This window comes from Ascaphus truei, chromosome 3 (genome assembly GCF_040206685.1).
Source record: "Ascaphus truei isolate aAscTru1 chromosome 3, aAscTru1.hap1, whole genome shotgun sequence".
In the NCBI taxonomy this organism is placed as follows: domain Eukaryota; kingdom Metazoa; phylum Chordata; class Amphibia; order Anura; family Ascaphidae; genus Ascaphus; species Ascaphus truei.
This window is the reverse complement of record NC_134485.1, coordinates 426,308,325-426,380,413: the sequence shown is the minus strand read 5'-3', so window position 1 is coordinate 426,380,413 and position 72,089 is coordinate 426,308,325. Positions and strand designations below refer to the sequence as shown.

At 45.2% G+C, this 72,089-nt stretch overlaps 2 protein-coding genes across 4 annotated transcripts in view; one reads left to right on the top strand and one right to left on the bottom strand.

Annotated features, from left to right (window-relative positions):
• INPPL1 (inositol polyphosphate phosphatase like 1) overlaps positions 1-27,817 on the top strand; it is a 163,130-nt gene extending 135,313 nt beyond the window's left edge. The window contains exons 22-28 of the mRNA XM_075592799.1: positions 2,226-2,313; positions 3,200-3,355; positions 4,106-4,190; positions 11,448-11,597; positions 17,184-17,949; positions 21,487-21,620; positions 25,356-27,817. Coding sequence (XP_075448914.1) covers positions 2,226-2,313; positions 3,200-3,355; positions 4,106-4,190; positions 11,448-11,597; positions 17,184-17,949; positions 21,487-21,620; positions 25,356-25,446 — 1,470 coding nt within the window. The 3' untranslated portion in view covers positions 25,447-27,817. The remainder of the gene's footprint in view (positions 1-2,225; positions 2,314-3,199; positions 3,356-4,105; positions 4,191-11,447; positions 11,598-17,183; positions 17,950-21,486; positions 21,621-25,355) is intronic.
• An 18,444-nt stretch (positions 27,818-46,261) lies between these two features.
• Positions 46,262-61,192, bottom strand: PHOX2A (paired like homeobox 2A). Of its 3 annotated transcripts, none has more exons than XM_075593476.1 (3): positions 60,759-61,192; positions 56,872-57,104; positions 46,262-46,879 (listed from the first exon to the last, which is right to left on the bottom strand). In XM_075593476.1, exons 1-3 carry the CDS (start codon positions 60,979-60,981, stop codon positions 46,430-46,432), a joined length of 906 nt encoding a protein of 301 aa, XP_075449591.1. In that variant the 5' UTR covers positions 60,982-61,192; the 3' UTR covers positions 46,262-46,429. The 3 variants fall into 3 exon arrangements, with proteins under 3 accessions (XP_075449591.1, XP_075449592.1, XP_075449593.1); XM_075593477.1 differs by having other exon boundaries at positions 46,262-46,883; positions 56,912-57,104; XM_075593478.1 differs by having other exon boundaries at positions 46,262-46,864; positions 56,917-57,104.
• Between the last annotated feature and the right edge of the window lie 10,897 nt (positions 61,193-72,089).

The window sequence follows — 72,089 nt, the reverse complement described above, 5'->3', positions numbered from 1 at the left end:
CATGGCAGCTGCCCACGGTGAGTGATAGAGCCGCCTGTATCATGGCACGTTAGCATGGCAGCTGCCCACGGTGAGTGATAGAGACGCCTGCCTGTATCATGGCACGTTAGCATGGCAGCTGCCCACGGTGAGTGATAGAGACGCCTGCCTGTATCATGGCACGTTAGCATGGCAGCTGCCCACGGTGAGTGATAGAGCCGCCTGCCTGTATCATGGCACGTTAGCTTGGCAGCTGCCCACGGTGAGTGATAGAGCCGCCTGCCTGTATCATGGCACGTTAGCATGGCAGCTGCCCACGGTGAGTGATGGAGCCGCCTGCCTGTATCATGGCACGTTAGCATGGCAGCTGCCCACGGTGAGTGATGGAGACGCCTGCCTGTATCATGGCACGTTAGCATGGCAGCTGCCCACGGTGAGTGATGGAGACGCCTGTCTGTATCATGGCACGTTAGCTTGGCAGCTGCCCACGGTGAGTGATAGAGCCGCCTGTCTGTATCATGGCACGTTAGCATGGCAGCTGCCCACGGTGAGTGATAGAGCCGCCTGCCTGTATCATGGCACGTTAGCATGGCAGCTGCCCACGGTGAGTGATGGAGACGCCTGCCTGTATCATGGCACGTTAGCATGGCAGATGCCCACGGTGAGTGATAGAGCCGCCTGTATCATGGCACGTTAGCATGGCAGCTGCCCACGGTGAGTGATAGAGCCGCCTGCCTGTATCATGGCACGTTAGCATGGCAGCTGCCCACGGTGAGTGATAGAGACGCCTGCCTGTATCATGGCACGTTAGCATGGCAGCTGCCCACGGTGAGTGATAGAGACGCCTGCCTGTATCATGGCACGTTAGCATGGCAGCTGCCCACGGTGAGTGATAGAGCCGCCTGCCTGTATCATGGCACGTTAGCTTGGCAGCTGCCCACGGTGAGTGATAGAGCCGCCTGTATCATGGCACGTTAGCATGGCAGCTGCCCACGGTGAGTGATAGAGCCGCCTGTATCATGGCATGTTAGCATGGCAGCTGCCCACGGTGAGTGATGGAGACGCCTGCCTGTATCATGGCACGTTAACTTGGCAGCTGCCCACGGTGAGTGATAGAGCCGCCTGCCTGTATCATGGCACGTTAGCATGGCAGCTGCCCACGGTGAGTGATAGAGCCGCCTGCCTGTATCATGGCACGTTAGCATGGCAGCTGCCCACGGTGAGTGATGGAGACGCCTGTCTGTATCATGGCACGTTAGCATGGCAGCTGCCCACGGTGAGTGATAGAGCCGTCTGCCTTTATCATGGCACGTTAGCATGGCAGCTGCCCACGGTGAGTGATGGAGACGCCTGCCTGTATCATGGCACGTTAGCATGGCAGCTGCCCACGGTGAGTGATGGAGACGCCTGCCTGTATCATGGCACGTTAGCATGGCAGCTGCCCACGGTGAGTGATGGAGACGCCTGCCTGTATCATGGCACGTTAGCATGGCAGCTGCCCACGGTGAGTGATGGAGACGCCTGTCTATCATGACACACGGGATGATGGCAGCTGCCCACGGTGAGTGATGGAGACACCTGTATCATGACACACGGGAGGATGGCAGCTGTCCTTCACTGAAACACGCCAATCATTCTCTGTCACCCCAATTATTCTCCTGCTAGGGTAATCCACCTCCCCCCCCCCAAGCTAGCAGTACAGTTCTGTTGGTTAAAGGGGCAGCTCCTTATAGGGGTGCGCTAACGGAAGGGACATGTTTAAGAGGTGACATCTGGGGGATTGCCTTTTTTTTACCCAAATCTGACACAACTATTTTTAATTATTTGTTGGAGTTTGGGAACATTGTGAGCTGAGGGGGGAGGGGGGGGGTTTGGTTTCCTTTGGCTGCTTCCTTTTTTCTGTAACTGGCTATTAAACAGGAGTTTGCGCAGGCAAAGCCGCCCTCTCTCCCCCCTCCTTATCTTTATGGTTCTCTGGTAAGGACTGGGTGGGCTGTGGGTAAAGAAGACCCGTCCCCATTCAGAGGACTCTTACACATTCTACTTGGAATTAATTTCCCCTTCCCCCCAAATGAAAGCAGCCAAACATTTGCTATTAGCAGGTTAGATTTGTTCAGGGAAGCCAATATAAATGCTCCGGTGACCCCTTTCTCTGCCACGGGGGCTTGTTAATGCCTTGTATGTGTGGCAGGCGGCTCTGGCAGTGCAGCGGTTAACTAGCGCGCGCGCGCGCTTTGTCGCCACAGCTCAAGCCCATCCTGTCGGAGATCGAGTACCTGCAGGACCAGCACCTCCTGCTGACGGTCAAGTCTCTGGACGGATACGAGTCTTACGGTGAGCGCGGCGAGCTCGCGGTCCTGCGCTCCTCCGCTGGTCTTCGCCGTCGAGGGCGCAGTTCATGAAACGATCCCTCGCAGGAACCGCTGGCAGGGACCTGGTTTACGGGTCACATGTGGGGGGCTGACACCTTCTCTTTTTTTTTTTTACCAAAACCTGACACCTATAAAACAAAATGAAAGGAGCATATGCTCCCCCCCCCAAAAATGTTTATTCTACCCCCCCCCAGGTTTGAAGCAGGGGGTCTCCGGAGCTGAACCGCATTCATTTCACACCTGTAGCCTCTCCGCATGTTTAAATGTCCCGGTCACGCGGGCCAATAGGAACCCGCAAGCGATGACCTGCCGATTTCCTATTGGCCCGCTTGACGCAGGACATTTGGACGGCCATTTTGATAGCCCCACACATCCCAGTCGGAGCTGCTACCGGCACCTCATACGGAAGTAAGTATCTCGGGAAGCAGAGGGTCCCCCCGGGGCTGAAATTAACCCGGGTTCCTCTCCAGAGACCCCGGCTTCAACCCTGACCTGTGACTTGGAAGAGGTGTCATGTCCTCTGGCTGCTCCCTTTGTCTGATGTCACGGCGTGTTTAACACGAGTTTGCACAGGCAACACCCCTCTCTCCCCCTCCCCTTATCTCTATTGGTTCTCTGATAAGGACAGGGTGGGATTTGGGTACAGAACAAACTGTTGACAGACACATCCCCCGTTCAGAGGGCGCGAGGTAGTGCTTCATTTACAAAGACCTAAAAGTAGCCACGCCTTTGCTTGTAGAGGAGCAGATGGAGGAGCAGATGGAGGCGCTTAGCGCGTCCCGCGGGAGCTGGGGGTCCTCTCATACCCGCTGTGTACACTGATGGTGCCGTGTCCGTTCCCCGCACAGGCGAGTGCGTCATTGCGCTGAAGTCCATGATCGGCAGCACGGCCCAGCAGTTCCTGACCTACCTGTCCCACCGCGGGGAGGAGACGGGCAACATCCGCGGCTCCATGAAGGTGCGCGTGCCGGCGGAACGCATGGGGACCAGGGAGAGGCTCTACGGTAAGAGGTCTATGGGGACAAGTCATTTCAGGTAGCGGGTACCTGTGAAAATCGAAAAGGGGGCCCATCATTTTCTGCATAGGGTGACCCCGTGAATGGGTTCCTAGGAACCCTTGGGTACCCGCGCATTCTGCCATTTTCAGGTCATTTGTGAATTGTACCAAATACAGAAGAATTTACAATCCATCTGATCTCAGACACACTATTAGAGAGTGTTGGGGTTCCTTACAATGCATCGGATCTCAGACGCGCTATTAGAGAGGGTTGGGGTTCCTTACAATGCATCTGATCACAGACGTGCAATTAGAGAGGGTTGGGGTTCCTTACAATGCATCTGATCTCAGGCGCACTATTAGAGAGGGTTGGGGTTCCTTACAATATCTGATCTTAGACGCACTATTAGAGAGGGTTCGGGATCCTTACAATGCATCTGATCTCAGACACGCTATTAGAGAGGGTTGGGGTTCCTTACAATATCTGATCTTAGACGCATTATTAGAGGGGGTTAGGGTTTCACAATATATATATTTTTTAAACCACTGTTCTAGGGCCAAAGTCATTTCTTCTGGAGGTGATCCACCTGGAGCCTATAGAGACAAGTGATTTGGTGCAGACAGGAGGTCCCATGATAGTCTATGGGACAAGTAGTGAGAGTCATTTCCTGGTGACATAATGCGTAGGGGATAGGGTTAGTGAGTGACACTCACAGGCTGAGCGGAGACTCACACGCTTCCCTCTCTCCTCCTGCAGAGTGGATCAGCATTGACAAGGACGAGACCGGAGCAGTTAAAGGGAAACCGCCTTCAACCTCGCGACCCAATCCTGAACATGTCAAGTAATTTATCCCAGCGGCTTCCTGTCCCGTATGCGTGTAGCTCACAGCGCTTCTCAAGTCCCTCCAAACCCAATACATGTCACCCATGACTATATCCCTGTTCGGTATAACATTGGTCGTGTAGGTGCCTGCTGGGAGGGTTACCTTGACGTGGCTGCAGTTTAAGATGTTGTGGTCAAACGATTGAAGTAAATGAGAATACAATCTTTAAATGAGCTAAATAATGAGTTATAGGGGGAGTGCATTGGGGCTTCTGTGTTTACTGCTGAAGGTAGCTTACCCAGTAGCACTAACGGTGGTAATATTCAGTATATAAATATATAATGGTGTGATATTCAGTATATAAATATATAATGGTGTGGATTTGTCTGGGTTTTGAGATTGCTAACATTGAGGAAAAATCACTATTAACTCCTTTTCTGCCATTAACAGACACAAGTTTAGATTTGCCGCCTGTCTAACGCCTTGTACGTATGGGCATACACACACATTGTTATTATAACATACACACACATTGTTATTATAACATACACACACATTGTTATTATAACACACACACACATTGTTATTATAAACATACACACACATTGTTATTATAACATACACACACATTGTTATTATAACATACACACACATTGTTATTATAACATACACACACATTGTTATTATAACATACACACACACTGTTATTATAAACACACACACACACATTGTTTTTATAACACACACACACATTGTTATTATAAACATACACACACATTGTTATTATAACATACACACACATTGTTATTATAACATACACACACATTGTTATTATAAACATACACACACATTGTTATTATAACATACACACACATTGTTATTATAACATACACACACATTGTTATTATAACATACACACACATTGTTATTATAACATACACACACATTGTTATTATAACATACACACACATTGTTATCATAAACATACACACACATTGTTATCATAAACATACACACACATTGTTATTATAACATACACACACATTGTTATCATAACATACACACACATTGTTATTATAACATACACACACATTGTTATTATAACATACACACACATTGTTATTATAACATACACACACATTGTTATCATAACATACACACACATTGTTATAACATACACACACATTGTTATCATAAACATACACACACATTGTTATCATAACATACACACACATTGTTATTATAAACATACACACACATTGTTATTATAACATACACACACATTGTTATTATAAACATACACACATTGTTATCATAACATACACACACATTGTTATCATAACATACACACACATTGTTATCATAAACATACACACACATTGTTATTATAACATACACACACATTGTTATCATAACATACACACACATTGTTATTATAACATACACACACATTGTTATTATAACATACACACACATTGTTATTATAACATACACACATTGTTATTATAACATACACACACATTGTTAACATAAACATACACACACATTGTTATTATAAACACACACATTGTTATTATAACATACACACACATTGTTATTATAAACACACACATTGTTATTATAAACATACACACATTGTTATTATAACATACACACACATTGTTATTATAACATACACACACATTGTTATTATAAACATACACACACGTTGTTATTATAACATACACACACGTTGTTATCATAACATACACACACATTGTTATTATAAACATACACACACATTGTTATAATAACATACACACACATTGTTATCATAACATTCACACACATTGTTATTATAACATACACACACATTGTTATTATAACATACACACACATTGTTATTATAACATACACACACATTGTTATTATAACATACACACACATTGTTATTATAACATACACACACATTGTTATCATAACATACACACACATTGTTATAACATACACACACATTGTTATCATAAACATACACACACATTGTTATCATAACATACACACACATTGTTATTATAAAAATACACACACATTGTTATTATAACATACACACACATTGTTATTATAAACATACACACACATTGTTATCATAACATACACACACATTGTTATCATAACATACACACACATTGTTATCATAAACATACACACACATTGTTATTATAACATACACACACATTGTTATCATAACATACACACACATTGTTATTATAACATACACACACATTGTTATTATAACATACACACACATTGTTATTATAACATACACACATTGTTATTATAACATACACACACACATTGTTATTATAAACACACACATTGTTATTATAAACATACACACACATTGTTATTATAAACACACACATTGTTATTATAAACATACACACATTGTTATTATAACATACACACACATTGTTATTATAACATACACACACATTGTTATTATAAACATACACACACATTGTTATTATAACATACACACACGTTGTTATCATAACATACACACACATTGTTATTATAAACATACACACACATTGTTATAATAACATACACACACATTGTTATCATAAACATACACACACATTGTTATTATAACATACACACACATTGTTATCATAAACATACACACACATTGTTATTATAACATACACACACATTGTTATTATAACATACACACACATTGTTATTATAACATACACACACATTGTTATTATAACATACACACACATTGTTATTATAACACACACACACACATTGTTATCATAAACATACACACACATTGTTATTATAACATACACACACATTGTTATTATAACATACACACACATTGTTATTATAACATACACACACATTGTTATCATAACATACACACACATTGTTATTATAACATACACACACATTGTTATTATAACATACACACACATTGTTATTATAACATACACACACATTGTTATTATAACATACACACACATTGTTATTATAACATACACACACATTGTTATTATAACATACACACACATTGTTATTATAACATACACACACATTGTTATCATAAACATACACACACATTGTTATCATAAACATACACACACGTTGTTATCATAACATACACACACATTGTTATTAGAAACATACACACACATTGTTATTAGAAACATACACACACATACACACACATTGTTATTATAAACATACACACACACATTGTTATCATAACATACACACACATTGTTATTATAACATACACACACATTGTTATCATAACATACACACATTGTTATTATAACATACACACACATTGTTATCATAACATACACACACATTGTTATCATAACATACACACACATTGTTATTATAACATACACACACATTGTTATTATAACATACACACACATTGTTATCATAACATTCACACACATTGTTATTATAACATACACACACATTGTTATTATAACATACACACACATTGTTATTATAACATACAAACACATTGTTATTATAAACATACACACACATTGTTATTATAACATACACACACATTGTTATTATAACATACACACACATTGTTATTATAACATACACACACATTGTTATTATAACATACACACACATTGTTATTATAACATACACACACATTGTTATTATAATATACACACACATTGTTATCATAACATACACGCACATTGTTATTATAACATATACACACACATTGTTATTATAACATACACGCACATTGTTATTATAAACACACACATTGTTATTATAAACACACACACACATTGTTATTATAACATACACACACATTGTTATTATAACATACACACACATTGTTATTATAAACACACACACACATTGTTATTATAACATACACACACATTGTTATTATAACATACACACACATTGTTATTATAACATACACACACATTGTTATCATAAACATACACACACATTGTTATTATAACATACACACACATTGTTATTATAACATACACACACATTGTTATCATAACATACACACACATTGTTATTATAACATACACACACATTGTTATTATAACATACACACACACATTGTTATTATAACATACACACACACATTGTTATTATAACATACACACACATTGTTATTATAACATACACACACATTGTTATTATAACATACACACACATTGTTATCATAAACATACACACACATTGTTATTATAACATACACACACATTGTTATTATAACATACACACACATTGTTATTATAACATACACACACATTGTTATTATAACATACACACACATTGTTATTATAACATACACACACATTGTTATTATAACATACACACACATTGTTATCATAAACATACACACACATTGTTATCATAAACATACACACACATTGTTATTATAACATACACACACATTGTTATCATAACATACACACACATTGTTATTATAACATACACACACATTGTTATTATAACATACACACACATTGTTATTATAACATACACACACATTGTTATCATAAACATACACACACATTGTTATCATAACATACACACACATTGTTATTATAAACATACACACACATTGTTATTATAACATACACACACATTGTTATTATAAACATACACACATTGTTATCATAACATACACACACATTGTTATCATAACATACACACACATTGTTATCATAAACATACACACACATTGTTATTATAACATACACACACATTGTTATCATAACATACACACACATTGTTATTATAACATACACACACATTGTTATTATAACATACACACACATTGTTATTATAACATACACACATTGTTATTATAACATACACACACATTGTTAACATAAACATACACACACATTGTTATTATAAACACACACATTGTTATTATAAACATACACACACATTGTTATTATAAACACACACATTGTTATTATAAACATACACACATTGTTATTATAACATACACACACATTGTTATTATAACATACACACACATTGTTATTATAAACATACACACACATTGTTATTATAACATACACACACATTGTTATTATAACATACACACACATTGTTATTATAACACACACACACACATTGTTATCATAAACATACACACACATTGTTATCATAAACATACACACACGTTGTTATCATAACATACACACACGTTGTTATTATAACATACACACACATTGTTATTATAACATACACACACATTGTTATTATAACATACACACATTGTTATTATAACATACACACACATTGTTATTATAACATACACACACATTGTTATTATAAACATACACACACGTTGTTATAATAACATACACACACATTGTTATCATAACATACACACACGTTGTTATCATAACATACACACACATTGTTATTATAACATACACACACATTGTTATTATAACATACACACACATTGTTATTATAACATACACACACATTGTTATTATAACATACACACACATTGTCATTATAAACACACACATTGTTATTATAAACACACACACACATTGTTATTATAACATACACACACATTATCATAAACATACACACACATTGTTATTATAACATACACACACATTGTTATTATAACATACACACACATTGTTATTATAACATACACACACATTGTTATTATAACATACACACACATTGTTATTATAACATACACACACATTGTTATTATAACATACACACACATTGTTATTATAACATACACACACATTGTTATTATAACATACACACACATTGTTATTATAAACATACACACACATTGTTATCATAACACACACACACACATTGTTATCATAAACATACACACACATTGTTATCATAAACATACACACACATTGTTATCATAACATACACACACGTTGTTATCATAACATACACACACTTTGTTATCATAAACATACACACACGTTGTTATCATAACATACACACACATTGTTATCATAAACATACACACACGTTGTTATCATAACATACACACACGTTGTTATTATAACATACACACACATTGTTATTATAACATACACACATTGTTATTATAACATACACACACATTGTTATCATAAACATACACACACATTGTTATTATAACATACACACACATTGTTATTATAAACACACACACACATTGTTATTATAACATACACACACATTGTTATTATAACATACACACACATTGTTATTATAACATACACACACATTGTTATCATAAACATACACACACATTGTTATTATAACATACACACACATTGTTATTATAACATACACACACATTGTTATCATAACATACACACACATTGTTATTATAACATACCACACATTGTTATTATAAACATACACACACATTGTTATTATAATATACACACACATTGTTATTATAACATACACACACATTGTTATTATAACATAAACACACACATTGTTATTATAACATACACACACACATTGTTATTATAACATACACACACATTGTTATTATAACATACACACACATTGTTATTATAACATACACACACACATTGTTATTATAACATACACACACACATTGTTATTATAACATACACACACATTGTTATTATAACATACACACACATTGTTATTATAACATACACACACATTGTTATTATAACATACACACACACATTGTTATTATAACATACACACACATTGTTATTATAACATACACACACATTGTTATTATAACATACACACACATTGTTATTATAACATACACACACATTGTTATTATAAACATACACACACATTGTTATTATAACATACACACACATTGTTATCATAAATATACACACACATTGTTATTATAAACATACACACACATTGTTATCATAAACATACACACACATTATCATAACATACACACACATTGTTATCATAAACATAAGCACAACTACACATATGTATGGAACGCAAACATATTGATCACATACATACACACACGCGCATACATGCACACACTATAATCCTGGTTGCACATTTCTGCCTTTGCTGGCAGCATCCAGATGACTGAGGGAGAAAGGAAGAATATTATCTATTTTAAATACAATACAGGGTGATAAGAGATTCTGCTCAATGTCCCTCATAGTGGCTGAGCCTGGAATCGAACCTTCACGCCACGTTTTCCATGTGTGTGCAACTGTTGAAGGATGTGGGTTTCTGAATAAGACCTTCCACCTCCCCTAGGTCTGCAGGTCGCAAGCATCTCCCCACGGAAACCCCTGGTCCTACTCTCGGTAAAGTGTTTGAGGAGCCCGAGAAAGGTCTGTCCCACACAACGTGTCGCCCGCCAGCTGCCCTGCCTGGCACCATTAAAGAGGACCCCTCCCTGGCACGGTGAGTTCACCAGCTGCAGGGATGGTGGCAGAAGTGGGATCAGAAACCATATGTGCTCTTGCCCACCCTTAAGTGGCACTGTCTTCATCCCACGCCTCCTTTTCCCTCCTATGTTCTCAATATTAAAATTTTGCCCGGCACCTCTTTGGCATACATTTATTGATGGCAACACATACTGTAGTGCAGTACAATGTGAAGAAAAGAGAGAACGCACTTACGTGGACTTTTTCTAGTGATTTAATAAAGCATGGCCAACATTCCGGTCCTATCCAGGACCTTTCTCAATGACGCTTGGATTTTCAGTCCCGTGGCCACTGACAGTATACTAATATATCCCTCCGTGACCACTGACAGTATACTAATATATCCCACCGTGACCACTGACAGTATACTAATATATCCCACCGTGACCACTGACAGTATACTCATATATCCCACCGTGGCCACTGACAGTATACTAATATATCCCACCGTGGCCACTGACAGTATCCTAATATATCCCGCCGTGGCCACTGACAGTATACTCATATATCCCGCCGTGGCCACTGACAGTGTACTAATATATCCCACTATGGCCACTGACAGTATACTCGTATATCCCACGTGGCCACTGACCGTATACTATTATATCCCACCGTGGCCACTGACAGTATACTATTATATCCCACCGTGGCCACCGACAGTATACTAATATATCCCACCGTGGCCACCGACAGTATACTAATATATCCCACGTGGCTACTGACAGTATACTAATATATCCCACCGTGACCACTGACGGTATACTAATATATCCCACGTGGCCACTGACAGTATACTAATATATCCCACCGTGACCACTGACAGTATACTAATATATCCCACCGTGACCACTGACAGTATACTAATATATCCCACCGTGGCCACTGACAGTATACTCCTATATCCCACCGTGGCCACTGACAGTATACTAATATATCCCGCCGTGACCACTGACAGTATACTAATATATCCCGCCGTGGCCACTGACAGTATACTCATATATCCCGCCGTGGCCACTGACAGTGTACTAATATATCCCACTATGGCCACTGACAGTATACTTGTATATCCCACGTGGCCACTGACCGTATACTATTATATCCCACCGTGGCCACTGACAGTATACTATTATATCCCACCGTGGCCACCGACAGTATACTAATATATCCCACCGTGGCCACCGACAGTATACTAATATATCCCACGTGGCTACTGACAGTATACTAATATATCCCACCGTGACCACTGACGGTATACTAATATATCCCACGTGGCCACTGACAGTATACTAATATATCCCACCGTGACCACTGACAGTATACTAATATATCCCACCGTGACCACTGACAGTATACTAATATATCCCACCGTGGCCACTGACAGTATACTCCTATATCCCACCGTGGCCACTGACAGTATACTAATATATCCCGCCGTGGCCACTGACAGTATACTTATATATCCCACCGTGACCACTGACAGTATACTAATATATCCCACCGTGACCACTGACAGTATACTAATATATCCCACCGTGGCCACTGACAGTATACTCCTATATCCCACCGTGGCCACTGACAGTATACTAATATATCCCGCCGTGACCACTGACAGTATACTAATATATCCCGCCGTGGCCACTGACAGTATACTCATATATCCCGCCGTGGCCACTGACAGTGTACTAATATATCCCACTATGGCCACTGACAGTATACTTGTATATCCCACGTGGCCACTGACCGTATACTATTATATCCCACCGTGGCCACTGACAGTATACTATTATATCCCACCGTGGCCACCGACAGTATACTAATATATCCCACCGTGGCCACCGACAGTATACTAATATATCCCACGTGGCTACTGACAGTATACTAATATATCCCACCGTGACCACTGACGGTATACTAATATATCCCACGTGGCCACTGACAGTATACTAATATATCCCACCGTGACCACTGACAGTATACTAATATATCCCACCGTGACCACTGACAGTATACTAATATATCCCACCGTGGCCACTGACAGTATACTCCTATATCCCACCGTGGCCACTGACAGTATACTAATATATCCCGCCGTGGCCACTGACAGTATACTTATATATCCCGCCGTGGCCACTGACAGTATACTCATATATCCCGCCGTGGCCACTGACAGTGTACTAATATATCCCACTATGGCCACTGACAGTATACTTGTATATCCCACGTGGCCACTGACCGTATACTATTATATCCCACCGTGGCCACTGACAGTATACTATTATATCCCACCGTGGCCACCGACAGTATACTAATATATCCCACCGTGGCCACCGACAGTATACTAATATATCCCACGTGGCTACTGACAGTATACTAATATATCCCACCGTGACCACTGACGGTATACTAATATATCCCACGTGGCCACTGACAATATACTAATATATCCCACCGTGACCACTGACAGTATACTAATATATCCCACCGTGGCCACTGACAGTATACTAATATATCCCACCGTGACCACTGACAGTATACTAATATATCCCACCGTGACCACTGACAGTATACTAATATATCCCACCGTGGCCACTGACAGTATACTCATATATCCCGCCGTGGCCACTGACAGTGTACTAATATATCCCACCGTGGCCACTGACAGTATACTAATATATCCCACGTGGCCACTGAAAGTATACTCATATATCCCACGTGGCCACTGACAGTGTACTAATATATCCCACGTGGCCACTGAAAGTATACTCATATATCCCACCGTGGCTACTGACAATATACTAATATATCCCACGTAGCCACTGACAGTATACTAATATATCCCACGTGGCCACTGACAGTGTACTAATATATCCCACGTGGCCACTGAAAGTATACTCATATATCCCACCGTGGCCACTGACAGTATACTAATATATCCCACGTAGCCACTGACAGTATACTAATATATCCCACGTGGCCACTGACAGTATACTAATATATCCCACGTGGCCACTGAAAGTATACTCATATATCCCACCGTGGCCACTGACAATATACTAATATATCCCACCGTGGCCACTGACAGTATACTAATATATCCCACCATGACCACTGACAGTATACTAATATATCCCACCGTGGCCACTGACAGTATACTAATATATGCCACCATGACCACTGACAGTATACTTATATATCCCACCGTGGCCACTGACAGTATACTCATATATCCCACCATGACCACTGACAGTATACTTATATATCCCACCGTGGCCACTGACAGTATACTCATATATCCAACCGTGGCCACTGACAGTATCCTAATATATCCCACTGTGGCCACTGACAGTATCCTAATATATCCCACCGTGACCACTGACAGTATACTAATATAACCCACCGTGGCCACTGACGGTATACTCATATATCCCACCGTGGCCACTGACAGTATACTAATATATCCCACTGTGACCACTGACAGTATACTAATATATCCCACTGACAGTATACTAATATATCCCACTGACAGTATACTAATATATCCCACTGACAGTATACTAATATATCCCACTGACAGTATACTAATATATCCCACTGACAGTATACTAATATATCCCACTGTGGCCACTGACAGTATACTCATATATCCCACTGTGGCCACTGACAGTATACTCATATATCCCACTGTGGCCACTGACAGTGTACTCATATATCCCACTGTGGCCACTGACAGTATATTCATATATCCCACGTGGCTACTGACAGTATACTAATATATCCCACTGTGGCCACTGACAGTATACTCATATATCCCACCGTGGCCACTGACAGTATACTCATATATCCCACGTGGCTACTGACAGTATACTAATATATCCCACTGTGGCCACTGACAGTATACTCATATATCCCACCGTGGCCACTGACAGTATACTAATATATCCCACGTGGCCACTGACAGTATACTAATATATCCCACCGTGACCACTGACAGTATACTAATATATCCCACCGTGGCCACTGACAGTATACTAATATATCTCACCGTGACCACTGACAGTATACTAATATATCCCACCGTGACCACTGACAGTATACTAATATATCCCACCGTGGCCACTGACAGTATACTAATATATCCCACCGTGGCCACTGACAGTATACTAATATATCCCACCGTGGCCACTGACTGTATACTAATATATCCCACCGTGGCCACTGACAGTATACTCATATATCCCGCCGTGGCCACTGACAGTATACTAATATAATAGCAAACGTGCTTAATCAGTAGCACAGATATAAAGCAGGCTGTGGTCCATTATATTTCTGTATATAGCTAGATCTAACTACATAGAGACTGCGAGGGCCAGGAGGCTGCTTCTCTGTAATAATAATAATAATAATAGCATGTTCTTGTATAGTGCTGCTAGTTATACGCAGCGCTTTACAGAGACATTTTGCAGGCACAGGTCCCTGCCCGTGGAGCTTACAATCTATGTTTTTGGTGCCCGAGTCACAGGGAGATAAAGTGACTTGCCCAAGGTCACAAGGAGCTGACACCAGGAATTGAACCAGGTTCTCCTGAGTCACACTCAGTGCCAGTCAGTGTCGTTACTCACTGAGCCGCTCCTTCTCTCTACCATGAGGAAAGAGGAGGGAAAGTGACCTGTAGAGGAGGAGATAAATGATATCACACTTTATCTGTTTGTAAAATGCAGGGTGTGGCGTCTCATGGCAAACTTGTGAAATCTGTGCCAGGCATGAGCGTACTCTGGAGCGTGACCAACTCAGAGGAGTATATATAAATATATTATTTTATCAGTGTAGTAGATACAGGGAACAGCTTCCCAGTGGTGGAGAAATTACAGACAAATAATTCCAGATTGCTGTGAATAGACGCAGAGCCACCTCAGGCCTTCGATGTCGGGAGGTGGAGGATGCTGCAGTGCAAACGCAGAGCCACCTCAGGCCTTCGATGTCGGGAGGTGGAGGATGCTGCAGTGCAAACGCAGAGCCACCTCAGGCATTCGATGTCGGGAGGTGGAGGATGATGCAGTGCATCTGTCGGCCCTTCTGGTGCTCAAGGCCGAGCCAGCGACTTGGGCTGTGTCCACGCTGCCGCCGAGCGCGCTCATGCTTGGCGCGCTCACTTTAATGTAATCTAATGAGCACGGCCACACGCAACACGTACGCTCGGCAATGCTCCGCGCTTGGGGCGACGTGGAAAATGTATTTCCAAGCGCTCAGAAGGGTCGCATGACCCCAAATTACGTCACGATAGTTCCTTCAATGACACGCCCCCCGATCCAGCCAATAACACGCCCCCTCCCTTAAATGCCAACCCCCTTCCCCCGCTCGCAAATTGCAGAAGGACAGAGCGCTCATGCTTGGAAAGTTGGTGACGTCACCGCTCTCAAGCATGAGCGCGCTCAGCGGCAGCGTGGCCGCAGCCTTGTTCAAGGGCCGCACTGTAACACTGTTACACTCCTCCTTAGCGGGGTTGCCGGCTCTGGTCGGATAAATGTGTTCTCAGCCCTGCCTTACTCTCTCTGCCCCCCTGCAGGTGTAAGGGGGAGGCCCAATCGGAGGGCGAAGGACTGGGCGTGAAGAACAGTTTCAATAACCCTGCGTACTACGTGCTCGAGGGGGTCCCACACCAGCTGCTGACCCCCGATGGGCAGCAGGTAACTCCTGGAGCCCCGAAGAACAAGGTGCAGATCACCGTGCCCGCACCCCACACAGACAAGCGGCGGCAGCAGCAGACGCACCTCGCCCGGGCAGAGGAGACCTCGTCCGATGAGGACGGGGGCACCCTGAACCTGCCTCCCCCCGACTTCCCCCCTCCCCCGCTCCCCAAATCCGTGGATTTCGAGATGGTAGACAACCCCTTCTACGTGACCTCGGGGGAGTTGCAGTCCCGACCGGCAGAGGACGCCGACCAGAGGTCCGGAGCCGGCAAAGCTCGGGCGGGGGTCACCTTCAGCGAACCCCCTGAAGCCGCCAAGTACCCCTCCAAATCCCAGCTGCGGCCCCCCCTGCCGGGCCCCCACCCCCCGTACATGGCAGAGCCGCCCGGCACCGGCCAGCCGCACAGCGCCTTGGACGACCGCTCCTGCTCCGTGCTGCAGATGGCGCGGACCCTCAGCGAGGTGGACTACTCCGGGGGCAAAGGTGACCCCCTGGGGAGGGAGGCGCAGGGCCGGGCCCCCCACCTGCTGCCGGGGAAGGGCAAGATGGAGCTGCCGCAGCGGTGTCTGGATTACATCCGCCCGCTCAGTTTCCCACCGCGCTGCATCCGTGAGAGCATCCAGGAGGATCTGGCAGAGGAGGTACGGGGGCTCAGAGCTGCCGGTCAGGGAGTTGTGCCGGGGATATCCGGCAGCACCGGGGAGGATGCTGGTAATAAGCACACGGTTAGGCCGGCAGCCAGCCTGACACGTATGTATGTGCATACACAACTCCGGTCTCCAAGCCCCCGTCCCCAACAGGTCAGGTTTTCAAGATATCCCTGCTTCAGCACATGTGACTAAATCAGTCCCTGCTTCAGCACAAGTGGTTCAATCCGTCCCTGCTGCAGCACAAGTGGCTCAATCAGATGCTTAGTCTTAGACTGAGCCTCTGAATGAGCCACTTGTGCTGAAGCTGGGATATCCTTTAACCCGGACCTGATGAGGAGGCTTTGAGGACTGAAGTTGAGCACCCCTGGTACAGAACATAAACATACTCCTCAAACCCCCCCAAAAAAAGTAAATACGCAAGCGCGCGGGGCAGTACGCAAGCGCGCGGGGCAGTACGCAAGCGCGCGGGGCAGTACGCAAGCGCGCGGGGCAGTACCCAAGCGCTCGGGGCAGTACACAAGGGCGCGGGGCAGTACCCAAGCACGCGGGGCAGTACACAAGCACGCGGGGCAGTGCACAAGGCATAAATAGCTAGAGACTGCATGAAAAACTTGTAGAAAATCCCCAAATATTTAACTACAGCGGGACTCTTCAACCGGGTCAGATCCCGTCTGCAAAATGCTCCGGAGAGGCCTGGGACCGTCGGTGTATGCTGGTCTCACTGTCACTTGTACGCTTAGGTAATATACATGGTATATACGGTGTGGGTGTCAGACAGGCGTTTCTACAGGTCTCAATGTATCCTAAACCACAGAATATTCCTGTGATCCTTCTACTCCTAATTTGTGTGTGTGTGTGTGTGTGCAGAAGAGGTAGTAAGAGCAACACACACACACACACACAGAATTCGCTCTGCACACACACACAGAACTCGCTCTGCACACACACACACACACACACAGACCTCGCTCTGCACACACGCACAAACACACGCACAGAACTCGTTCTACACACACACAGAACTCGTTCTGCATGCGCGCACACACAGAACTCGCTCTGCACGCGCACACACAGAACTCGCTCTTCACGCGCACACGCAGAACTCGCTCTGCACGCGCACACACAGAACTCGCTCTGCACGCGCACACACAGAACTCGCTCTGCACACGCACACACAGAACTCGCTCTGCACGCGCACACACAGAACTCGCTCTTCACGCGCACACGCAGAACTCGCTCTGCACGCGCACACACAGAACTCGCTCTGCACGCGCACACACAGAACTCGCTCTGCACGCGCACACACAGAACTCGCTCTGCACGCGCACACACAGAACTCGCTCTGCACGCGCGCACACAGAACTCGCTCTGCACACGCACACACAGAACTCGCTCTGCACACACACACAGAACTTGCTGTGCACATGCACACATACACACACAGAACTCGCTCTGCACACACACACGCACAGAACTCGCTCTGCACACACACACAGAACTCGCTGTGCACATGTACACATACACACACAGAACTCGCTCTGCACGCGCACACACAGAACTCGCTCTGCACACACACACACACACAGAACTCACTCTGCGCACACACACAGACCTCGCTCTGCACACACACAGAACTCGCACTGCACGCGCACACACAGAACTCGCTCTGCACGCGCACACGCAGAACTCGCTCTGCACGCGCACACACAGAACTCGCTCTGCACGCGCGCACACAGAACTCGCTCTGCACGTGCACACACAGAGCTCGCTCTGCACACACACACAGAACTCGCTCTGCACAAACACACACAGAACTCGCTCTGCACACACACACAGAACTCGCTCTGCACACACACACACAGAACTCGCTCTGCACGTGCACACATACACACACAGAACTCGCTCTGCACGCGCACACACAGAACTCGCTCTGCCCACACACACAGAACTCGCTCTGCGCGCGCACACACAGAACTCGCTCTGCACACACACACAGAACTCGCTCTGCGCGCGCACACACAGAACTCGCTCTGCACACACACACAGAACTCGCTTTGCACACACACACAGAACTCGCTCTGCACACACACACACACACAGAACTCGCTCTGCACACACACACAGAACTCGCTCTGCACGCGCGCGCACAGAACTCGCTCTGCACACGCACACACAGAACTCGCTCTGCACGCGTACACACCGAACTCGCTCTGCACGCGCACACACAGAAGTCGCTCTGCACGCGCACACACACAAGTCGCTCTGCACACACACACATACACACACAGAACTCGCTCTGCACGCGCACACACAGAACTCGCTCTGCACACACACACATACACACACAGAACTCGCTCTGCACACACACACATACACACACAGAACTCGCTCTGCACGCGCACACACAGAACTCGCTCTGCACACACACACAGAACTCGCTCTGCACGTGCACACATACACACACAGAGCTCGCTCTGCACGCGCGCACACAGAACTCGCTTTGCACACACACACAGAACTCGCTCTGCACGTGCACACACACAGAACTCACTCTGCACGCGCACACACAGAACTCGCTCTGCACATACACACAGAACTCGCTCTGCACACACACACAGAACTCGCTCTGCATGCGCACACACAGAACTCACTCTGCACGCGCACACACAGAACTCGCTCTGCACATACACACAGAACTTGCTCTGCACACACACACAGAACTCGCTCTGCACGCGCACACACAGAACTCACTCTGCACACACACAGAACTCGCTCTGCACGTGCACACATACACACAGAACTCGCTCTGCACGCGCACACACAGAACTCGCTCTGCACACACACACAGAACTCGCTCTGCACGTGCACACATACACACAGAACTCGCTCTGCACACACACACAGAACTCGCTCTGCACGCGCACACACAGAACTCGCTCTGCACACACACACAGAACTCGCTCTGCATGCGCACACACAGAACTCACTCTGCACGCGCACACACAGAACTCGCTCTGCACATACACACAGAACTTGCTCTGCACACACACACAGAACTCGCTCTGCACGCGCACACACAGAACTCACTCTGCACACACACACGGAACTCGCTCTGTGCGCACGGAACCGGCTCCGCACCGACGGTTCTGCACAAAGAAAGCTTTGCGGCCTCAGATGTTGCCTGCACCTACTTACCAAACGCTGCCCAGGCACAAGGAACGCTGGAACTACACATTCAAATATGTATATATTTAATACACTGTTTAACACATAGCAATGACTGTGCTGCACATACAATTTTGGAGACATTGAGTCTCTGTTACAAAGAGCTTACAATCTAGTTTGGGTTCCTGAGGCACGGGAAGATAACGTGACTTGCCCAAGGTCACAAGGAGATCCTGGGATTCAACCAGGTTTTACCCTCTCCCGCGGCAGTGACATTACACAGTGTTGCCCCCCCCCCCCCCCCATGAAATGTGCCCCTCTCCTCAGTAGCTCGTCTGTGACCTCTGATCCCCTCCCATGCAGGCCGTGTACCAGGGCGGGCGCAGCTCGTCCAGCCTGCGGGACTCCAGCGTGGGCGAGTGGCTGCAAGCCATCGGGCTGGAGCGATACGAGGAGGGGCTGATACACAATGGCTGGGACGACCTCGAGTTTCTCAGGTACAAAGCCGGAACCACACCGGGGGGGAGGGGAGGTGTGGGGGGGGGGGAGGTGTGGGGGGGGGGGAGGTGTGGGGGGGGAGGGGAGGTGTGGGGGGGGGGGGGGGAGGTGTGGGGGGGGGGAAGCATCGTAGCATCTCGTGTATTAGTGTTATTACCAGTGAAATCAGCGAATCACTTTGCTTACGGATGGGTACCCGTCAGTTGGAGTGTTATCTCGTATTCCTATCAATACCCCGGAAGTGATGGTACTGTACAGCTCCGCGTCTGTATGAACACCAGTGAAATGTTCTATTGTCTCAATATGGATAATGTGAATATATCTTTCTTCTATATCTATAATAAAGAGGGTTTTTTGACATCTAAAGCAGTTTTTTTTTTTTTTGCTGCATTAGCCGGGGTGAAAATCTGACATTCGTCCCCAGATCTGGGGGTAACAAACCCTTTATAGTCTATATTATCTCTAACGCTACTCAATGGGTGTCTGGTCCCTCTGGCAGTGAAGGGGTTAGTGAGTCGTTTGCACCTCTCCTACCCTGTCCTGGCAGGCGATGGCACAGAGGGGAGGTTCTGACCCATTCGGTACACTTGCCGAGCCTTTAGCTTTTTGTAACATCACATGCAAGGAGATTAACACTTTAACCATTGAACCCTGTTCAGTATGTTGAGAAGCAACATTTATAAACAAGGTTTAATGGTTGGGGCTTAAATATTTCCTAGCATGGAGAAGGCGGCTTGACAGCATGTTGAGTAGGGGGTGGGGGGGGGGACTAAAAAACAGGAAAGACCAGACTCGTACTTCTGAAAACAGAGTTCATTACTGATGATTGCCACAAGAGGGTGCCACAACACAGCCGTTACCTCTGCAGTGCCCCACTCAGCAATAGGGCCGTGCCTGCCCCCACCAGCTTATCTCCTATTGCAATGTCCAGAACAAGTCTATGTTCTGTGTCACTTTATTGCAGCTAGCCCTAATAAGGCCAGGAGCGCAGAATTTGGGGTCCCCTCCAATACAGAAGCTGTATGTGTGTTTACATGTTGTCCACAAACATTGTTCACCCGCAACATTGTCACGTCATACAGAGTCTTACCCACTATATTATGACTGAGCCAGCTGTACTGAAGCAGGGATATCCTGAAAACCTGACCTGTTTGGTGGCCCTTGAGGACTGGAGTTGGCCACAATAGTGTCCGCTCTGCAGCCACTACCAGCTGCGCCGTGCTGAAGCAGTGACCAAACTTAAACTGACGAGTCCCAGCAAGATGTAACGGGCTTCTCCGCCGGCTTCGCTTTCTTAAAACGTGTAACGCGGCCGCTTCCTGTCCACATGGTAAAGTGGATCGGAAGCAAAGTGACAAACCAACTGAGCCAACTACCCAGAATCCTTGTCTGCAGCCTTATGGCTGTAGGACGTGACCGGTTTAAGGAGCTGTGGATAGTATGGTTGCCAGGTGTCCAGTATTGAACCGGACTGTCCTGTATTTGGACACTCTGTCCAGTACAAAATGCGAGGTAATAACTGGGCACTGTATTAACTCTGGACATAGTGACCTGACCGGCTTGGGGGGGGCGCGGGATCAAGCAGGGCTTTTGCTAAGGGGGCTGGGCAGCTTCCTCCATCCTAATTGGTTGCTTCTGGGTAATGCAGCCAATCGTGAGGAGGTGTCAGGAACCTGGGGGGGGGGGAGGGACAAGGAGAGGAGGAAACAGCATGGAGCAGAACAGAGAGATGTGTGTGTCTCGAGCACGTTGCACCTTTCACCATTGTGTCCCGTATTTTTGGAGAAGCCACCTCGTAACCCTAGTGGACAGGCGTGCAGATACACTCCCGGGTATTCTTTGCTGTACTTTGCAAGGTGGGGGGTCTTTGTCCCTTTTTGTACCCACTGTAACATGATTGTGTCTACACAACAAACAGCAGGAGCAGGTTTGCATTACGGGCTCAGGCAGACATAACAGGGGAAGCTGGGACAGTAACACCGGGAAAGACATTACATTTTATTTATTTTTATTTACTGTATTTGTAAAATGTGTTACCAGGAAGTAATACATTGAGAGTTACCTCTCGTTTTCAAGTATGTCCTGGGCACAGAGTTATGATGGCAAATAATACATGGTTACAAATACAGTTACATTAAGTGAACAGGGTATACATTATATACAAGACATTGCATGAACAGTTAGAGATAATATATATTATAGGCGAATGAAACAGTTACAGACCAGGTTAAAATGTGAGACAGCTTTAGTTTTGAAAGAACTTAAACTGGTGGTGGATGTGAGAGTCTCCGGTAGACTGTTCCAGTTTTGGGGTGCACGGTAAGAGAAGGAGGAGCGGCCGGATACTTTGTTGAGCCTTGGGACCATGAACAGTCTTTTGGAGACAGATCTCAGGTGATAAGTGCTGCATGTGGTAGGGGTGAGGAGCTTGTTCAGGTAGACGAACAAGGAATGGAGCATGAAGGAATTGACGCGTGTTGGCAGCGCTCCGGTGTACAATAAATGCGCATACTGTGTTTGTTCTCATTGTACCCTGCCTCCTCGTATTATTCTATCCATATGTCGCAGCGTTTTAACCAGCTTGCACAAAAGTACCATACTTAGGTAAACATTACTAAATATATATACATATTTTCAAGGCTTTATTAACGTTGAGGTTACCGTATGTATTTTATTTTCTGGAGGATGCAATATATATTTTATTTTCGTCTTACTTTTTTTTTTAAACATGCAATAATAAGTGCGTTTCGGCTTGTTAATAACAAAAATAGCGGGCATCCTTTCATGCAATTGAACTTTGAATGCTGGGTGTCAATCCCGTGTAGTTCCTATCTGATCTAATGGCAGTGATATGTCTGACCAGCTAAACGTAGGTTATTGGGGCCTTTGTCACATATCATTTTGAAGTAAAATATTGTATTTGGGTGAATGTAAATAGTGTAGGCTGTATATTACTGCCCGTATCTCTTCCTTGTCATGTCTCCGCCATTGCGGTTGATATGCTGGAGATGTGCGTACATCCAAGGACCCCCCCCCAATTCCAATTCCCCGTCCCTAATGGAAACACTGTACTACATTTTCCAGAAATACAAAAATAATAATAAAATAAAAAATAAATCCTAGAAGCCTATATAAGCTTAACTCATATAATGCTCGTACCTTGTCCCCTGAGCATGTCCTGTTCCTTTAATGATCCTGATTTTTCTACGTCTCTAGATTCTTGGGGTTACCATGGTAACCTTTCGACTGCAGTGGGCTCCATTTTATCCTCCCCGGACACTTAATCTTTCAGGTGCTGAATTCTCCTGAACTGAGCATCAGAATGAAAAATAAATAAATAAATAAATGAAAGGGGCGAGAAAGCAAGTAAACAAATAACAACATAATAACGTATTTTTTTTATATACCGCTGACCGTGTACTCGGAGCTCTACATAGCATAGCGGACGGTGCAACGCGTTCCGGCCGCACATTACTGACAGTCAAGATTAGTGACTGAGTCACAGGGAAATAAAGTGATTTTCTCAGGGATATATGACACTGGGATTCAAAACGGGTTCAGCCACTTCAAAGGCAGAATTTTGCTACTCTAAACAAATCCCTGCCATTGGTTCACTTTGGCACCTACACGGCACCTTCTATTAAACCCTTTGTGTTACTTTGCCCCCATGTTCAAGTAGCCGTGAATCATTGGGACCCCAGAGCTAATTTCACCCTTTTCCCCTTGTGTTTTAGTGATATTGTGGAGGAAGACCTGGAGGAGGCCGGGGTGCTGGATCCCACCCACAAAAAGATCATACTAGAAAACCTGCAGCTCAGGAAATAACGTTGGGGCCTTCCAGTTGGGGCCTTCCAGTTGGGGCCTTCCAGTTGGGGCCTCCCAGTTGGGGCCTTATCGTTGCCTTTGTGGCCTTATCGTTGCCTTTGTGGCCTTCCTCTACGCGTGTTTACAGTTTCTCTCTGCTTGGCTCTGGATGCCCTCGGGGCTAAGGACTAAGTCAAGCCAATGGGAGTTTTTTGTCCCATAAAGACCCAAGTGGGCTACTTTGGGGGTAAATTGAATTACCCATTACGGCCTCATCTGGGATTATCCGGTCCACGCCTTTCACTCCTCTGTCAGCAGAGCCCACAGAAGACTCCTTTAACCTCTTCGCAATGCTTTGCCGGCCCATCTGTCAGCAAAGCGGTTAGAGCCGTAATCCTTCCAAGATGAGGGGTTTTTGTTGTTATTTTCCCACTTGTACAGTAGACTCCCCCAGCGCAGAAGCACTGAATTTTTTTGTTCGTATTAATATTATTATTATTTTTTTTTATCGATGGAGGTCCCTTGGTTTGAAAAGGCGATGCTAGACCAAAATGGCCGCCAAGCGAGGGGACCCGTTGCTTCCCTAAATGACGACCGACGTCCATTTTCTCCATGGTCATTTCATTTCTCACCCGGGTGATGAGAAGCCAGCGGGTCTGCTCAGGGGGAAACCCCGTGGTTATATATGAAGACTGGGAGGTAGTCATCTTGAGAAAGGCAGAAGATAAAAGACCACGACAAGCTTGTGAAGTTGTGAACATTTGCAGGAGTTTCCTGTCCTTCCGGAGTACTTTTCCATGCGGGCCGAGTTGGGGTCCTGTGTACAGCCCCCTAATTCTCCAGCCTGACCTACTTTCAAGGCCAGAGCCATTAAGACATTTGCTTTGTTGGCGAAAGACTGGTCCCCTGCCAGGACGTCCCTGATAATATGCAAGCACATCCATGTACACACGGATACACCAATCTACGTACATGTTCACTTTAAACACACACAGATATACACACGTGCACATACATTTGCATTTATTGGCATAGACATACTAACATGTTTCATCTACACGCAATCATGCGTGTGTGCATATATGGGTTTATTTTTATAGGTATATACATACACAAATGCATGCATATACACACTGAGAGGCATACATTGACATCATAAACATGCAAACATACACACACACACACCATGTATAGAACACAAACTTACTCATCACACATACACGTATGTGTATTGATGTATATATTTGTGTGTATGTGTGTGTGTGTGTGTGTATATATATATATGTATGTATGTATATATGTGTGTGTGTGTGTGTGTGTGTGTGTGTGTGTGTGTGTGTGTGTGTGTGTGTGTGTGTGTGTGTGTGTGTGTGTGTGTGTGTGTGTGTGTGTGTATATATGTGTGTATGTGTGTATGTATATATATGTATGTATATGTATGTATATATGTGTGTGTGTGTGTGTGTGTACACACACAATATATAAACTTACACATGTGCACATCCAACCTGCATAAATACATACATATACATTTATTGTCAACAATGTACAATACATACATGTACACCAGGAGTGGGCAACTCCAGTCCTCAAGGAACTCCAAAAGGTCAGGGTTTCAGGATATCCCTGCTTCAGCACAGGGGGCTCAATCAGTGGCTCCGTCTTTGACTGTGCTGAAACAGGGATATCCTGAAACCCTGGCCTGTTGGTGGCCCTTTGAGGACTGGCGTTTCCCACCCCTGATGTGCACAGACGCACCCCATCTCGCGTCGCTCACATAGACACAGTGCATGCAGTACTTATACACATGGGCGGCTCGGGGCCTGGAGCTGAGCACATTACATGACACGCTGCCAGCCTCTAACGTATGTGTGTTTATTGAAGTAACTGATAAGGGAAATGATGCAGAGGGAGACGCCGTGGATATCAGCCCCTCGCAAGGAGACTTCACTGCAGAGACCGGCCTGCCACACTCCCACGGTCTCTCCATGCAGCAAAGGACTATGGGGGATGAGTTGTTGTCATTTTGACTTTATGTGTTATTGCTTTTGAACCCCTTGGCTGCAGAGTGGCGCGTTGCAAGCCCCCTCCTCTGGCAGCGAAGGGATTCATTTTGTATGTTCTTTATCCCCCCCCCCCGCGCCGTTATTAGGCGCTCTGCTGTGCTTGGTATCGGTAGCAGAGCCACAAGAAGGGACGTAAACCAAACTTCGCCCGCTGCCGACAGGCCTCCCAATGTATAAGTTAATAGGGCTTCCTGTTGTGGTATATTAGGGTTTCCTGAAGGGGAGATACACACCCTACTATCGCAAGCAATAGGGCGGCGCCACTAACCCTGTTATCAGTTCAATGGTTTAATATGTGTGTTTTGACATTAAAATGTAAAGAGAAAGCTCTGGCTGGGCTGTGGGTGAACGGAACATTCTTGAGAGCTGGCAGGAGCGGGCGCTCAGTGTGTGACTGACAGTGCGCGCCAATCGGAGCTCCTGATAACTGATAGAGGATTGATCCGCAAATATGTATTAAATGGGTATACCCCGCCTAGGACCAACGTATAATAATACCCTCTAACTGCGTGTATACACTGAGCTCTGTTAATGCAGAGATTTAATGAGGCATTGGTTAAGACAGGGGGGCACAACTTCAGCCCTCATGTCCTGCCCCCCCAACAGGTCAGGTTTTTAGGATATCCCAGCTTCAGCAAAGGTGGCTCAATCAGTCCCTGCTTCAGCGCAGATGGCTGAATCAGTCCCAGCTTCAGCACAGGTGGCAGTCTTTGGCTGAGCCACCTGTGCTGAAGCTGGGATATCCTGAAAACCTGACCTGTTGCGGGGGAGCTTGAGGACTGGAGTTGGGCGCCCCTTGGGTTAAGACCTAAAGTTGACGTTGCTTCCGACCCAGACCCCGAGAGTGAGTAGGAACACGAGCGTCTGTTATACTTACCGTAATGCCCTCCCTGTACAGACAAAGGACTTCACCTGGCATTACTGAGCTTGGAAGATGCACTTGAACGCTACACGGGGCATTCACTTTGAGGAACTCCTCGTTAAGACCCTGGATCTGGCCCTGTGTGTCCTACAAGAATGTGCCCTTTCCCCCCCTGCCCGGAGGTATCTTTAATGGCTCTCCGATAAGATCAGCGCGGGAGAAGAGAACTAGAGACAAAATACCAGGGCACAAAAACACTCCACGTTGGTATTTTCTCTCCGTTTCTCTCAAGACGAGCGGATACCTGGCCTTTTCGGGGAGCTGCGTCACCTCCGAATATGTCAACATTATTTATTCACTCACTTATTTCACACTAGTAATTAATTTGCACTTGTTTCACCCCACCCCAGTGGGAAAAGAGAACACCTGATTGACGTGTGTGTGTGCGCGTTTGTGTGTGTGTGCGCGTTTGTGTGTGTGCACGCGCGTGTGTGTGTGCGCGCGTGTGTGTGTGTGTTTTACATAAAGATCAAAAGGGAAATAGTGGAGCATTTGAAAATTGCCAATAATCTGTAGATACAGAGTAATAATACTGGGCTTTGAAACCAGTTCACCCACTCCAAAGGCTGTGACATTACTAGTGAGCTGCTCATACATCACGGGTGCACGTGCACACTTACTGGCACCAAAGTGAATTCCCGGCAGGGATCTGTCCGGTGGGTTATATCTCGCGATTGATGCAACATCAAAAGAACAAAAAATATCAACATCACGAAAAATGTTTCTTCGAGATTTATTTCACTCTCCGACCATCGCAAATAGTTCAACAGTGTTTGGTGTTTCAAAGTCACACCGTGCCAGCTCTGTAACATGTATGTATTTATTTGTATAGCGCTTCACAGCAGTATAATACACAACGACACAATAATAGGAGATAATAATGGGAGTTAGAGCTACAGACATAAACATTAGGAAAAGGAGTCACTGCCAAGAAGAGCTTACAGTCTAAGTCCACGAATCGTCATTGGCTCCGACCCTCTTGCACACAATGGATGGAGCGGCAGATTGCTATCGGTCAGGTTCCCTGGCGCGGACAAGCGGAGAAACGCAGAATTCTTGCAGTCCGTTCTTAACCAGGATGTGGTGAGGTATATTTTCCATCAATATTATAATTCAGAAAGTTTGTTTGTCCGGCTATACAAATCCACACGTTTATTCCTAGAGCCACCAAACTTGGCGTGCTACCTAATGGGATGAAAAGGAAGAGCGTAGGTGGGTTCTGGTATGTGTGGCCCTTAGCTTCAGGTAGCCCCCGAACAAATGTTCGTGAAAACTTAGATTTTTTTTCCTCTCGAGCTCCTCAGGGAATTGTTCGATTAACTTCAAATTTGGAATGTAGGTTCATATTGGAGGAGACATAATCGGTCCACAAAGTAATAGTTCAATACGTCCGATTCTGGTTCTAACCCAGTTTTCTTGATTGTTAGCTGATCACCTCATGCTTCGTTCTTCCATTCCACTGTGAACAGAGCGACCGAAACAGAAGCATGTGAATAAAGAAACTTGCCCCACAAATCAAGCATTTCAATAACCTGCACTCCTACCAACCATTGTGGCCAAGCACTGCCATCTACTGTCCCACACCCACAGTCACTCCTACCAACCATTGTGGCCAAGCACTGCCATCTACTGTCCCACACCCACAGTCACTCCTACCAACCATTGTGGCCAAGCACTGCCATCTACTATCCCACACCCACAGTCACTCCTACCAACCATTGTGCCAAACACTGCCATCTACTATCCCACACCCACAGTCACTCCTACCAACCATTGTGCCAAGCACTGCCATCTACTGTCCCACACCCACAGTCACTCCTACCAACCATTGTGGCCAAGCACTGCCATCTACTATCCCACACCCACAGTCACTTCTACCAACCATTGTGCCAAGCACTGCCATCTACTGTCCCATACCCACAGTCACTCCTACCAACCATTGTGCCAGGCACTGCCATCTACTGTCCCACACCCAGTCACTCCTACCAACCATTGTGCCAAGCACTGCCATCTACTGTCCCACACCCACAGTCACTCCTACCAACCATTGTGCCAAGCACTGCCATCTACTGTCCCACACCCACAGTCACTCCTACCACCCATTGTGGCCAAGCACTGCCATCTACTGTCCCACACCCACAGTCACTCCTACCAACCATTGTGCCAAGCACTGCCATCTACTGTCCCACACCCAGTCACTCCTACCAACCATTGTGCCAAGAACTGCCATCTACTGTCCCACACCCACAGTCACTCCTACCAACCATTGTGGCCAAGCACTGCCATCTACTGTCCCACACCCACAGTCACTCCTACCACCCATTGTGCCAAGCACTGCCATCTACTGTCCCACACCCACAGTCACTCCTACCAACCATTGTGCCAAGCACCGCCATCTACTGTCCCACACCCACAGTCACACCTACCAACCATTGTGGCCAAGCACTGCATCTACTGTCCCACACCCACAGTCACTCCTACCAACCATTGTGCCAAGCACTGCCATCTACTGTCCCACACCCACAGTCACTCCTACCAACCATTGTGGCCAAGCACTGCCATCTACTATCCCACACCCAGTCACTCCTACCAAGCACTGCCATCTACTGTCCCACACCCACAGTCACTCCTACCAACCATTGTGGCCAAGCACTGCCATCTACTATCCCACACCCACAGTCACTCCTACCACCCATTGTGCCAAGCACTGCCATCTACTACCCACACCCACAGTCACTCCTACCAACCATTGTGCCAAGCACTGCCATCTACTACCCACACCCACAGTCACTCCTACCAACCATTGTGCCAAGCACTGCCATCTACTATCCCACACCCAGTCACTCCTACCAAGCACTGCCATCTACTGTCCCACACCCACAGTCACTTCTACCAACCACTGTGGCCAAGCACTGCCATCTACTGTCCCACACCCACAGTCACTCCTACCAACCATTGTGCCAAGCACTGCCATCTACTGTCCCACACCCACAGTCACTTCTACCAACCACTGTGGCCAAGCACTGCCATCTACTATCCCACACCCACAGTCACTCCTACCAACCATTGTGCCAAGCACTGCCATCTACTGTCCCACACCCACAGTCACTCCTATCAACCATTGTGCCAAGCACCGCCATCTACTGTCCCACACCCACAGTCACTCCTACCAACCATTGTGGCCAGGCACTGCCATCTACTGTCCCACACCCACAGTCACTCCTACCAACCATTGTGCCAAGCACTGCCATCTACTGTCCCACACCCAGTCACTCCTACCAACCATTGTGGCCAAGCACTGCCATCTACTGTCCCACACCCACAGTCACTCCTACCAACCATTGTGGCCAAGCACTGCCATCTACTGTCCCACACCCACAGTCACTCCTACCACCCATTGTGCCAAGCACTGCCATCTACTGTCCCACACCCACAGTCACTCCTGCCAACCATTGTGGCCAAGCACTGCCATCTACTGTCCCACACCCACAGTCACTCCTACCAACCATTGTGGCCAAGCACTGCCATCTACTATCCCACACCCAGTCATTCCTACCAAGCACTGCCATCTACTGTCCCACACCCACAGTCACTCCTACCAACCATTGTGGCCAAGCACTGCCATCTACTATCCCACACCCACAGTCACTCCTACCAACCATTGTGGCCAAGCACTGCCATCTACTGTCCCACACCCACAGTCACTCCTACCACCCATTGTGCCAAGCACTGCCATCTACTGTCCCACACCCACAGTCACTCCTACCAACCATTGTGCCAAGCACCGCCATCTACTGTCCCACACCCACAGTCACACCTACCAACCATTGTGGCCAAGCACTGCATCTACTGTCCCACACCCACAGTCACTCCTACCAACCATTGTGCCAAGCACTGCCATCTACTGTCCCACACCCACAGTCACTCCTACCAACCATTGTGGCCAAGCACTGCCATCTACTATCCCACACCCAGTCACTCCTACCAAGCACTGCCATCTACTGTCCCACACCCACAGTCACTCCTACCAACCATTGTGGCCAAGCACTGCCATCTACTATCCCACACCCACAGTCACTCCTACCACCCATTGTGCCAAGCACTGCCATCTACTACCCACACCCACAGTCACTCCTACCAACCATTGTGCCAAGCACTGCCATCTACTACCCACACCCACAGTCACTCCTACCAACCATTGTGCCAAGCACTGCCATCTACTATCCCACACCCAGTCACTCCTACCAAGCACTGCCATCTACTGTCCCACACCCACAGTCACTTCTACCAACCACTGTGGCCAAGCACTGCCATCTACTGTCCCACACCCACAGTCACTCCTACCAACCATTGTGCCAAGCACTGCCATCTACTGTCCCACACCCACAGTCACTTCTACCAACCACTGTGGCCAAGCACTGCCATCTACTATCCCACACCCACAGTCACTCCTACCAACCATTGTGCCAAGCACTGCCATCTACTGTCCCACACCCACAGTCACTCCTATCAACCATTGTGCCAAGCACCGCCATCTACTGTCCCACACCCACAGTCACTCCTACCAACCATTGTGGCCAGGCACTGCCATCTACTGTCCCACACCCACAGTCACTCCTACCAACCATTGTGCCAAGCACTGCCATCTACTGTCCCACACCCAGTCACTCCTACCAACCATTGTGGCCAAGCACTGCCATCTACTGTCCCACACCCACAGTCACTCCTACCAACCATTGTGGCCAAGCACTGCCATCTACTGTCCCACACCCACAGTCACTCCTACCACCCATTGTGCCAAGCACTGCCATCTACTGTCCCACACCCACAGTCACTCCTGCCAACCATTGTGGCCAAGCACTGCCATCTACTGTCCCACACCCACAGTCACTCCTACCAACCATTGTGGCCAAGCACTGCCATCTACTATCCCACACCCAGTCATTCCTACCAAGCACTGCCATCTACTGTCCCACACCCACAGTCACTCCTACCAACCATTGTGGCCAAGCACTGCCATCTACTATCCCACACACACAGTCACTCCTACCAACCATTGTGGCCAAGCACTGCCATCTACTGTCCCACACCCACAGTCACTCCTACCACCCATTGTGCCAAGCACTGCCATCTACTATCCCACACCCAGTCACTCCTACCAAGCACTGCCATCTACTGTCCCACACCCACAGTCACTTCTACCAACCACTGTGGCCAAGCACTGCCATCTACTATCCCACACCCACAGTCACTCCTACCAACCATTATGCCAAGCACTGCCATCTACTGTCCCACACCCACAGTCACTCCTACCAACCATTGTGCCAAGCACTGCCATCTACTGTCCCATACCCACAGTCACTCCTACCAACCATTGTGCCAAGCACTGCCATCTACTATCCCACACCCACAGTCACTCCTACCACCCATTGTGCCAAGCACTGCCATCTACTATCCCACACCCAGTCACTCCTACCAAGCACTGCCATCTACTGTCCCACACCCACAGTCACTTCTACCAACCACTGTGGCCAAGCACTGCCATCTACTATCCCACACCCACAGTCACTCCTACCAACCATTGTGCCAAGCACTGCCATCTACTGTGCCACACCCACAGTCACTCCTACCAACCATTGTGCCAAGCACTGCCATCTACTGTCCCACACCCACAGTCACTCCTACCAACCATTGTGGCCAAGCACTGCCATCTACTGTCCCACACCCACAGTCACTCCTACCAACCATTGTGGCCAAGCACTGCCATCTACTGTCCCACACCCACAGTCACTCCTACCAACCATTGTGCCAAGCACTGCCATCTACTGTCCCACACCCACAGTCACTCCTATCAACCATTGTGGCCAAGCACTGCCATCTACTGTCCCACACCCACTGTCACTCCTACCAACCATTGTGCCAAGCACTGCCATCTACTATCCCACACCCACAGTCACACCTACCACCCATTGTGCCAAGCACTGCCATCTACTGTCCCACACCCACAGTCACTCCTACCAACCATTGTGGCCAAGCACTGCCATCTACTGTCCCACACCCACAGTCACTCCTACCAACCATTGTGGCCAAGCACTGCCATCTACTGTCCCACACCCACAGTCACTCCTACCAACCACTGTGCCAAGCACTGCCATCTACTATCCCACACCCACAGTCACTCCTACCAACCATTGTGCCAAGCACTGCCATCTACTGTCCCACACCCACAGTCACTCCTACCAACCATTGTGCCAAGCACTGCAATCTACTGTCCCACACCCACAGTCACTCCTACCAACCATTGTGCCAAGCACTGCCATCTACTGTCCCACACCCACAGTCACTCCTACCAACCACTGTGGCCAAGCACTGCCATCTACTATCCCACACCCACAGTCACTCCTACCAACCATTGTGCCAAGCACTGACATCTACTGTCCCACACCCACAGTCACACCTACCAACCATTGTGCCAAGCACTGCCATCTCCTGTCCCACACCCACAGTCACTCCTACCACCCATTGTGCCAAGCACTGCCATCTACTGCACTTATTCCCTCACCTACTGTCTCTGTAACTCTCACATCATACCACTTAGATTGTAAGCGCTTCAGGGCAGAAATTTCCTTTCCTAATATCTGATTTTGCTGCACTTACTGTATTATAATAACATGTACTGCATTCTTTGTGAAGCGCTGAGTACACTTTTCGCGCTATGTAAGTAAAGATATACATGCCTACATGCATACATAAAGAGGTTTTATTTAGATATTTTTGCTCTAGGGTAGTCTTTCTGCTGTTTTCTTGCCATTCTCAATGATATTCTTGACTTGTTAGGATGCAGTTAGGGTTAGTTTGCTTTAATTGGAAGCATGCTTCATGTGTTTTTGATGTTCTGATTAATGATAAAGAGCAGAACAGAAAGCTGCCATGTCAACATGTTAGTGATGTTCTTTGTGGAATATATCAATGTATCAAGAACTATTGATCCCACGGGCAGTACAAAGGACTCGGGCCATCCCTTAAGGTTGGAGGAAAGGAGATTTCACCAGCAACAAAGGAAAGGGTTCTTTACAGTAAGGGCAGTTAAAATTTGGAATTCATTACCCATGGAGACTGTGATGGCAGATACAATAGATTTGTTCAAAAAAAGATTGGACATATTTTTAGATGGGAAAGGTATACAGGGATATACCAAATAAGTATACATGGGAAGGATGTTGATCCAGGGATTAATCCGATTGCCAATTCTTGGAGTCAGGAAGGAATTAATTTTTCCCCTTAATGGGTTTTTTTGTTTGCCTTCCTCTGGATCAATAAGTAAGTATAGATATAGGATAAAGTATCTGTTGTCTAAATTTAGCATAGGTTGAACTTGATGGACCTACGTCTTTTTTCAACCTCATCTACTATGTAACCATGTAACTATCATAAACATCAAAGGCTGCAGTGAGGTCGCGTAATATGAACAGAGTGTAATGAACTTTGGCAGCATGGAGGTCATTAGTTATTTTAGTGAGGGCTGTTTCTGTGGAGTGAGCCGTGCGGAAGCCAGATTGTAGAGGGTCTAGGAGAGAATAGGAGGTAAGATAATGGAGCAAGTGAGAGAATACAAGGCATTCAAAGAGTTTAGAGGCAAAAGGCAGTAGGGAGACAGGACGATAGTTAGAGAGACAGGAAGGGCCAAGCGTGCTGTTTTTGAGTAATGGTATCTAAAAGAACACGGTACAATCGTGAAGGACACTGCACAACGAACGGTACAAGGATCCTCACAACCACTTACGACGCTGGGTTCGTTCCAGAGGCAAGTAAGCTATCTTCCAGATAGATGAGTTGATTGATTGTATATGGCCCACGATATACTGTATGCTACTTTTAATCTATTAATCCCATATACAAGCAACGTTATAGCATATTTCACTATTGTGTTACGCCTTTCCCTCGAGCATTGGACAGCCTCTGTTACTTCAACTAAACACAGGTTGATAACCACATGATATGAAGATGAAACAACAATGAGAAGAAACAGAATGAGCACAGTAACCCCAAAGTTGAAGATCACAAGAGGTGGAAAAGGAAAGAAATGGTCTGGGATTCATTTAATTCTTACTACCAGTCAATGTTTATGACCCACGTGTAAATGATGAACTGGAATAATCGGGTTCAAGCCTTAAAAAAAGAGGATGATGACCTTGTAAAAGCTACAAAGATTAGTCCCTACAAAACGAACGATGATCAATCGTCAGCAGGTTCTATAGGTCCTGTGTGCTAGAGAGGGCTCACCCTTATACCCCTTACTATATTATGAAAAAGATGAGGAAAAGAGCAAGACCTTGATGCACATGACTGGTTCTTTTGAAATAAACCTCATGATTAAAAAAAAAAGTGTAAAGCAATGGGTTGCATGTTGACGATGGTTTGGGGGCTGTATATGTCTGTTTTTTTGTGGTCCTCCATGGTCAACACCTTTGTTTCCAAAGGCCATCAATGAATCGGCCCCTCTGGCAGCAATGGAGTAAAGTGACAGCTCCATGGTGCTTTGGTCACCGTTCTTTTGAGTACATTGCAAATCCCACTAGCAGAGGATGGGTTAAGGGTGAGATCCCTTGTCACCGGACAATATACAACCGTTTGTAATCAAATTGCCTTTCTTAAAGCACTGCCATCTACTGTCCCACACCCACTGTCACTCCTACCAACCATTGTGCCAAGCACTGCCATCTACTATCCCACACCCACAGTCACACCTACCACCCATTGTGCCAAGCACTGCCATCTACTGTCCCACACCCACAGTCACTCCTACCAACCATTGTGGCCAAGCACTGCCATCTACTGTCCCACACCCACAGTCACTCCTACCAACCATTGTGGCCAAGCACTGCCATCTACTGTCCCACACCCACAGTCACTCCTACCAACCACTGTGCCAAGCACTGCCATCTACTATCCCACACCCACAGTCACTCCTACCAACCATTGTGCCAAGCACTGCCATCTACTGTCCCACACCCACAGTCACTCCTACCAACCATTGTGCCAAGCACTGCCATCTACTGTCCCACACCCACAGTCACTCCTACCAACCACTGTGGCCAAGCACTGCCATCTACTATCCCACACCCACAGTCACTCCTACCACCCATTGTGCCAAGCACTGACATCTACTGTCCCACACCCACAGTCACACCTACCAACCATTGTGCCAAGCACTGCCATCTCCTGTCCCACACCCACAGTCACTCCTACCACCCATTGTGCCAAGCACTGCCATCTACTGCACTTATTCCCTCACCTACTGTCTCTGTAACTCTTACATCATACCACTTAGATTGTAAGCGCTTCAGGGCAGAAATTTCCTTTCCTAATATCTGATTTTGCTGCACTTACTGTATTATAATAACATGTACTGCATTCTTTGTGAAGCGCTGAGTACACTTTTCGCGCTATGTAAGTAAAGATATACATGCCTACATGCATACATAAAGAGGTTTTATTTAGATATTTTTGCTCTAGGGTAGTCTTTCTGCTGTTTTCTTGCCATTCTCAATGATATTCTTGACTTGTTAGGATGCAGTTAGGGTTAGTTTGCTTTAATTGGAAGCATGCTTCATGTGTTTTTGATGTTCTGATTAATGATAAAGAGCAGAACAGAAAGCTGCCATGTCAACATGTTAGTGATGTTCTTTGTGGAATATATCAATGTATCAAGAACTATTGATCCCACGGGCAGTACAAAGGACTCGGGCCATCCCTTAAGGTTGGAGGAAAGGAGATTTCATCAACAACAAAGGAAAGGGTTCTTTACAGTAAGGGCAGTTAAAATTTGGAATTCATTACCCATGGAGACTGTGATGGCAGATACAATAGATTTGTTCAAAAAAAGATTGGACATATTTTTAGATGGGAAAGGTATACAGGGATATACCAAATAAGTATACATGGGAAGGATGTTGATCCAGGGATTAATCCGATTGCCAATTCTTGGAGTCAGGAAGGAATTAATTTTTCCCCTTAATGGGGTTTTTTGTTTGCCTTCCTCTGGATCAATAAGTAAGTATAGATATAGGATAAAGTATCTGTTGTCTGAATTTAGCATAGGTTGAACTTGATGGACCTACGTCTTTTTTCAACCTCATCTACTATGTAACCATGTAACTATCATAAACATCAATTTCACGTAACTTTCCCCTCTCTCTAGTGTGCTTGTAATACTGGGTGTATGATAGTACTGCCAACAGTAATGTAGAACGGGGCAGTAGGGCCAGGTTTGGGAGGAAGTATGGGGAGCTCCATTTTTTACATGTTAAGTTTGAGTCGGCGGAGGGCCATCCAGGATGATATAGCAGAGAGACATTCAGAGACTTTGGTCTGTACAGCAGGTGTGAGGTCAGGGGTTGAAAAGTAAATTTGTGTGTCATCAGCATAGAGGTGATATTTGAACCCAAGAGATGTGATAAGGACACCTAGAGAGAGTGTGAAAAGAGAAGAGGTCAGAGGACAGAGCCCTGGGGTACCCCCACAGAGAGATCGATAGAGGAGGTGTTAGCAAACGAGACACTGAACGTATTACGATGGAAGATGTAAGAGGAAATCCAGGATAGAGCTTTGTTACGGATACCAAGGGTATGGAGAACGTGAAGGAGAAGAGGGTGGTACACCGTATCAAAGGCTGCAGTGAGGTCGCGTAATATGAACAGAGTGTAATGAACTTTGGCAGCATGGAGGTCATTAGTTATTTTAGTGAGGGCTGTTTCTGTGGAGTGAGCCGTGCGGAAGCCAGATTGTAGAGGGTCTAGGAGAGAATAGGAGGTAAGATAATGGAGCAAGTGAGAGAATACAAGGCATTCAAAGAGTTTAGAGGCAAAAGGCAGTAGGGAGACAGGACGATAGTTAGAGAGACAGGAAGGGCCAAGCTTGCTGTTTTTGAGTAATGGTATCTAAAAGAACACGGTACAATCGTGAAGGACACTGCACAACGAACGGTACAAGGATCCTCACAACCACTTACGACGCTGGGTTCGTTCCAGAGGCAAGTAAGCTATCTTCCAGATAGATGAGTTGATTGATTGTATATGGCCCACGATATACTGTATGCTACTTTTAATCTATTAATCCCATATACAAGCAACGTTATAGCATATTTCACTATTGTGTTACGCCTTTCCCTCGAGCATTGGACAGCCTCTGTTACTTCAACTAAACACAGGTTGATAACCACATGGTATGAAGATGAAACAACAATGAGAAGAAACAGAATGAGCACAGTAACCCCAAAGTTGAAGATCACAAGAGGTGGAAAAGGAAAGAAATGGTCTGGGATTCATTTAATTCTTACTACCAGTCAATGTTTATGACCCACGTGTAAATGATGAACTGGAATAATCGGGTTCGAGCCTTAAAAAAAGAGGATGATGACCTTGTAAAAGCTACAAAGATTAGTCCCTACAAAACGAACGATGATCAATCGTCAGCAGGTTCTATAGGTCCTGTGTGCTAGAGAGGGCTCACCCTTATACCCCTTACTATATTATGAAAAAGATGAGGAAAAGAGCAAGACCTTGATGCACATGACTGGTTCTTTTGAAATAAACCTCATGATTAAAAAAAAAAGTGTAAAGCAATGGGTTGCATGTTGACGATGGTTGGGGGGCTGTATATGTCTGTTTTTTTGTGTTCCTCCATGGTCAACACCTTTGTTTCCAAAGGCCATCAATGAACCGGCCCCTCTGGCAGCAATGGAGTAAAGTGACAGCTCCATGGTGCTTTGGTCACCGTTCTTTTGAGTACATTGCAAATCCCATTAGCAGAGGATGGGTTAAGGGTGAGATCCCTTGTCACCGGACAATATACAACCGTTTGTAATCAAATTGCCTTTCTTAAACAAACCTAACCATGCAGGAAGCAGTGATAAGGCTGCTTTTACTTTTCTGGGAATTAGTTACAAATCTAATTTCTCAGTGGCCACTAAGTGGGGAAGTTTCCGTCAATCAAGTATTTTCTTTACCCTCAGCCCACCCTGACCTTCTAAAAGAGGCAAAAAGACTGTGTTTACAACCTAACTTTTAATAACAAATATACTGTAGGTGTCTGATTTGGGTACAAGAGGCATCAATCCCCCAGATATAACACCTTAAACATCACTGCCATTAGCACACTTTGATTCTAGGAGAGGTTGACCCTTGAAGGAACTCTTGGGGCTGCCCGGAGAGGCCCAGCAGGGATTTCCCTGGTTCCCCAGAAGTCCAGTCTAACCCAGATTGTAGAAAGCAATATTTGGATTTTTTGTTAGAAAGTTGTATAGTATACAATCAATCACCCCGATGTAACTCCTTAAACATGTCACTGCCATGATGTGAAGGTTTAGGATTTAGACAGCTGGCATCGAGTGGAAAATTGTCTGGACAGGTTCGGAGTGGACATGCTGGTCCAGTCTGCTACTTTATATACTCGTCCTTGGGATGTGGCTAAAATGAATCCATTATCTGAATCAGCCAGTGTTGGAAACTAAGCAAAAAGAATAGCTTCTGCTCAGCTAGTTGGTTGTATGTTGTGAGTTGTATAAGGGGTGCATACTGGGATAAAAAACTGATGACTAACAGAAATAATGAATCCCTGTAGTGCACACACTCAGCCTGTACATTGGAACTTGGTTTTTCTAAAAGAGATGAAACTTCATCTCCACTAATAAGTAATTTTATTTCATCAGCACAAAAGTTCATTTTAAAACCTAATTCAACAATTAGCGTATCAAAGTAATCTTGTATGTAAACAAGGATAAATTGATAAGGGTTAGCCACTATTGATCAAGAGTATCTTAATCCTCGTAAGCATCAGTGAATGAATAAGTGTGCTCCTATAACACGGGACAATGGTGAAGTGATAAGTGTAAGTGATTTTAACTTAAAGTGAAGTATATAATTAAAAAGTGAATTAAGGTGTGTATAATAGTGTGCAACCACAGGGTATGGATATGTAAGGTGTGATCTGTGTCAGTTATAACATATTCAACCATATATCCCTGTCGACGCTGAGCTTATGATGATAGCTTATATAATTACTTTTGATATGGAATAAAAAGCGATGTTAATACTTCAGTATCTTGTTGAGTAACAATACTTGCATCAATTTAATGCATATAGCTTGCTAAGGTAAGTATCCATATAATTCCAAAGCCTTCCTTGGAATATTTCTGACAGAATGCTGCACACATATAATTCTGGATGTGCATACAAAGTGTCAGATAGAGCTTGTTAATATAGTTCCTTAGTAAGCACTTTCGATATAGTCTATCTATAGGGAAATACAATGATTTAGTCTCAAAACATATATATATATATATATATTATACTGACAGCTTCAATGATATCCTGTTTTCCCTTTTGGTCACAGTCTGTGATATGGTTACCATTTAATGTCTTTAAAAGTATATATATATATATATATATATATATATATATATATATATATATATATATATACACACACACACACATCTGCTATGAATGGAGGGAGTTGGGGGAACTGTGGCTTCACGGATAGGTAAAGTTCAATGTACCTTATCCGCTCTTAGAGTGTTACTCACAGCTGCTCCCCTTTTAATCCTTATCTAACACCCCCCTGATATTGTCATCTAGGGTGCGTATGTGAGCAAAATCCTAGCTGCTAGTGAATTCCTTGATGGTCCACATCTTTGTTAGCTAGCTAGAAGATACAGAGTATCGTGTGGCAAACTGACTTGCAACCTTTGTTGCAGTCACGCTACAAAACAGACGGCAGTGATGTCATCATCACCCGACACGTGTTTCATACACTTCAGGAACTTCATCAGGGGTGGTTAGAAGATGGCAGAACCCTGTGGCCCTCTGATATTTCATTTCAGGCACAAGACGGAAAATAACCCCACGCCTTCTCATTCCATTAAGTGTTTCGCTACCATATGGATCTGCAGTGTGAAAACCATTAAGCTACATGGAATAACACATGGTCAAGAGCCCCTTCTAGTGTCAGACAGAAAGACCTGCGGTGGAACCATGACTCCTCACTCTCGGCCATCATCTGGGCAAGGAAAACAACTGAAACAAATGATAAAAGTAACCGACTTCCCTCAGAGTAGAAACATTATTTATTTGTGTCATGCGAAAAATACATTTTCCTTTTTCTCGGGGTCTTCTCAAATCATGTATATCAGTTACTTACGTTCTATCTGTTTGTCGAAGGTGGCTTCATAATTACTTTATCAGCAAAGAACAGAACATTTAAGGAGCAGCTGCCGGGACCCAGTACGGAGGTAAGTATCTCCAGAAGCAAGGGGTCCCCAGAGAGGAAAATAATGGGGTTCAGCGCCGGAGACGCCCTGCTTCAATCTTGTGTAAAAATGAAAGAAAATATAAAAAGCGCTTGGATTGCCTCTTTATTAATGTATCTGTGGCTTTGAGGACTTGTAAAAAGAAGTCAGATAAAGATGATAAAAACCCCTGCAAAGCTTTAGCTTACCGCAGCGCCAGTCCCCTACAATTAGCCGACTGAATACGGCACTGAATCGTTAAGGGAAAAATCGAAATGGCCAATTTTCACCAAATTTTTAGCGAGTCTCCCTAATGAACAGAAAGAATCAATAGTACTGTAAACCCATTCTCCAGGTATTTGGCACGTTACAGGAGCCTGTGTGTGTGTCCGTGCCAGCCCCACATAAAGTGATGACTGTAACATATTTAAACTTTGATTGTTCCATTCACATATGAGAGAGGATCTTCAAAGCAAGCGAATCCAGTCGTCATTGTGGCATTGGACATCTGTGGGATTCCATCTCTGTGGTCTGTGGGCCTGTTTGATGCACTGGTATTTCTAGACATGAATAAATAAATCCCCACAGTATTTATTAAGTACAACGTGCCTACTACGCTGGGCGGGCGCATTCAGGGTAACACAGGACAAAATTCCAGCACGCTTCTGGTTCAATAAATTAAGTTTTATTTGGGATTAGCATAATTTGCAAATGAGTTCAATAAATTACAGGACAATCGAAAAAGTAGATTTCCTACAACAATACTAACCTCAGCTTAACCTGTATACAGCGTGACCGGCCTAGGTTTGTGTCCCAATTCAGAAAGGATGGAGGTATATATAAAGATAAATGTATATTGTGTCTGACAAAATGAGTGAATCGCATGAGGGGCCCGCGACGCGTTTCGCTTCTTTGTACGACACGTCCCTGTTTGGAAACACTCCAGTGGTTTTATGGAACACTAAACTGCGGAACGCGCAAGGTTTGAGTATTCAGTGTGTACATTTACAGTGTGTGCACATTGCAGCCGAGATTCATCAAACACAAATCCAGGGTATAACTTCTTTAAAAGCCAATGGAGAAACCAATTTTAAAATGACCATTTTCGGGGCTGCAGCTCACGACCAAAAAGCTCGAGTTCTTCTTCCCTTTCTGGAAACACAGGCCAAGGTGGGGCCAAGAACGATGGTTCAAAATGGCTGCCACCCAAGCTAGCTTCCGGTTTCATCTGGAAATGGCCAGCGTTTGGAGGAGACTGGTTGAAACAGCATTGAGGCGGGAGAGAGGGGCAGCGTTGTAGACCGGGGGGGGGGGGGGGGCGGGCCTCCAGTCCGTAAGGCTTCCCCCCCCCCCCCTCCCCAAGAGCTCAGGTTTTAAGGATATCCCAGCTTCAGCACAGGTCGCTCAATCCGAGGCTCAGTTTTCGACAGCCACTTGTGCTGAAGCAGGGATAGAAGATTGAATTTGTAGGCCCCACTGGCAGTGAAGGGGTTAACAAAGGGTCTTCATCATGTCTCAACATATACACAGACAAGGCACTGCTCAAGATGCCTCTGCTGCTGCTGCTGCTGCTGCTGCTGCTGCTGCTGCTGCTGCTGCTGCTGCTGCTGCTGGGGTTGGCTGCAGAAGGATCATTTTCTGTTCTAATATTCCTACGAGTAGTTGATAGGCTGCTATTTTATCCGTATTCAGCATGCTGTGAAACCGCTTCCCAGTGCTGGAGAACATTTTATTCCCAGGTATTTGAACAGAGCTGATCCCTTCTTCAGGATTAGGGGCAAGACAGCTTCACGGCAAATTGAATCGGGGGGCCTTTCTAGATGCGATGTCTCTGGCGACCATGATGGTATCAGAGAGGGTGCATTGCATTGAGATTCCTTACTAGCGCCTTGAGGCTCTTCTAGTGTTAGGCAGTACTAACCTGTCTCTTTCCCTTCATCTGCTTCAATTAGTGCTTCAAATGATGTGACTATGCTCATTTGCATGTCATTTCCCAGAATCCCTTGCTGCAGTGGAAGCACTTTAACACAGTCTTTGACTGAGCATCTGATTGAGCTACCTGTGCTGAAGCAGGGATATCCTGAAAACCTGACCTGTACATCACAGTCTTTGACCGAGCCACTGATTGAGCCACCTGTGCTGAAGCAGGGATATCCTGAAAACCTGACCTGTAGGTGGCCCTTGAGGACTGCAGTTGGTCACCCCTGGTCTGGGAACTGAACCCAGTGAGGAGTTTATGATTTCCCGCTAGCGCCAATCTCCCATTAAAGAACACCATGAGCACACGAGGAGAATACAAACACCCCCCCTCTGAAACTCGGCTGCGTACTTCATAAGGCTTCTGTGAATGGATCGTGCATTTGTGATGTACACAACCAGCTGGCGATTAACCACCTCCCTGCCAGGGGGACCCCTAATGCATCAGAGGCGCCTGTGACCGCGAAGTGACTACACCCCTCTCAACCACTTGCCATCCCTTCCCTCCCCATATAAATATACATGTATGAAACAGGCCAACCAGATGCTTTCTTGAGACCGTGGACCTCCTCCCTCTGTGTTCATGGACCACAAAATGTCTACGGCATATACTTATGTGTCTCTAGGTACAGAACATCCCGGGTTGCTGAGTATAGGGTTCTTGTAGGGGCTTTTCTCACTAAGCATCAGCTGTGGGGGCGCTAGGAAAACCCCAACAGAACAGTACAGAAGGCTCTAAATTTAAACCATTTTGCAGAAAATCCCCACTTATTGTAAGCGATATTAACAAACAGATATCACAAGTTTAATATATATATAAATATATATACACATACACAAATATATATATAAAAAAATGGTATATGTGTATATATACATATATATTATTATAAGCAGGGATTATTTTGAGTTTGTTTTTTGTTTTGGTCAAATCTTCAATATGAAGGTGATTTGAAGATCGCAAAGAACTCTAAGTAGGATAAGAAGATGCTTTGTTTTCTTGTTTTGCTTTACTTTGCCCACCTTTCTCACGTAAAATCTCCTCGTCGCCATGACCCCTGGGGCTAAGCTTTGTGATAGACGAGCGATTTCCGTCTTGTTTTCCACCTAGGACCTGTTCTTGTGTTGAGACTGTAATGTATGTTCGTGTGTGGAGCTGTCACGGCTCCTCGGTGATTTAATAACACCACAGAGATGTGACGTACTTCCCATAATGCCTTTGAGGAACGATTATGCTAGCGGGGATTTCTAGGAGGAAAACATATGTAATGTAGCCAAACAAACAAAACAAATTAAATACAATAAATAAACTAAAAATAATACAACCAATGGTGGGTTGATGTGATGACTGGATGATATAGCTGAAGAACGACCATCTAGGCCGGGAGGCAGAGGGTGAGGACTACAGCCATTGTTTGAAGTTCAATCTTGGCCTCTGTGGTGAGGTGCCCGGGCCTTCCTTTAACACTAAGGATTATGGCTGCCTCAAGTTCTTTTCTTGGATTGAGAGCTGACTATTACAGTTTTTGAAGCCCACGTCCCACAAATCAGTTAGTTATTGTCCATCGTTATGTGACTGTGTGTGTCAGGGTAAGGAGAAAGGCCTGACACGTTCACAGTTTGTCCAAACAAGATGGCAGCACAACTGGATGGTCTGTGGTTTTTTGCCAGGCTTTAGCTTAATTTCTTCTCTTTGTCTTCTGTTTTTCTTTTCATGTATTTCCCTCGATCTTATATCAGTACTTTTATTACTCAAAACAGGTTTGTCTTGAGGGTGTTTGGCTTCCTGTGGAAAGTGGACAGGACTCCCGCAAAGGGAGCCGGCACAGCATCGGCAGGTTGCCAGGCCTTGAGTAGGTCGGCCGTGTTAACGCTGCTGCTGGTTGGCACCCCAGGCCAGATGGGGGCCTTCAGGGTCTGGACTACATGGTTAGGCCCAAGGCCTGTTGCTGTGCCGGGGCTGGGGCTCAGGCTGCTGCCGGGACTGTTAAGGCTGCCCGTGGTGGGTAGAGACGCCGTGCTGTCTGGTGTCGGGCTGCAGTTGGACTCCTTGGACTCATCATCCTCAGAGGACGAACGCGGGTCACACTTTTTGTTGCCCGAGCCTCCATTGTTGTTGATTCCGTTTTTGGAGTTGGCTGCTCTCTCCTGCTTGCGAAACTTGGCCCGTCTATTCTGAAACCAAACCTGTGGGACAGGGGGAGAGAGGAGGGAGAGCAATCAAAGAAAAGAATACAGTATGTGTTGTTCAAAGGGAAAGGTACAGGGAGATAAATGTATCATTTTTATGAATACATTGAGAAACAACATACAGATAAGTCTGAAGGGGAGAACAACCCAGTTTTGGCAGCCAAGATCCGTGTGCTCGTGAGATATTAATCCAGTTCTGGGTTTCTTCTTCTAATCCCAATGCATTCTGGTTCAGGTGGGCACTTGCAGAATCAAGACTGGCTTTGGATCGCAAGATGACATAGGCTGACAATAGTAACCACCAGTTTTAAGGGTAGCAAGCATTTAAATGAGCAAACACCCCGCTCTAAATAAATATTATTTAGCAGGAGGACCTTTTTCACGATGTCTCTTTCAGAGTTTCCTGGCCCTGATATTTTGTTATTAAAGGGCTTGACGGCAGTTTAATAGCAGCGGCCATTTTAAGATAGCAGAAATACTGGTGTGTCATGGGGGAATATCCTGTGAAGGGCCCTCACTGGTAAAACTGCACTAAGAGACCCAACAGCTTCAAATATTATAAAAAATTAAAACAAAATGAACAGTACAGATCACTGCCATTTACAGATGGGTTTAGCAGTGAATCTCAATGCAGTTTAACTTTCCAGTGGCATAAATGACAAATCCAAAATGGTTGCCCCATAGCTTCCAAAACAGAGTGAAGGATCCCTCAGTCAATCTAGCGGAGGTTTCTTTTTGTAACCGTGCACACGTGTAACATGGAGATCTGTGCTGACTGCATGAATCTGAGGCTGAGCCCCAATGCTCTGGGACTTATCAGCAGGATCGCACTGAGTTAGCACCGCCAGGCCTGTCGGAACTCCCGTGTTTGAAGTGAGTTTCACTCAATGGAAAGCAATTCTTAGTCAGTGGGGGTGAGTCTCACTCACTGGGAGGCTGTCTCATCTCAACAAATCTAAGGGAAATCTTTATAAATTGTTCTGATACATAAACTTAATTTAAAAAAAAAAAAAAGTACATACAGACGTAAATATAAATATATACATACTAGCTGAGAGACCCGGCGTTGCCCGGGATGTAAATACGTAATAGGTAGTATTATTTATAAATCGTGGAACAATAGGTGACTGTTTGTTGTAAAGGTTGGATAATAATATTGAAAAGAAAGATGGAAGAAAATGTAATACGATGTTGTATAAAAATGGTTTATTGTAAACACACCACAGTACAATGTATATTTTGGTGGCATAAGTGATGTAAAAATCTGAGTCGTGTGTCCTGCTAGGGTGTGAGGCGGCGGGTGGCGCGTGGGTTGTGAGTGCTGTGTGCGAGTGGGGGTCCTGCTAGGGTGTGAGGCGGCGGGTGGTGCGTGGGTTGTGAGTGCTGTCTGTGAGTGGGGGTCCTGCAAGGGTGTGAGGCGGCGGCTGGCGCGTGGGTTGTGAGTGCTGTCTGTGAGTGGGGGTCCTGCTAGGGTGTGAGGCGGTGGGTCAGTGATGTCGGTGCGTAGGGGCGGGAGCCAGCAGGTGTGTGTGGCGGCAGGTATGTGTCGAGTGTGGCGGGTGTCTGTTGAGTGCGTGCAGCGGCTGTGAGGCGGTGGGTGAAAGGCAGAGGCGGCCGGAGTAAGGGCGGGTGAAAGGCAGAGGCGGGGGTGGGGAGGCGGTAAGGCGGGCATGAAGGCGAAGGGCGGCGGGAAGGGGAGGAGGGGGTGGAGGAGGGGGGCAAGGGGTGGAGGAGGGGGGAAGGGTTAGAGGAGGGGGGGGGAAGGGTTAGAGGAGGGGGGGGAAGGGTTAGAGGAGGGGGGGAAGGGTTAGAGGAGGGGGGGGGAAGGGTTAGAGGAGGGGGGGGAAGGGTTAGAGGAGGGGGGGGAAGGGTTAGAGGAGGGGGGGGGAAGGGTTAGAGGAGGGGGGGAAGGGTGGGAGGGGAAAGGGGAAAAAGAGGTGATGGGGGGGGGGAAGAGGAGCGGAGGGGGGGGTGGAAAGGGGAGCGGAGGGGGGGAAGGGGAGCGGAGGGGGGGAAGGGGAGCGGGGGGGGGGAAGGGGAGCGGGGGGGAAGGGGAGAAGTGGTGGGAAGGGGGAGGAGGGGGGAGGTGGTGGGAAGGGGGAGAAGGGGGGAGGTGGTGGGAAGGGGGGAGGTGGTAGGAAGGAGGAGGAGGAGGGGGAAGGTGGTGGAAAGGGAGAGAAGGGGGGATGTGGTGGGAAGGGGGAGGAGGGGGAAGGTGGTGGGAAGGGGGAGGAGGGGGGAGGTGGTGGGAAGGGGGGAGGTGGTGGGAAGGGGGGGAGGGTGGAGGTGGTGGGAAGGGGGGGAGGTGGTGGGAAGGGGGGGAGGGGCGAGGTGGTGGGAAGGGGGAGGAGGTGGGAAGGGGGGGGTGGGAGGCGGTGGGAAGGGGGGGTGGGAGGCGGTGGGAAGGGGGGGTGGGAGGCGGTGGGAAGGGAGGGGGAGGCGGTGGGAAGGGGTGGGGGGAGGCGGTGGGAAGGGGGGCTGGGAGGCGGTGGGAAGGGGGGGAAGGGGGAGGCGGTGGGAAGGGGGGGGAGGCGGTGGGAAGGGCGGGGAGGCGGTGGGAAGGTGGAGGGAAGGGGGGGGAGGCGGTGGGAAGGGGGGGGAGGCGGTGGGAAGGGGGGGAGGCAGTGGGAAGGGGGGGGGGAGGCGGTGGAGGGGAGGTGAAGGGGGGGTGGAGGGGAGGTGAAGGGGGGGGTGGATGGGAGGTGAAGGTGGGGGGGTGGAGGGGAGGTGAAGGGAGGTGAAGGGGGGGGGTGGAAGGGAGGTGAAGGGGGGGGTGGAAGGGAGGGGGGTGGAGGGGAGGTAAATGGGGAGGTGAAGGGGGGTGGAAGGGAGAAGTGGAGTGAGGGGAGGTGAAAGGGGGTGAGGGGAGGTGATGGGGGGTGAGGGGAGGTGAAGGCCGCTCACTCACCCGTCCGGCAGGTCCCACGTGGATCTGAGGCGGGAGGCAGTGTGTTGTGGCCGCTCTCCCGCTGTGTCCCGGGCGCTCGCTCGCTCCCCCGCTGACTGTAGCGGCGCCGGGGGGGGGGGGGGTATCGGGGAGACACTGACACTGGAGGGGGGGGGTGGAGGGGAGGTGAAGGCCGCTCACTCACCCATCCGGCAGGTCCCACGTGGATCTGAGGCGGGAGGCAGCGTGTTGTGGCCGCTCCCCCGCTGTGTCCCGGGCGCCGCCATCTTGGGCACTCGGCGCCGCGAGGCAGCCTGCCTGGCCACTGGCTGTTCCCCCGCCGGGGAGGGGTGAGTTGTAGCGCCGGGGAGGGGGGGGCATGTATATGTGTGGGGGGGGGGGGGATAGGTGGGAGATATAGAGGGGGGTCTCGCACGGCCGCTGACACTGGGTGGGGGGGGGCGCTGAAGGGGTAATAATAGTGTGTGTGTCCCGCTGACTGTAGCGGCGCCGGGGGAGGGGGGGTCGGGGTGAAAGCGCGGGAGACACGGGGAGAGGAGGAGGTGCGCGCGGGTGCTGCTAACACTGTGAGCCCCGCTAATGTATGTAACAGTGTGTGTGTGTGTGTGTGTGTGTGTGTGTGTGTCACTGTGTGTGTGTCTGTCACTGTGTGTGTGTGTGTCCCTGTGTGTGTGTGTGTCCCTGTGTGTGTGTGTGTGTGTGTCTGTCACTGTGTGTGTGTGTGTGTGTCCCTGTGTGTGTGTGTGTGTGTGTGTGTCCCTGTGTTCCCTGTGTGTGTGTGTGTGTCCCTGTGTGTGTGTCCCTCTGTGTGTGTGTGTGTGTCCCTGTGTGTGCGTGTGTATCCCTGTGTGTGTGTGTCCCTGTGTTTGTGTGTCCCTGTGTTTGTGTGTGTGTGTGTGTCCTTTGGCCCGTCACTCCGCCTCAGGCCAATGAGAGGTGTGCGGGGGCGGGCGGGCCAAGGGACCAATGAGATTTCCCCTAGGGACACCGGACATCCAGGCAGGCAAACATACAGTGCTTTCACTAATATAGTATAAGATGGTATATCAGCCTGATCCTATTTGTGGTCAAAAACTGTAAACCTTCAAACAGGTTTGTACAGGCCTGATATACAGTACTATTATTTCTGTATAAAATATACTTTTATATATACATATACACAGTGGTCGACAAATCACCAAAAAATCTACTCGCCACCTAGTACCACACGTGTGCTACTTGGGCCAATAGGAGCTCGCCACGATGTTAAATCCACTCGCCCGGGGCGTGCAAATGTATAGGTTTGTCGAACACTGCATATACACACACACACACACACCGCATTAACGTACGCAATGGGACTGGAGCATGTATGTAAAGCGAAAATATACTTAAAGTGAAGCACTACCTTTTCCCCACTTATCGATGCATGTACTGTACGGCAATCATCATATACGTTCATAACTGATGTAAATAACACATTTGTAACAGGCTCTATAGTCTCCCCGCTTGCGCACAGCTTCGGTACAGGTAGGGAGCCGGTATTGCTGTTCAGGACGTGCCGACAGGCGCATGCGCTAACTGCCGTTTTCCTATTGAGCGATAAGTACTTACTCGCGAGTGTACTTAAAGTGAGTGTCCTTAAACCGGGGTATGCCTGTATATATACACATACATACAAAGATACTGTTAGTGGGTAAACAGTTATACAAAATTTAGAAAACACAAGTATCTATGTGCCTGTCTCTGATCAGCCTGGTTCAATGTACTGCAAAAAAAAAGCCACAATTCAAAAAAACAAGATGACAGACAGCAGCCGCAGCCAGTCAGAATCTCCCGGTCTGCTCCTCACAGGGAACGAACAAGCTGCAATCCAATTGCAAAATCTTCCTTTAATTCGATAAATCAACAACGACGTTTCAGGCCAACATGGCCTCACCTGTCACACCTACCTGAGGTAGCCTTACCTCACCTGCCACACCGACCTGAGGTAGCCTTACCTCACCTGTCATACCTACCTGAGATAGCCTTACCTGCCACACCTAGCTGAGATAGCCTTACCTCACATGTCAAACCTACTTGAGGTAGCCTCATCTCACATGCTACACCTACCTGAGGTAGCCTTACCTCACCTGCCACACCTATGGCAGTTATGGTGGGTGAAAAAGGCAACAAAAAACCTCCACCGTTAGCATATAGCCAATAAAGAATATCACTTGTCAGCACATTCACATGTCTTAGACAGGTCTGCAACCCTGCCTTTCAACCATTATCACCTCGCATACAGTGCTTCATTGCAGCAAGGGATTCTGGGAAGTGACATGCAAATGAGCACACAATGTGTCACCTTTTCCCTGGAATATCCATTCACATGGAGCCCATTTAAGCTGATGCATCGCCGTTCACACAGCTTTTAAGCAAAGCATGGGACTAGAAATATTTAAAAGCAAGTATAAACCAACCTCACACTGATGATACCCATGAAGGTTGAAACATGTCTGTGAGTGGTTTGTACTTGCTTTGCTTGTCCCATGCTGTACTTAAAAGCTGTGTGAACGGCGATGCATCAGATTAATGGGCTATATATATATATATATACAGTTCGGTCCAGAAATAATTGGACACTAACACAATTTTGATAATTTTGGCTCTGTACGCCACCACAATGGATTTGAAATGAAATAACCGAGATGCAATAGAAGTGCAGACTTTCAGCTTTAATTCAAGGGGTTGAATAAAAATATCGTATGAAATGTTTAGGAATTGCAACCATTTTCATACACAGTCCCCTTATTTGAGGGGCTCAAATGTAATTGGACAAATTAACACAATCATAAATAAAATGTTCATTTTTAATACTTTGTCGAGAATTCTTTGCAGGCAATGACTGCTTGAAGTCTGGAACGCATGGACATCACCAAACGCTGGGTTTCCTCCTTTGTGATGCTTTGCCAGGCCTTTACTGCAGCTGTCTTCAGTTGTTGTTTGTTCGTGGGTCTTTCTGCCTTAAGTTTTGTCTTCAGCAAGTGAAATGCATGCTCGATCGGGTGGAGATCAGGTGACTGACTCGGCCATTGCAGAATATTCCACTTCTTTGCCTTAAAAAACTCCTGGGTTGCTTTCGCAGTATGTTTTGGGTCATTGTCCATCTGTAAAGTGAAGCGCCGTCCAATCAACTTTGCTGAATTTGGCTGAATCTGAGCAGACAATATATCCATATACACTTCAGAATTCATCCGGCTGCTTCTGTCTTCAGTCACATCATCAATAAACACTAGTGACCCAGTGCCATTGTAAGCCATGCCATCACACTGCCTCCACCGTGTTTAACAGATGATGTGGTATGCTTCGGATCATGAGCCGTTCCAAGCCTTCTCCATACTTTTTTCTTCCCATCATTCTGGTACAGGTTGATCATAGCTTGATCTGCTTGATCTGCCCAAAGAATGCTGTTCCAGAACTGGCTGGCTTTTTTTAGATATTGTTTGGCAAAGTCTAATCTGGCCTTTCTATTCTTGAGGCTTATGAATGGTTTGCACCTTGTGGTGAACCCTCTGTATTTGCTCTCGTGAAGTCTTCTCTTTATGGTAGACTTGGATAATGATATGCCTACCTCCTTGAGAGTGTTCTTCACTTGGCTGGATGTTGTGAAGGGGTTTTTCTTTACCATGGAAAGGATCCTACGATCATCCACCACTGTTGTCTTCCGTGGACATCCAGGCCTTTTTGTGTTGCAGAGCTCACCGGTGCGTTCTTTTTTTCTCAGAATGCACCAAACTGTTGATTTGGCCACTCCTAATGTTCCTGCTATCTCTCTGATAGATTTTCTTTATTTTGCAGCCCAAGGATGCCCTGTTTCACTTGCATTGAGAGCTCCTTTGACCGCATGTTGTGGGTTCACAGCAACAGCTTCCAAATGCGAATGCCACACCTGGAATCAACTTCATACCTTTTACCTGCTTAATTGATGATGAAATAATAAAAGAATAGCCCACACCTATCCATGAGACAGCTTTTGAGTCAATTGTCCAATTACTTTTGGTCCCTTGAAAAAGAGGGGGTTACATATTAAAGAGATGTAATTCCTAAACCCTTCCCCTCCAATTTGGATGTGAACACCCTCAAATTAAAGCTGATAGACTGCACTTTAAGCCCATATTCATTATTTAACTGTAACTTGAATTTATTTTGGAACACAGGCGAAATAACACAACTTGTATCAGTGTCCAATTATCTCCGGACCTAAGTGTGTGTGTGTGTGTGTGTGTGTGTGTGTGTGTGTGTGTGTGTGTGTGTATATATATATATATATATATATATATATATATATATATATATATATATATATATATATATATATATATATATATATATATATATATATATATATATATATATATATATATATATATATATATATATATATATATATATATATATATATATATATATATATATATATATATATATATATATATATATATATATATATATATATATATATATATATATATATATATATATATATACACACACATACACACGAAAGGAAGCCTGCAACAGACCTTGAAATAACAATTACCTAAATCAGATAATAATAAAGTGTATATATTACAACACTACTGACTGTGCTGGGGATAATAAATATATGTAAACGAAACAAGAAAAGTATCCCAACTGAAGCACTCAGGTATACAAAACACCCAGCATACCATCCAGATTTCTGTGGCTCTAACATTCCACGGCCGCCGGTATTCTGCATTACAGCCCCTGCAGTGCGCGTGTAACATGCTGCTGGGCCGACGGTATTCTGCGTTACAGCCCCTGCAGTGCGCGTGTAACATGCTGCTGGGCCACCAGTATTCTGCGTTACAGCCCCTGCAGTGCGCGTGTAACATGCTGCTGGGCCGCCGGTATTCTGCGTTACAGCCCCTGCAGTGCGCGTGTAACATGCTGCTGGGCCGCCGGTATTCTGCGTTACAGCCCCTGCAGTGCGCGTGTAACATGCTGCTGGGCCGCCGGTATTCTGCGTTACAGCCCCTGCAGTGCGCGTGTAACATGCTGCTGGGCCGCCGGTATTCTGCGTTACAGCCCCTGCAGTGCGCATGTAACATGCTGCTGGCCTCTGGTTTAGTGTCTGTTACATTTCTCAAAACATTCATTCAATTGACAGCAGCACCTTTATTTCCAAGGAAACCAGTGGCCACTTCTAAACACTGCACCTCTGCCCCCCTCTCCCAAACCCCTCTCCCAAACACCTCCCCCACACCCCTCTCCCAAACACCTCCCCCCCACCCCTCTCCCAAACACCTCCCCCCCACCCCTCTCCCAAACACCTCCCCCCCACCCCTCTCCCAAACACCTCCCCCCCACCCCTCTCCCAAACACCTCCCCCACACCCCTCCAGATATGTTTAACAGTTACAATACAGGTACAGTATGTTTCGACTGCTGGTTCTTCAGCATAAAATGAAAGGAAAGCGTATCTGCAGCAAGCATAACAAATAGCAAGGAGAGGAACACTGCAGAGAGCAATACAAGAGGTTACACAGTTACTCTGTCCCGCGCTGCTGGATATGTCCGTGCCATGAGCACAAACGATGACGAGGGCGCCGAGTTACCTCGATCTGGCGGCAACTTAACATGTTTTGGCCAAAATATTGAACTAAATGATCATAATGAACTAAATAATTTGCCATATAGGATGGGCATTGGGGAATCTTTGTTTACGGCTGTATTGGAGGTCACTCTCCCAGAAGCACTCACATTGGTACCATTACAAATATAAATATATAATACTGCGGGCTGGGTTTTGAGCTTGCTAACATTGTGTATGTCTAATTGTAAATTGTTGGTAGGTCGGTGGCACGTCCTCTTAGTTTAAGCTCACCCATCCCACCCTTAAACTCACCCATCCCATCCCTAAACTAACCCACCCCTAAACTCACCCATCCCACCCTTAAACTCACCCATCCCTAAACTAACCCACCCCAAAACTCACCCATCCCACCCTTAAACTCACCCATCCCACCCTTAAACTCACCCATCCCACCCTTAAACTCACCCATCCCATCCCTAAACTCACCCATCCCACCCTTAAACTCACCCATCCCACCCTTAAACTAACCCATCCCATCCCTAAACTAACCCATCCCAAAACTCACCCATCCCACCCCTAAACTCACCCATCCCACCCCTAAACTCACCCATCCCACCCCTAAACTCACCCATCCCACCCCTAAACTCACCCATCCCACCCCTAAACTCACCCATCCCACCCCTAAACTCACCCATCCCACCCCTAAACTCACCCATCCCACCCCTAAACTCACCCATCCCACCCCTAAACTCACCCATCCCACCCCTAAACTCACCCATCCCACCCCTAAACTCACCCATCCCACCCCTAAACTCACCCATCCCACCCCTAAACTCACCCATCCCACCCCTAAACTCACCCATCCCACCCCTAAACTCACCCATCCCACCCCTAAACTCACCCATCCCACCCCTAAACTCACCCATCCCACCCCTAAACTCTCCCATCCCACCCCTAAACTCTCCCATCCCACCCCTAAACTCTCCCATCCCACCCCTAAACTCACCTATGCCACCCCCAAACTAACCCATCCCACCCCTAGACTCACCCGTCCCACGCCATTTAATAAGCAGGTCCATGAGTGTGAGTGTAGGTGTTTATTACTGGGTGTTTATCCTTCCCCAGGAGCGCCTGGATATAACCGTTACTGCTGCAGCAAACGCAGGGCGCCTATATCTTTTTCTCTTGCACTTTTTGTTAGATTTTGTTCACTATTCCTTAGGGCACCTCTGTTTCTTTTAACCAGTTTTAGCTACACTATAGCGCACACACAGCACATATAGTGCACCGAAATGTTAACCCCTTAGGCACCCCATGCTATTGGATATATTGTTATTTTGTTTCACTCCATGCAGCGGAGGAAATACAAAGGACGCAGTATAACATTGGTTGCGTAGGTGCCTGCTGAGAGGGTTACCTTGACAAAGTTGCAGCTTAACACGTTTTGATGAAAAAATTAAACTAAACTACCCGTACTTCAGAGAAGAAAAAAACATGTAGAAATGAGTTAAATAATTTGCCATATAGGAGGTGCTTTGGGGTTTCTCTGTTCCCTGTCAGATACCTGCACTCTGGCCTCTGTGAGATCTATCTTGAGAGCGAGTTCCTCTCGGGTGTAGATGTCAGGGTAGTGAGTCTCTGCAAACACTCTCTCTAACTCCTTGAGCTGAGAGCTGGTGAAGGTCGTTCTGATCCTTCTCTGCTTCCTCTTCTCGTTGATGCTGGACGGGTCCGAGAAAAACTTGTAAGGGACTGAGGGGCGGAGAGAGAGGGGACAGGGTTAGAGCCAGAGGTGTGGATGTCTTTATTTATATAGTGCCATTAATGTACACAGCGCTTCACAGCAGTAATACACGTGACAATCATATAAATAACAAATAATACAAATAACACATAAAGGGAAGAGGCGCTTCAGGCAGAAAAGTAACATTTAGGAAAAGGAGTCCCTGCTCCGAAGAGCTTGCAATCTAATTGTAAGAGGTATAAGTGGGACCCATCAGAAGCAGCTGAACTTTATTATTTACAGACCAGCAATATTCGTGCGCCTTTTCTTGTATTAATACACGCACAGTCGGGTTATTTATTCAAGTCCGACGGATAAAAACTGGGGCGAAATTATTTATCGCAGGGAAAAAACACGAGTGTTGTTTTTAATGGAATTCTTTGTTTTTAATCAAAAGGATGCCGTTTTGTGCTACTTATGCTCCAGTTTTGCAGCCGAGAGACTTGAGGAAAGAAATCCCCGGAAATGTTATTACTTTTTTTTAATACAAACCCAGGATACCAATCAATCTTATAGGTACCACTACCTACGCAAATAAAAAGGGACTTATATTCAAAGGAATTATATATATATATATATATATATATATCAGAATAAATTAGTACTTCAGTATTAGATGATACCTTTTTTATTTGGACTAACAATGGTTTTCCAAATAAAAAAGGTATCACCTAATACTGAAGTACTCATTTATTCTGCACTATAGCAACTGGACTAACACGGCTATTTCCATTATATATATTATATTATATAAATATAATACTGGCTCCTGTCAAATTAATTCTTATTAAACACTCAATGGTCTCTACTTTTATCTGTTTGACTAATGGTGACTTCCGAATTAATCTACACCCAGAAACAAAGACAAAAAGTGTGGGATAATAATTTGTCTGTAGACATAAAAGGAAAAGATCATTAAAAAAGCTTTCTAAAACATTTGATTCGGATAAAAACGTTGAAAGTGTTAACCTCTTCACTGCCTGAGGTTTAAACAAATATTGACACAATTATTTACATTTTGTATTCGGGGGTGGGGGGGGGGGGGGGGGTTAAGGTGGAAATCCCCATATTAACCCCTGAAATATGTCACTGGCGATAGTTGCCTTTGGCCCTAGGAGGATTTAACCTATAACTTTCTGTTCCTGGAGCATAAATATTATACAGTATAAACATTTCCAAAATGAGTTTTTGCCCCAATCTGTGCCATGGGTAGGAATGCTTGATATCAGGCACAGTGACCCTACGCAGATCCCTGCTGCGCATTGTTGTTAATCCTTATATGTCGCTGACAGGGTGTGCAGCGGTGTACATAGAATATTACAGGCTATTATTACCTGGATTTACCACCTAAAATATGCCCGGTTTGGATGCGCAAAGGCACAGTGAGATAAAGGTTTCCGCAAGGAGCTGCCCTCTGTGTACTAATAATAATAATAATAATAATAATAATAATAATAATAATAATATCAGTGCCTCTCATGCCCACACTTCCTTACAGTATAAATTAAACAGGCAATGACACACATGGGGGGCACAGGTGTAGGGCGAATGGCAGTGACAGGATTAATAAAAGAAAAGGTTGGAAATGATATATATATATATATATATATATATATATATATATATAAATAATGAAAATCTATGTAATCATATCAGCACTGGACTCAAGAAACATGCCTACAGATATTTATTCACCAATAATGCACGGTTACTGTGTTTTGTATTGTATTGTATGTCTTTATTTATATAGCGCCAAAAGTGTACTCAGCGCTTCACAGAGAATACAGCACAGGGAATTATAATTATACAATAAGTGAAGCAAAATCAGACAATAGGAAAGGAAATCCCTGCCCCGGGGAGCTTACAATCTAAGGGGTTTAATGGGAAACTTATAGAGAGAGCAGGTGAGGGAGTAAGTGTGTATATATTCAGCAAAAAAATAATAATGGTGAAGTTTAATACTCAACATTTGGCTCTCACAGGAGCCTATATAAATATATATAGGCTCCTGTGAGAGCCAAATGTTGAGTATTAAACTTCACCATTATTATTTTTTTGCTTACTTTGGTGTGACAGTCCTCTTTTGTTATATTTCCCGTATATATATATATATATTTATTATCGCTTGTGAGCACAATCATGTCTGTGCTCCAAAGCGATATTTTTATATGATATATGGTGGAGGAGTTTTTGTCCCCCACCATTATAATATATATATATATATATATATATATATATATATATATATATATATATATATATATCAGATGAGCATACAGTTGTATTTACATTTGTGTGTATATATATATATATATATATATATATATATATATATATATATATATATATATATATATATATATATATATAAATAAAGCAGAAAATAGCCGTGGTAGTCCAGTTGCGATAGTGCAGAATAAATGAGTTCTTCACCTAATACATATATATATATACATACATAAATTATATATACATACAGACACTGTGTGTGTGTGTGATATAGATATATATATATATATATATATATATATATCTATATCTATATCTATATCTATATATATATAATCACACACACAGTGTCTGTATGTATATTTATGTACATATAAAATGTAAATGTTTATCAGGTTATTTATTGCTATACTTTCATTTTAGCATGTACTTTTTGTGCAATAAAATATTTATTTTTTTATACGGAATAGGCATTTTATTTACCTCCCCTTGAGGAACAAGACTCTCCGGGTATCAGCACTGCAGGCACAGCCCGTGACAGTATCTGTGCCTGGCAGGCTCACTGGGGGTTTATTCCTTCACTCAAGCTCACAGAAAATATCATTTTCCCATCACAAGGAGCCACAAAACCTATATTATTTCTCCTTTTAAATAAGTATTGAAGAGGCTAATTGAAGCAATGCCATCTTAATTCCATCATTTAACAGTGGGGATCAAACTTCTCAAAATGATTTAAAACATCCTCATTTTATTAGACACATAATTCAGTTATTACTGCCTGCAAACTCAACTTTTACCTCCATCCTCTTAACATGATGTGTCAGATTACTTTACGTTCGAGCACAGAAGTATTAAAAACATAAATATCTATAATCTCATCACAGCAAAAACATTGGGGCTGGAGCTATGATTTTTTTCAGTTGGTTTAGAATAATTGTGTGCTTTTCATGTATAATTACACACACACACAAAATAAGAGTTTGACCTGTCAATTTTAGTGGAAAGATGGAGAACATCAGTAGGAATGAAACACTGTATCTACTCCCTCCCAGCAGGTGTAATCTCCTTTTAAGTTGAGATGTATGGGGTTTGCATGACAAGTTCAGATAACCAGGTATCCTTCTTATATTTTGTTTCTGTATATCTGCCAGACCACATGAAGGACCCTGAGAGGTTGGAAAGCTTGTAACATTTCAACTACTTGTTGGTCCAATAAAGAGTATCATATACCCTCCTCCCTCTCCCTCCATTGTTACTATATGGCAAATTCATAAACATACTGTACACAACACATGGACTATATATCTTCCAGGGAGACTGACCTATAGGGCTGGAAGTCTGCAGTATGTACTCTGAAGTGGTTAGGTGTCTATATCTGGTCATGCCTTGGTTACCTGTTGAGTATGGAGAAGGCTGGTGGTCTCTCAAGGCCCCCAGGCTGCAGTTGGCTGTGGTCAGGGGTGGACACCCAGGGCTGGCTCCAAAACTGCTCCTGATGGGATTGTACTGGAAGGTATTTGCCTGGCTGCACGAACTGAAGTCGGCATATGCAGAGGCTTCCATAGCTGCCATACAAGAGTCATACGAATTGAGGTACGAATAATCCATCTTGTACATAGAGGAACTCCTGGTAGATAGGTTGGAGTGGAGGGAAAGCGGGGTCCTGGCGGAGACCAGTAATATATAGCAAGAAAAAAAGGGGATACACAAAACTTGGAGCTTCTGGTTGAGTTCCAGGTGGCAAGTTCTGGGACTTGTGACCTCTAACTGGACATGTTAAGGTCTTCTCACTGCTGCTTTCCTCACGAGCAGAACCTGCCCACACACTCACTAGTGTCCTCTTCAGCTTGGAAGTTGTTCTGAAGAGGGGTGTTGTCTGTGAGCCGGTTCTGTAGTCTCACACCCTCTGCCTTCCTCCCCTCGTCTCTCCTCCTGCCTGTAACCCCTAGGAAATGCTCTCCCTGGCTTGAGTGAGATGGTTATAATATACTTGCCAGTGATGGTAGACAATAGCTAGGCGGTGATTTCTTTGCATGACAATACAGCCAAAGTCTATTGGGGGCAGCAGAAGTACTCGGTCCCCTCCTACTAATGCATCATTAATTCACCCTTTAACCCTTTCAGTCACGGGATACATTTGACACTGCTAGTGTTAACCATTTGTGTGTATCCCAGGGTCTTTTTTTCCCCCCATTCTATGTTCTATTCAGTATCCCACTTTAGTAATGTCTATTTTTATTATTTTTAAAGAAAACCCCACAATGCAGAATCACATTTTTTTTTAATTTTTTTTACATTGGCTACGTTGAAAATAAAAATAAAGCAGATTTAAAAAAAAAAAAAGCCTGATTCTCCAGATAAACCCAGAAAAAAACCCCCACAAAAGGAATAGAGGAAAAAGGCTGCAGAATAATTGAATTTTGCTGAAATGCACATTTTCTGAGTCATGGATCTTACAGCTTTTCTCTTTATTCAATTTTCACACCAGTTTTTTTTTCTCCCCCATTAAAATAAGCAATTTAATAAGTGCAGTTTGTTGTGTAGTTTTTTTTTTTTTTCCTGGTGAAATGAAAGCTTTTCAGGCAAAGACTTTATTACCAACTCCAGTAAATGAAGAGGGAATATGAAACCTTTAACTAAGAATCGCAATTGAATTTATTACAATTAATCTATTTCATTTTGGGGATCTTTTTACCTGATTTCAGCCCTCCCTGGGGGGGGGGGGGATAAGACAGTGATTCATAGAAAGTATATATATATATATATATATATATATATATATATATATATATTTATTTGGGGCTGATTTATCTGATTCTATTCGAATTCTGTGTCTGTTTGTTGTGAATTCTTGACATGATTTCCATAGTCACATTTTCAAGCTTTTATTACATATTTTTTTTATTCCAGGTTCCACAATTAATCAACCTCAAATAAATAAAACACATAGATATGTAATAGGATTCTTTTAATATATAAATACTCCAGCTAAGGAGACACCCCACTCATGAAATAAACATGTTACATGTTGCCCCTTTTTGTTTGAGTTTTTGCTCCCTTGTAGCTGGAGAGGAGACACGTTTGGAGTATTTGAAGAAATATTTATTTATAAAATATTTGTTATGATTTGCAAAACGTTATTTATTTAAGGACAAAACTACAACATAAAATATTGGGACATTTAAGGTTAAAAAATACATGATTTGTTTGTCCATTTCCTATAATGAACTGAATAAATAAACTATATAAACATTTTGTTTAAAATAGTATAACCTTTAAAATATATATTTTTTCCAGCGTTTTTGGACTTGGGGGGGTTATTATTGTTTTATAAATCGTATATATGGTTAGAAATAAAATTGAGCCTTTAGGCATAAAAAGGTCATGTACTTTTAATGTGATGTTAGCTGATTAAGCGGCTTTGATTAGTAATCATGACCAGGCAATTAACAGTTTGGTTAATTAACCCACCCAGGGAATTACACCTCTGAGATCTGCCATGGGATCCTTGTTACAATTATTAACCCCATCAGTGCCACAGAGGCGAGCAACATATTGTAGAGCCGAGTAACGTCTTGCTCCTCTGGCACTGATAGGGTTAACGAAAGATGAAGCATTTTTTGGGCTCTCTGTTAGTACTCATAGATACTAAAAAAAGAAATTAAACATATAACATGTCACCATCTAGAACAGGGGGGCTCGACTCCAGCCTGCAAGCCCACCCAACAGGTCAGGTTTTCAGGATATCCCTGCTTCAGCACAGGTGGCTCAATCAGTCCCTGCCTCAGCACAGGTGGCTCAATCAGTCCCTGCCTCAGCACAGGTGGCTCAATCAGTCCCTGCCTCAGCACAGGTGGCTCAATCAGTCCCTGCTTCAGCACAGGTGGCTCAATCAGATGGTTAGTCTCTGATTGAGCGTCTGATGGAGCCACCTGTGCTGAAGCTGGGATATCCTGAAAACCTGACCTGTTGGGGGGAGCTTGAGGACCGGAGTTGAGCCCCCCCCTGATCTAGGGAAAAACAGCACAGGATTTATCAAGGGAATAAACCCCTCTTCTACCTTCCAGCGTCATTTCTTTTCTCTGTGATAAACCCATTGATTTTTATTCTGTATTAAATAGTATTTATTACTGCAGCCTTTTTAAACCAGAGTAACCTGGGTGTCAGGAGGGGAATATCTCAGTGATGTTCTCCTTGGTGAAAAACGGTGTATTCAGTAGATATATTAGTAGTATTGCATTATAAATCCGCCTGTAAACCAGTATATAGAGTATTCGTGTATAGTTTCAGACAGCTTAATGGTCAGTTTATTCTTATTCCTGTTTTTACATTACCACTTTATCTGTGTTTTATTCCTTACATGATATATATATATATATATATATATATATATATATATATATATATCTATATATATATATCATTTTAGTGATGTTACCCTTCACCCCATGTTTTTATTTTCGGTAACCCGAATATATATTTTCGGGGTACCGAAAAGAAAAACATGGGGTGAGGGGTAACATCACTAAACAATATACAGAGATCAAACTAACTTTAAAAAGATATTTTTCCTTTTTCCAAGTGACAGATAACAGATCATGTATTAAAAACCCTCTACATAAAATATATCCCAATATCTGCTTGTCCTTATTTGTTACTTGGTAAATGGATAAGAGAACAAGACATCACCCTGTTTATTTTTGCGAAACTAGAGCTGTTTCCCCAGCCGCAGGCTCAGGCGTTATCCCAGAAATTCGTTTGCAATTTATTGGTGGCAAAATTAATCAAAATTCGTTTGTAAATCAAATGGGGAAAAAAATTACAAGATACCAATATTGTTTTTTAATTATAGTAAAACAGGTAAATAATATCACATATATAAAACGAATTGTATAAATCTTATAAATAATAAGGCAGGTATATAATTAGATACCATCAATTAGTAATTTCATTTTATCTCAAATTCAGTAAGAAATATATTCACTATAAAAATATGAGATTTTACAACCAGTGCAGGGTTTAAATTCAGTTGAACAAATACTAATAAATTGCAGTTTCCGTATTTTTGTTTTTAAAGTTAAATATACTTTTCCAAATTATGTATCTCAATTTGTAAAATAATGTCAATGCATGTATATAAAAACCAACCCCATCGTCATTGTAATATCCCATATAATCCAGGTTTGTAACTGCCTATTATACATTCTGTGTTGCCCTGGAATTTCGGTATGTCCTTACAAATATACAAATCAAATGACACCTAACAATGTTCCTACAAATTAATTTTTGATTCCTAATTTCATATGATTTTATGCGAAGCTTGTTGGGGGTTGTTTTGTTGCTGAAGTTATTAACTGGTTAATAGCTCCATTAACTCCTCTTGAAAGTAAATCCTTCATTCATTCTGTCTTTTTGCAAGCAGCCTCTCTCCCCTCCCTCCTAATTTAATAACCCCCTCCTCCCCAGACCTGGGGCTCTTTCCTAAGGATCTGCTTCCAGATGCTGGGAGGAAAGGAAGTGACAGAGATTGACAGCTCAGATTCCACATGCCCAGGATACAGATACACAGCCATCGCAAACCAGACACAGGAGGAGGAACAGGTGAAGCTGGATAATGCAGAATACTCCTGATATAAAGGAGGGCTGTGTAATAATAGTAATAATAATAATAATAATAATAATAATAATAATAATAATATAACTTTCAGGATCAGATATGTGCTTTTGTAAAAATATGATATCAAAAGGAGAAAGGAACTGAAAGACCCTATAACATGCTTCTGTGCTTCTTTATTCTGTGCTGAGCATTTCTTTCATAGTTAATATATGGGACATGTGTAGGGGTAAATCTATACTTCCCATCCAACGTACATCTTTATTGCTAATACATTTGTATTCCGCACAGTTACATGTTAGCAGCAGTTGTAATACAGAACACATCACTTTGTCTCCCTAATCCATGTGGCATTGCAGCAATGAGGAATGGTTCAGACCTATGCAGAAGGGAAGTCTAGACACAGTGTACAGTGTGAGGTAGGTGTAATATGATATATGGATTATTTAACTCCTTCAGCTCTGCACCTTTGTTCTTTAAATCAAACCATTGATAACATTCACTGTATTTGTTTGTGTTGTTGTCACTTGAAATAACACACATTGTTTCCTGGGCTGTCACTGTGTGTCACATGTTACACATTTAACACAATCTGGTAGTCACATATTTATTTCAGTGACAAGCATCCAGTGAATGTAACGTTTAGTTCAGCAGCTAATTAGCCAGTTTACTAATAGTCAGCTACGTCAGACTGTGCATGCAGATAGCAGGATGCAGCACTCAAGGGATCCCAAGTATGCACCCTCAAATATGCTGCCCCCTCAAATATACTGCCCCCTCATGTTTATAGATTGGAATGGACAAGAAGCAAAAGGTGACACTGTGCTCATTTGCATGTCATTACCCAGAATCCCTGGCTGAAGTGTAAGCACTGTATAAGAGATAATGGGGAAGCGCAGGTTTGCAGACCTGCCTGAGACATGTGAATGAGCTCACACGTGGGATCGTTATTTGAATAGATAGCTGGATTATGTACTGTGTATGTATTGGGTTTTTACTTACGTCTTATGGTCTAGTGCAGAGGTGGGCAACCTATTTTTCAATGTAGCCACACCACACCATGTAAAAATTGAGAAATTAGGTTGCTCAATCGAACATTTAAAAACAACACACTTTTCGTCTGCTTCCCTCACCTCAGCACTATCACCGGCTGCTGCTTCCACTCAGAAGTGTGTGTACAGAGCTCCTAGGCATTGTGGAATCAGGTTGTATTCTTCTTTTCATTTGTTATATTTTGGAGTGAAACTGTGGGGGACTGTGTGTTTTGTAGAGGTTTAAAGGTTGTTGTTTTTGGGGTTTAAAAACCGTTTTTGTTTTTTCACCCAGGGACTGCAGTGGTTTTTTCAACCCAGCAAAAGCTGCACTTTGGCTGGCTGGAAACTGCAGCTTTCAACCCCTCTCTCCTTCCCACACCCCTGGTTGTTTAACTGGCTGTTTTACTTGATTTTTCTCTCCGGAGTCCATCCAGCCGGATGCATGCAGGGTCTTATGGGAGGGGCTTCCCACGGTCGGCGAGGGTGGAAGAGAGCGGCTTGAGTTACCTTTGACTCTGGCCGAGCTCTCTGAAGCCCTCAGTCTCATGTCCCGCGGAAAAGCACCGGGGCTAGACGGGCTGACTGTAGAGTTCTTCCGGTTTTTCTGGGAGATGCTGGGACCTGATTTCACTGAGGTCCTAGCTGAAGCCCTTGAGATCGGTGAGATGCCACTTTCGTGTCGGCGGGCAATACTGTCTTTGCTGCTGAAGAAGGGGGATCTCCGTCAGATATCTAATTGGCGACCGGTCTCACTGCTCAGCACGGACTATAAGATCGTAGCCAAAGCGCTTTCGCTGAGGCTCAAGTCCGTGCTGGCAGAGGTGATTCACCCCGACCAGTCCTATACTGTCCCGGGCCGGAGCATTCATGACAACATTTTTCTGGTCTGGGATCTGCTACACCACGCGCAGAGGACTGGTCTGTCACTCGCCCTCCTGTCCCTAGATCAGGAGAAGGTGTTTGACAGGGTGGATCACCGTTACCTCATGCAGACCCTGCGGGAGTTTGGCTTTGGCCCACAATTTGTGGGCTTTCTCCGGATGCTGTACGCCTCTGCAGAGTGTCTGGTAAAAATTAATTGGTCCCTGACGGCACCTTTTGTGTTTGGTCGGGGAGTACGTCAGGGGTGTCCCCTGTCTGGGCAACTATACGCGCTGGCCATCGAGCCCTTCCTCTGCCTACCGAGGAGGAGGCTCACCGGGCTGGTGCTGCGGGAGCCCAGCATGCGGGTAGTCCTGTCGGCTTATGCCGATGACGTGCTCCTCGTGGCCCAGGACCTAGATGATCTGGAGCGGGCACAAGCGTGCCAAGAGGTCTACACCGCGGCCTCTTCTGCTCGGATCAACTGGTCCAAGTGCTCCGGCATTCTGGTGGGTCCCTTACAGGTGGACTCTTTGCCCCCCGCGTGTCGTAATATCTCGTGGGGGAGCGATACTCTCAAATATCTGGGAGTCTACCTGTCTGCTGCGGAGGACCCAGCCCCAGAAAACTTCAGTGAACTTGAAGAACGAGTCATTGCTCGTCTGGGTCATGGGTGTATCTGTCGAGAATGCTTTCCCTTAGGGGAAGAACCCTGGTGATCAACCAGCTGATGGCCAGTCAGCTTTGGCACCGGCTGATAGCCATGGGTCCGCCCCCGAATTTATAAACAAGATCCAGAGGAGATTGATGGATTTTCTCTGGATGGGAAGCATTGGGTCACTGCGGGGGTTGCGTGCCTTCCTTTGGAGGAGGGTGGACAGGGAGTGGTGTGTGTCTGCTCCCAGTTACACACTTTCCGCCTCCAATACCTGCAGAGATACCTATTCGCAGATCCGTCTCCGCAGTGGTGCCAGCTGGCGACCAGTTTCTTTCGCCAGCTGCGCAGTATGAGGTATGACCGGCAACTGTTTATCATCAGGCCCGAGGGTTTAGGTAGAAACCTCTCGGAGCTGCCGGCATACTACCGGGACTATTAAAGGCCTGGAAACTGGTCTCTGCGACCAGAAAGGAACAGGCGGCGGGGGTTGATATCCTCGCCGAGCCCCTGCTGTATAATCCGGCAGTGGGGGCTCGAATGTTGGATTCACGCTCTATTTGTCGCCGGCTAATCCTGGCACAGGTGACCAGAGTCGGGGATCTCCTGGACTATGAGCGGCGAGACTGGGTAAGCGCAGAGGTGCTTGCGTCCCGTATGGGTATGCTTACTGCCCGTGTCCCTCGTCGTTTGATCCGGGAGATTAAAGATGCAATCCACCCTGACCCACGCACCTCCATCGAGGGGGTTTTGCAGACCGGAGAGCCTTGTCAACCTATCAACTTCAGCTCTCCGGATCTTTGCGTGGAACCCAAATCACGGCAACCCCCTCGGGCTCCTATCTCCCCCAACCTCAGCAAGTTGGGGGATATGTCCCTGGCATGTTTCCCCGGCATGCCGAGGAAAGTCCTGTATTCTCTGGTGCTCCATATAGTGCACTACCTTGCCCTTGTCACCCGCCCAGATACCATCTGGAGGTGGGTATTTCTTGGGAACGAGGGCGAGAGACCCCGGTGGAGAGAGCTCTATTCAGCTTTGGTTCCCCGTCCCACCGGGGATTTGAGTTGGAGGGTCCTCCACGGTGCACTGAGCACAGGAGATTACTTGGCACACTTCACGGACTCCCCCGCCGCCTGTCCCTTCTGTAGCGAGCGGGAGTCCGTATCTGAGCTGCGCCAGACTGCAGCCCCTCTTATCCACCTTGAGGAGCCTTCTTCTGCAGTTCTGGCTGGCTTTTTCCCCTCATGTTTTTATTTTTGGGTGCCCAGTGTCCCGAGACAATAAGCCTAGGGATCTCCTAGTCAACCTGTTCCTGGCAGTGGCTAAGGTAGCCATTTACTAGACCAGGAAGCAGTGTTTGGAGAGGGGGGTCCCAACGAACATCGTGGCAGTGTTCCGGGCGCTGGTGCACTCCCGTATTCGGGCAGAGTTCACGTACGCCGAGTCCGCTGGGACGGTTTCGGAGTTTGCCTCCCAGTGGGCGTTAGGCGGGGTGCTCTGCTCGGTATCCCCCATTATGGGTTCTTCTGAGTTAACCCTTCTTTTTTAAGTGCATTTTTTACAGTGCACTTGTTGATTCCCTTATATATTTGTTTGACTGGTTTTTCTTTGTTCTACTTGGCAACAAGTAGAATTGCTGTTTAACTGAATTGGCCGACTTCGCCGGCCAATCAGTATTAAACCAGATCAAAATAGGCTGGTTCACTTCGTTGACTCATTCAGAAAGCGGAAACGAGCACACGCCATCAGGAAAAAGTTTATTTTACTGTGGGAGCTGCAAACTCAAATTCACCGACACTTTCATGGCCAACTCGCCACTTGTGGCGATTGGCGACAGGGTTGCCCACCTAAATAGTTCTGAAATGGTTGAAACCCTTAACAGGAAGCTATTTCTCTTGGAAGGCCTTTGAAATAAGGTCCTTCTCCTCCCCTGCATGGAAGAAAACATTTCTCATTGATCCCTGAGAGGAAGGAGATGGAAATCAGATTGTATTATGATGATAATAATAAATGCTGCCAGATGATAATAAAAAGATATGGGGATGGGTTATTCAGAGCTGTGCGAGACCTCAGGCAATGTATGATATTCTGTGAATGTAGCTATTCCATATTCACTATTTAACCCTTATTTTCAGTAATATTAACCTCTTTGATGCCAGAGCAATGAATGTGACAGCCAAGGGTTTAAATAATATTGGATTGATCAAGCAGCAGGCTGGACGTGAAACGCGTCGGAGGTTCTTGTGCATCCTCCTTCTGCATGGATAATTAATAAATACATTTTTCAATTATTATTTTGGACCCTAGCCCGAAAGTTTCTTTTGGCAGATCACTGCTATTCTGAATGCCATTACTCCTCACTTAAATAATATTTATATTATGATTATTATTATGGGGTATTTGCAAAGCGCCAACATATTCCGCAGTGTGGTACAGCGGGGGTACAGAACTGTGTGTATTACATAAACAGAATGACATAGAAATAAGGACAAACAGATGCAGAAGGTGATCAGGGCCCTGCTCCCCAGAGCAAATTATACCAAATATGAAATATTCTAATGATAACAGCAATAACACAAAGTATGATGATTCTTATTATTAATCATATTAATATTGATAAAAAAATACCCAGTGCTACATCCAATGTAACAAAATACATAGTTAAATACTTCATTGTTAGTATTCTCATGAGTAAGGGTCATTTAGTTAAACCCTTTGGCCAACGCGTTATAAGCCTGCAGCCACGTCACGGCATGACCAGTATGCAGCCACGTCACGGCATGACCAGTATGCAGCCACTTCATGGCATGACCAGTAAGTGCAGGTCCTAACGCTACCTGTGAGCATTCTCATTTACCTCTGCAGTGGAGGGAGAATGGCCTCAGGGGATCCGTCCTGCACAGGAACATGGAAAAAGCTGCTACTTAAAAAGTGGGGAGGGGATGAGCTTAAACCCTGGGAGGAGGGGCCACCAACATCCAAACAACTGATACCTGTTGAAAATTAAAATGAATAAACACACAATCCACAATGTGGGTTCTGGGGTCACAGCTTGCGGGGATTGTGTGTTTATTAATATTGATATTAATACATGATAAAATATGATGTCATTGCTAGCGGTATACTTACATCTATTAGAGAGCGAGTATTTCCAGTGATCCATCTATTTATATGGTAAAATAAACAGGACAAAAGTGCCCTGATCAAAGGAACTTGCAGTCTAATTAACCAATTAACACATTAAATGCCTTAACACTCACTTTAATATCATTTCCTCAATATTTTTTGTTTGCTAGTTGTACGTGGTGCGATATATAGTGACAGTTTTAAACACATATGGACTGCAGTCAGCCTATACATGCGTACGTTTCTCCCTGACCCCAAAAGCTCGCAATCTAGTTATCCCCTCATCTCGATACCCGAGGCACGTAGGAGATAAAGTGGCTGGCCCAAGATCCTACACCTTCTGCTGGTAACTCCTTCACCCAGCCAGGAGATAAGTCATCGTGGCTTTAATCTTCTTCCGTGTCCCTCCCCCAGCACGGAGTGAGTTAAAGCAGGTGAGGCAGCAGCTGAGCTCCGAGAACCATGGTAAGGAACACCTACAGTCGTGAGGCTCAATGTTCTCTCTACCTTTTCCTACACCCAGCTGGATGGTGTCCACCTTTCCCTTCAAATACATGACACTGGCTTCTCTGATTTGTATTGGTTGTGTTGATCCCTAACCCCTTTAGTACTAGAGGAAGTACTCTGATGGGGTCAGTTACAGGTGGGGTGGGGGAGGGCTATTTATTATGGTGGTCATATATTAACAGAAGAAGCCCATGTATTGGTTCTGTTGTTAAAGTACTTTTCATGTTTTCGAGACACTTGAATTACTATCCTGATTGCGAATGGAGAAAGTGGAGACGTTTGCGCTGTCCTTAATAGCTGGCGGTTAAAAGCACTCAAGTGCCCAAAAAGGGTCCCATATTTAATGTACATGGTTGCGTCATGGGAAGGGCCACCAAATCGGCATAAAACACCCCATTTCCCGGGTTTTCCTGTTTCCGTGCAACTAAGAAGCTGCCGGCACAGAATCTGATCTTAAAAAATGATCTGCGGCTTCAATGAGGACTATTGTACTTGGTAAATTTGGGGGGGGCTTTCCCCCCAGTTTTCAGCGGTGAGAGCGATAAATAGAACCCCCGTGTGTCCTACATAGTAACACATGTTTTCTAGCCCAGTGCCGGAAAGTATCGACCTTCATGAAACCTGCATCGTATGTATCAAGGTCGTTAAGACACAAATGATTTTTGACGCATCCCTCATGTTGAATACCTTATTGATAGAATTTAGAACTAGTATTAGTAAATATAAATTATTAGTGAAATATTATTGATCGTATGCTGCGCAAATATTACATTTCCCTGTTGCGTCAACTACATTATTTTATTGATACATGGCAAATGAATTCTGCGCTAACACATTAAGAGTTTTTTTTTGTATTTACGCTGAGTTGAACTTGGCGGACAATTTTGACGCACTTTCAATTGATTTTGTGGAGCACAGAAATGTATTT

Bases quoted from the DNA above. Each gene is read 5' to 3' on its own strand.
- PHOX2A (XM_075593476.1), bottom strand. From the start codon at position 60,981: ATGTACAAGATGGATTATTCGTACCTCAATTCGTATGACTCTTGTATG. The intron at 57,105-60,758 runs GTAACCAAGGCA...TCCGCCCCTCAG, and splicing joins GCCTTCTCCATACTCAACAG to TCCCTTACAAGTTTTTCTCG. The intron at 46,880-56,871 runs CAAATTATTTAA...TCCCTCCTCTCT, and splicing joins CCAAAGCACCTCCTATATGG to CCCCCTGTCCCACAGGTTTG.